General features: G+C 40.1%; 1 protein-coding gene across 1 annotated transcript; it reads left to right on the top strand.

Moving 5' to 3' along the window:
- The first annotated feature begins 22,182 nt into the window (after positions 1-22,182).
- sem1 (SEM1 26S proteasome subunit) lies at positions 22,183-41,255 on the top strand. Its single transcript, XM_048560868.2, has 3 exons — positions 22,183-22,324; positions 33,685-33,778; positions 40,738-41,255. The coding sequence occupies exons 1-3, from the start codon at positions 22,249-22,251 to the stop codon at positions 40,778-40,780; spliced, it is 213 nt and encodes a 70-aa protein (XP_048416825.1). The 5' UTR covers positions 22,183-22,248; the 3' UTR covers positions 40,781-41,255.
- The last annotated feature ends 30,834 nt before the right edge of the window (positions 41,256-72,089 follow it).

Raw genomic sequence — 72,089 nt, 5'->3', positions numbered from 1 at the left:
CCAGCTAATGATTACAGATTACAGTCACTTACAGACTGGAGTAGGCTAACTTGCTCCACGCAGAGGCAGTCACATATATATTGGTGTGGGGTGGGGGTAGTACACTAGAGCTACCAGTTAGCCTCATTCTTGATATTCACTCACTCATAAATGCTGCGCTTCACTAGCTGGCCCAGAATTTATTTTCTGTCCTTGCATGCCCTTCAGAAGGTGGTCATGAGCTGTCTTCCTGAGCCGCTGCAGTCCATTTGGAATAAGTAAACCAACAATGCTGAGGGGAGGGAGTTCCAGAATTTTGATTTAGCAACACTGAATGAACAGCAATGTATGTCCAAGTCAGAATGGTGAACAGCTTGAAGGGCAACTTACAGGTGGTGGTGAGAGATAATGGGAACTGCAGATGCTGGAGATTCCAAGATAATAAAATGTGAGGCTGGATGAACACAGCAGGCCAAGCAGCATCTCAGGAGCACAAAAGCTGACGTTTCGGGCCTAGACCCTTCATCAGTGAGATGCTGCTTGGCCTGCTGTGTTCATCCAGCCTCACATTTTATTACAGGTGGTGGTGTTCTCTTGTAGGCACCACTGTTGACCTTCTTGATGGTTTCAGGTTTTGCAGATGCTGACTAAAGAGCCTTGGTGAGTTGTTGCAGTGCATTTGTAGATGATACACACTGTGTATTGGTAGTGGAGGGAGTGGATGTTTATGGATGTGGTGCCAAACAAGCAGGCTGCTTTGTCATGGATAGTGTCAAATTTCTTATGTGTCGTTGGAGCTCCATTCATCCAGGCACATACGGAGTATTCCATCATACTCCCAACTTGTGCTTTGTAGATAGTGAACAGGGTTTAGGGAGTCATGTTCTTGTAGCCACATTACTTATGTGGCTAGTCCATTTCAGTTTCTGGCCAATAGCAACCCTCAGGTTCTTTTTATTAATTCGTGGGATTTGGACTGGCTAGGCCAGCATTTATTACCCATCCTTGTTGTATAGATGGCTGTGAAGAGTCAACCACATTGTTGTGAATCTCTCACCTAGACCAGGTAAGGATCGCATTTTTTTTCCCCGAAAGGACATTGTGAACCACATGGTTTAAGAAAGAGAATAATCTTGATTTTAAGGCAGCTTTCAATCATGTATTTCCAAGAGGCCATGGTAAAACTGAAATCAATGGGGATCATGTTGAAAATTCTGCACTCGTTAGAGTCATACCTAGTACAAAGGAAGTTGGTTCTGATCATTAGAATTCTGTCCTCTCAGCCATGTGATGTTACTGCAGGAGCTTTTCAGGGTTGCTACCTAGGCCCAGTCAACTTCCACTGCTTCATCAATAACTTTCCATCATAATATCAGAAGTCATCCTATTCACAGATGACATTTGTCATTTATTTTCTCAGATAATGAAGCAGTTCATGTCCACATGTGTTGAGACCCGGACAACAGCCAGACTTCAGAATCATAGAATTCGTAAACGCAGTTGGAGGCCATTTGACCCATCATGTTTGCATCGACCCTCCAAAAAACATCCCTCCCTGTCCCTGTAACCCCACCATAGTTAATCTACCTAGTCTACCCACTATAGGGAAATTTATCACAGCCACCTACCTCACCCGCATATCTTTGGACTGTAGGTGGAAACCAGAGTACCCAGAAGAAACTCATGCCAACACAAGGAGAACACGTCAACTCCACACAGACAGTCACCAAAGGCTGGAATCAAACCCGGATTCCTGGCACTCTGAGGTAGCACTGCTAACCACTGTACCACTATGTCACCCTTGGAGTAACTGATATTAAGTAACATGCATGCCACATGAGTATTAGGCAGTACCAATCTCCACCAAAGTAATGCTGAACCACATGCCATTGACATTCAATGTTGCTATCAGTGTTGAGACCCTACCATCAACCTCCTCATCGTCAAGGTCACTATTGGCAAGAAACATAAATGTAATGATTATTACAGCCTGTCAGAGTCTGGGTATTTTATGATGAGTATTTTGTCTCCTGACTTCCCAAAGCCTCTTCACTTAAAACGTACAAGTCAAGAGTGTATTGGAATACTTCCAACTGCACAGACAATGTGGCTGTAACAATACTCCAGAAGCTCGATGCTACCCAGTGCAAAGCAGTTGCCTTAATCTGCTCACATCTGCTCATGAAAACATCTATACCCTTCTCCACTGGTACATCTTAACAGGAGAGTGCACTATCTACAAAATATATAACCTGAAATTTTCTTCAATAGCATCTCTGATCCTAATATTTTTATTGCCTAAAAGACTGAGGAATGAATTAAACTTAGTTTATTTATTTAATTAAAATTAAAGGATGTATGCACTGTAGTATAATCAACTCCTGGGGCCCTCTTCATATCTCATAATATCCTGACTGGAAGTATATTACCAATCCTATATTGTCACTGGGTCAAGATGCTGGAATGCCTTTAATAGCAGAGTTGTGGATTACCCTCACTACAGTAGCAGCAACATTTGAAGAAGACACACTCAAGCAGAACTAGGGATGGACAATAAACGATGTTGCCAGTAATACCCATGTGCTGAAGTATGATATGGTGGCTCAGCACCAGGTACCCATGTTTGATTCCACCCTTAGGGGGACTGTCTGTGTGGAGTTTGCACTTCTCCCTGTGTCTCTGTGGGCTTCCTCCAAGTGCTCCAGTTTCCTCCCACAGTCCAAAGATGTGCAGGCTAGGTAGATTGGCCATGCTAAATTGCCCATAGTGTTCAGGGATGTGAAAATTAGGTGCATTATGGGGGGGGATAGGTCTGGGTGGGATGCTCTGAGGGTCAGTGTGGGCTTGTAGGGCCAAAGGGCCTGTTTCCATGCTGTAGGGATTCTATGAAAAAGAAATGGGGAAAATACATTGCAGAGTTAAAATAATCAGGCACTACAATTGTGTATAATGTATTAACACAATTTTATTACACCCAGAATTTGTTTGTTTTACCTTAACCTTGTGTTCTGCATTCTCTGCACATGATACTGATAGATTTTGGTTTGTGTTACAAGGATGCAGGTAGAATTTGAACCACAATATTTAATGACCTTGATATTTGTGAGGGATTGGCAATCAGGATGCAGGCAATGTAGCAGAAGAGGAGCAAATGTAGAAATCCCACTCAGGTAGAGATCCTACTGAATTTAATACTTATTATTATCAGTTTTATAATCAGTTTTCAGACAGAAGCCAGATTTAGAATTTGGACTTCTGTGAATTTGGAAATCCAGTGGCAGTACCCTACAGCTGAAGACCATGACAGATAGCCTCCAGGATTCAAGAAGGATTATACATTTTGAGGTTATAGGTGAGATAGGAGTGAGGGATTTTCAATCAGGATGCAAAGGCAGTAGATTAAGGGGAGGTGACTCAACAGATTGTGGGGTAGGACATTCAGGTTTGCAGGTTGAAAAAAATAAGCCACAAGACTGCAGCTGTGACAATGGCTGAAGGCTTGTTTGATGTACTGAGAAGCACTCCTGTTTTATTCTGGCATGCAAAGGTCTGCTCTAAAAATCACATCACAACCACTGACTGCTGCTGTCATCAGTAAACCACTGCATTTTGTGACCCTGAGAAATCTGGCCAGCAATTATTACATTTAAATCAGCCTCCCAAATGTAGTGGGAAGTTGGACACAGCACTCAGACTTCCCATGTAACCTAAGGCCACAGAACAATTTGGAGCAAACATATACACTGTTGGTTGGGGTCATGTTTCACTATTTTTAATTCCTAACATAATCTTAATGTGACCCTTTGCTGCCTATGTGGATGGGTTAATATCAAGCAGAATGTTCCTAAAGGCTACTGATATTTCAGAAATTACAACCTTGATTTTGATCTAACACTGTTATTTGAGATGTGTTGTAAATTGGCTACCAACCCAATCCCTGCTGAGTTAGGTTAAAATTGAAGCTTGTTTTGTCAGAAATCAAATCTATGTATTTACTTGCATTGGGCTTGCTCCTAGTTTCAGAACCAATTCTGCTTAACAGGTTAAAATTCAGCAACACTATTCTCCCAGCTATGAGCTTAGCTCAAAGAGAATACAAATCAGAGACAGAGCTTCAAAACTAATGCCTGTTCTCGGAATTGTAGTTGAATATGATCAATGCTCGAACTGGAAGTCTGGGTGCACTGAATTTATCCTAACAGTTAAGGTGAATTGTATGGCGCATTAGTTCAGCGTGGTGTTCTGGAGCTAAATGAAAATACAGCCTGCTCTGATGAAGGGTGTCTTTGGTCCACTGGCTGAAAGGGTTCAGGAATGAGTTCAAGAAGTCTCAATCCAGATCTCTGTGGACATGTACATTATAGTACAAAGATATTCCTAATTTGGCACACAGTTGGCAATCTCTGTCAGGGAAGCCATAAGGATGTATTGTTAAAAGGATGAAAAATGTCACTAAAACTCAAGAGGACTTTGTTGAAGTTTTTATCAAGCAGCCATGTTTCAGTATCTGTTTCCTTTATTACAGACCAGCTATCTGTCTGTCTATCCCTCTAACAATGAAACTGTTGTTTACTCAGAGCTATTGATGCTGTTTCTTTTTCAAATCTAACAAGAGCAATCAATATCATTACAGATGGCTGTTGTGGGAAATGGGAAAAATAGCATTGGTGTAATAGGGGTGCTCTTCTGAGACTGCCAAGGCAGATGGAATTTACTCTGTATCAAATTGCATTATATCTGACAATGTTTGATGCACCTCTAAAGTGGGAAAATATTTCATTTCACCACACAAGCAGTCCTCACCTTACTCTAATACTAAACTTTACGAAAAAGCTTGATGGTGCAGCAAGAAACACATTGCTAGAATGGTGAAAAATAATTATGCTTTTAGCCATAATTTCCTGGACGGTAAGGGATTAAATTTCTACATGGGGTTCTTCCTATCACCTCCCTCCTTACCTTTGACGGAAGATCGCTGAAATCCTGAACAAACCGCAAAAAAATCAGCAGATCTTTCAGCAAAGCTCAGCGCTAGATGAGTGGAAAGAAGCTCTGCAGAAGTTCAATCTTAAAGCCTCTCAGCTTTGTGAGATGCACCGAGTGAAGTTGCGATTCTTTCTCACACAAAGGTAAGAAAATAATCAGCAGATTGGAATGTGCTATATTGAACCTATCAAAATTTCTGACTAGCTACAGGCGTGACCATGTTGACACCATTTTAACCAAAGACACAAATTTCAGGAGAAAATGCTTTTCATGCATTCACTTGATAAAAATACTTCAAGTTTATATATATTTAAAATACAAACATTTACCGCCATTCAGAAGTAAAAGAAATAAAGCAGGTCTCATCAACAACTGAACACTGGTTTATATTTGGGTTCTGCCAGGGCCACTGAGCTCCTGACCTCATTCCAGCCCTGGTTCAAACAGGGACAAAAGAGTATCAAGGGACTGTAGTAAATTAAATACAATTGTAATCAGATATAAACTGCTGTTTGAAGTAAAAGCTGGCACAAAAGAAAATGGTGTGGTTGTTGGAGGTCATTCATCTCAGCTCCAGGACCTCTCTGCAGGAGTTCCTCAGGGTGGTGTTCTGGGACCAACCATCTTCAGCTGCAATCAATAACCCTTCCTCCATAAGTTCTGAAGTGGGGATGTTCGGTGATGATTGCACAATGTTCAGCACCATTCGTGACTCCTCAGATACTGAAACAGTCCATGTTTAAATGCTATGAAACTGGACAATATCCGATTTGCACGAACAAGTAGCAATTAATATTCGGGCCACACAAGTGCCAAGCAAAGACAAAGACATCGCCAACAGGAGAGAGAATATAACCAACACCCCTTGTTATTCAATGACATTCCTATTGCTGAATCCCCTGCTATCACCATCCTAGAGGTTACCTTGACCAGATACTGAACTGGACTACCATATAAATACAGTGAACACAGGAGTAGGTCAGAGGCCTGGACCATGCTGCGTAACTCATTTCTTGACTCCCCAGAGCTGTCCACCATCTACATTAATGATGGAATATGGAGTATGATGGAATATGGATGGAGTATGATCGAATACTCCCCACTTGCCTGGTTGGGTGCAGTTCCAACAACACTCCAGAAGCTTGATACCATCCAAGACAAAGAAGCCCACTTAATTGGCACCACATCCGTAAACATTCACTCCATTCACCACCAATGCTCCATTGTAGCAGTATGTACCATCTATAAGATGCCCTACAGAAATATACCAAGACTCTTTAGAAAGTATCTCTCAGCCCCACAAAGACAACCACCTAGAAGTACAAGAAGCTACTGGTCTGAAAAACAAAGGTTAGAATCTGATGAATTCTTACAATCCACCTTGTTTCTTATTGATGGTATCAATTGTTAACGGCAGTAGACTGATGGATGATCTTGCAAACAGAGCTCCCATTCAGAATGAAATCAGACTGGATCAACTGTTTGGAGAGTGGTCACAGTTCTTGATTGTCAAGGCTTTTCAAGGTGTTCAAGGCACTGAACTGCAAAAACATTACCAATTTTTCAAGTACTTCAGCCAAGTGAGGGAGAGAGAGATAGTCTTGCAGTCATGCTGCTGCTTTGGAGGCACTCCCACTTCTCTGATCCCCTAGGTTTGTGAAAACAAAAACACAAGCACAGAAAGGTTTGCAAGATAACAATCAGCACAGTAACCAAACTCCCCCCCAGCCCCCATACTCTAAAACCAGGGTTTCCACCATTTAAGGGCAAGAAACACCATACATTATCCCCCTAAAAGCTTTGCTGAGCTCTGTTTTTCCAAAAGTCATTTAACTTTCTATAATCAGCACGTGGTTCGTATCACAGATTGAACTGTTGACTTAATTTGCAAGAAACCACATGTGGCTCCCTTCAAACCTTGGTGTGAACCATTTTAATTCAGAAAGTGCCCAAACAGTTTAATATCTTCTTGTTATTCACATAATTCATAAAAATAGATGTGTATTTCTAATACAAGTTGCATATCACTCATCACCTCTTGATCTGACCAGATGAATCTGTTGTATGTTGTAGGGTGATTTTAGAATCTTTGGCTGATATGTCTTCAGCAGCCACCTGCAATTGCTTAGTGTGCTTCCTTCTAGACACAGGCTTGTGTGCAAAATGATTCAATCAGTTTTTCCCATGCTGCACATGCCTTGTTTTCCTTTGTGAAGTGTCCTCCATAATATTTGCATCCTGTTCTTTGCGTGTGATGTTTCTGCAGTTTTGCTTTGGAATGTCTTCCCCCATCATGGAAGGTCTGGTCTGTTCTGTCGTGAATATGCTCTTGAATTACAATTTCCACACTTTTGCATATTGATCATTTTGCTTGAAGTCTGTTTCTTCTCTTTTACTCGATGTTTTGTCACATTAATATTTTTTGTGTGTATTACAATCCTGTCTACAAGCAGATCATAGTTTAATTGCACAAATTCACAGGAATTTGTAGGTTGTATTAAAGCAATAACATTGAACAACCAACCCTTTTTCATATTGGCCATAATATTGAAAACACACCATTCATTCCATTAACTTGAAGTTCAAAATGTTTCTTCAAGGCTTTTTTATTGTTGAATACATTTTGCAACCATCTTCCTTATAGTGAAAAATGTGCAGCTACTGCTAGCTGCTCTGGTTTGTTAATTAAATCTATCATAGTTTCATAATTTTACCATTGAGAGGGGTGATAACTGTTAGCTTTGTTTCATATCAAGTTAATTTCAACTGGCACTAAGAGAGGAAAATTTGCAATTATTATGTCTTGCTAAGTACTTTATGTGACCTGCTTCTTTGTTCCCTTTCTGTAACTTCGAGTCACTTTTGAAAGCTTTCAGCAGCTCCGAACATTTCTGTATCCTCTAATAGTATCTGAGCTTCAAACAGGTCTCCTACACTCAATCTCAACTCCACTCTGACACCATATTAGAGACCACAAGCTTGCATTGTGTCTTTATTGAAATGTTTCAAGATACATGCCTGAAATGAGTGCATCATGGTAGAGGTCACATGACGTGGCAAGCCTGGGAGCACATTAGTGCAGAATTGAAATTCAATTTGAAACAACTATCGTCCCTCTCTCCCCCACTACACCTTTGCTGATGTATTTCCAATTTTGCAGGTTTTTCACTCACTGCTCCCCAAAACCTCTACCACAACCGTCAGTCCCACATGCTCCTGCAGATTAAAATTCAGGCAGCAATGATGGAATGGGTTGTCTCAGTTATCTGACTATTCAAGAAATAACAAGGTGTAGGGCTGTATGAACACAGCAGGCCAAGCAGCATCATAAGAGCAGAAAGGCTAATGTTTTGGGCATAGACCATTCTTACCTTTCTGAAGAAGGGTCGAGGCTTGAAACGTCAGCCTTCCTGCTCCTCTGATGCTGCTTGGTCTGCTGTGTTCATCTAGCCCTACACCTTGTTATCTCAGATTCTCCAGCATCTGCAGTTCCTACTATGTTTGACTATACATTTGACTTGACAAATAGTACAGGATTAATCAAGCTAAAGAGTAAACTAATTTCTCTGAAATTATGTTTTAAATGTTTTTAGTATTTGATTAGTGTGACAGCTGAGAAACTAGAAACGTAACTACATAAAAATTCCTGATTTGATTTGGAGCAGAATAAACGGTAAAGTTAATCCACTTCAGACTCATTTGATGCAATTTCTGCTGAACAGCTGGCATCCTATTTCTCTTCCTCACCCCTGTGTTAGTTGACATGGTTCTTTCCCCTCAAATGCTGTGCAGCATCAATATTCTTCCTCAAATAAAACCAGCTCAACTCCTCTGTCAAAGTTAAGCACTGTGCCATGTCCTGTTAATTGTATATAACTGGGTGCTTAATTGTATTTAGGTGGTGGATATTAATAAGGGTCTCATTTGATTTCATACATTAGGATGGCTGTTGTTGCACAGTGGTAGCATCCATACCTCTGGGCCAGAAGCCCTGGGTTATAGTACCAACTGCCTCAGATGTGTGTCATAACATGTCTGAACAGTATAATAACTATAATTTTGGGTTCAAACACATGGAAGTTGAGATAGTATCAGAGATAATGGGAACTGCAGATGCTGGAGAATTCCAAGATAATAAAGTGTGGAGCTGGATGAACACAGCAGGCCAAGCAGCATCTCAGGAGCATAAAAGCTGTTGGTTTTTAGGTTTGGAACACAGGAAATGTGTAAATAAAAATTTACAAGTGTTTTGAAGATCTGGTTCCAGTGTTCTATCCTTCACCTCTTGGCGATTTGAGTTCTAGCATCAACTTGCCGAACTTCCTCCGGATCCTAGAAAGTACTTTGACAAGCAGGTCAATGTCCTTCTTTCCTGATATATTTTTGAATCTTCGCAACCCAACACAGCATTGTCAAAGCTCTAATCAATGTCTGAAGTTGCTTCCTCTGTTAACGTGATTGCAGTGAGCTATCACTCCTTATCCTCTTGACCCCTGCTATTTTGATGCAAAAAAATCACATCAGTTTCTCCTTTGTGACTCCTTCATTGGCTAGCACTGTATGACTACGACTCTTGTTTAGTTCCAGTCTTACATATCCAATTGCAGCCAGATCCTTTCCAGCAGTGACTTCTGTACCCCAAACTTTTACACATGTACTGCGAGCCCCTTTCCATTCCTCATTGAGATGGTGCTCTTGGAAAGCACACCATCAGTGCAGGATTAGCTTCTATGTAGTGTTGTGACCCCAGCTGATATTGCTATTGGACAAAGCATATCCCAGACTGAAATATGACGATATAGATCATAGTTATTTTTGTTTAACAAAATGGTCTTTTACTGAAACACAAGCAAGCAATGCTGCAGATAGTAGTAAAACAATAAAACAGAAGTTTATTACACACAAAATAAATGAAGATAAAATAGAATAAACTGAGCTATTTACAGAAACACGATTTGAAAGGTTTCAAACACACAGTAAAAATACAATCCCATCTATCCCAAGACCATCACTTTGCGGTGCTCAAGCACCAGAGAGTGTTCCCTTCTCTGTCATAATCCACAGATTTTCCTTCAATTCCCTGTCTTGAGAGTTTGATAGCCACTTTCTTAATTATTTAAACAACTGAACTTAGACTTTCACAATTTCCAGACTTCTAACCAAACATTTTTGGGCCGCAGTTTCAAATTAGAATACTTATACTTAAACAACATACTTCATAACTTTTCTGAACTGACTGTTTTCTCCAGGAGAAACTGTTCTTACATCTAACTTTAACAGGGACTCTAGTGAACTGAAACAAAAAGCTTTCCAATCTATGGGTTTTTCCCTTAATCAAAAAAGAAATTCTTCAGCCAGATTTTGCCTGAGGTTGTATAGACAGGGTCTACCTGGAAAGAATGTTTCCTCTTGTAGGAGCTTCTTGAACTAGGGATCATTGTTTAAAAATAAGGAGTTTCCCATTCAAGACAGAGATTATGTTTTGTTTTCTCTAAATGGGTCATGGATCCTTAAGGGTCTCTTCCTCAAAAGATGGTGAGGGTCAGATCTTCGAATCTTTTTAAGGTAGAGGTAGATTATTGATAAGCATGGAGATGAAGGGTTATTGAAGTAGACTTCCGTGTTGAGCAATCAGATCAGCCATGATCTTTTTGAATGGCAGAGGTGGTTTAAGGAGCAGAATAGTTTACTCCTACTACTGCTCCCAATTTGTATGTTATGGCCAATAAAATTATATTCCAGAGAATTGTAACTCTTAAAGTAATGCATGACATTGTTTTGCATAGGAACAGGAACATAACATTTAATCCCGTCACACATAATCTGCCATTCAGTTTGGTCTGTGTGTTCAGTTCCTCTACCTGCATTGCCTCTGTAACCTGTAATACTCTTATCTAACAAACACTGATCTACTTCACTGTTGCTGATTACAGTGAAAATGTGCATTTGATTTTTCTTTTAACGAAGGAAAAATCAAAGCAATACATTACATTCTCAACTTATGTCATCAAAACTGGCCTTTACAAGAAGGGAAATTTTCCTGGGTTTACTGTCAAGCACAAGAAATCATTGAAATACTGCAAATATTCAAAATCAGGGTAAGTTAGAAATCTGAAAAATAAAGGGACCAGCCTAGTTTTACTTCATTTAAATTTATGCAGTAAAATCAAGCAAGACTTTCACAACTGTTAATATAATGCGAACAAAATGCTGCAATATCCATATACACAATGCTGTCTTCATCTCCAAGAACATTTTCTTTTCTTCAGTTATGATAGTCACATTCTGAAGTTGCCTGAAACATCTTTCTCAATTGCGTTTGATATGCTTTGTAGCTATAAAGATACGGGATATACTCACTTTGATCCAGCCCTGCCTTTTCAATGACTATTGGCCCAAACCAAAGCACTCAGACTTGAGCTATAATTATGAAACTATCCATTCCAGCTTTTGATGTTTTAAAAAATGCTATCAGCTGTCACCTGACTCCATTTTCTTCAATATCTTTTTGTTAGACTCACACTTTATAGAAATGCCAAAATACAGGATGCATTTCACATGGTAAAACTTACATCCAAATTCTTCCTCTTAACTTGCATTTATTGCCTTTATAATTTATCTTATCCGAACATCAGTATATATTGAATTTTCTCACCATAGAACGTATATTATAAAGAACAAATTACACTTTGATCCACCAATAAAAATAAGTTAATTTACCTTTCTGAGTCTGAGCATTATTGAAAGCTTAAGTACATACACACATATAAAATATATATATTGTATATACATATATATGAGTTTATACTTTACAAATAATCTGAATTCAGTATTAAGGGATGCAGCTTTTTGAAACATGAACTCTAAAGCTCTAAGTCACAAGCAACAAGGACTACAAATTATTCCAATTTGTCCCAACATTTACAACGCCAGTCTGGTTTCACTATGGAAACAATAACTCCAAGCTACCACCAGGTACCCAGCACATTTACTCCTAAGAAGATTTAAATAAATGATGTGTTTTCATGTTTATTTAAGAGACTTTGTTTCCAAATGCCTAATCGTTTGAATTACTACAAAGTTGAAATAAAGCTTTCTTTCACACAATCATTCTGCTAACATTTTGTGAGAGTTGAATGAGATGGTGAGCTTCTGGAGGGTGATTGTTCAGAGCTGCTGGTGGCCAGCTAGTGCAATACTTGACCCCTGCTGTATCGTCAAGCTCTAGTCTCTGCATGTTCTCCAGTTCTATTTTGTCACAGCCCAACAGCCTCCTTGGCAGGTCTGGTCGAGACAATGGGCTTGTAGCTTTTGCCCTTGGTGCCAACTGCAGGTCCAGTTGAGAAAGCATGGCACTGAGTGCCAGCCTAAGTCTATGAAAAGCACATGGATCCATGGTTGATAAAGATGGATCAGTATCCAAGGTGGCATCGAGAAGATTTTGCACAAGATGCTAAAAGGTATTAGGACTGCAATCCCGAGACCCAGAGGTGCAGCATAAAAGTGGGCCCTTGTGACTAGGCCTGGGCAAAAGTAGAAGATGTGGCATAGTCAGAGAAGGAAAACTCAAAGTCTGTATCTGCGAGCAAGGATAAGCAAAAAATAAGTTTGTCACCATAGGTTCTGTTACCTTAAAATGATTAAATGAGCAGAATCAACAATCCACTGCACATGGCCTTTCCTGATGTTTCACATCTGGGTGATTCTGGTAGATTGACACAATCAAGATCAAAGCTGTGAAGGTTCTGTGGAAATGCACCATTTTGTTATTGACTGTACTTCTGGAACTCAGGGAGCTAAAGTTGGATAAGAATCAATGAATAAATCCTTGAAGGAAAACAACTGGAATTCCATCAAAGGAAGATAAGAGGCATGAAAGACTTTGTAGCTGAAATTGATGCCATATATGCAGAGTGGCTTAGATGAAAAAGTTGTGAAATCTATTTTTGTTACATCAGCTATTTACTATATAATTTATAATTTTGGCCTTCATGAATATTTGACCTTAATTTGTTTGTTAATTCATTTTGAATCTACTTTGATTGCTATGACACATGCTACAAAAGATAAATAAAATTTTGTTTACCCTGGGTCATTTTGGTAAATTCCATTCTTTTGACTTGTTGATCTCCATGGGGATCAAAAATATTCATGGAGTAAGATCTGCTACTAATAGAACTTGCAAGTGACTTTCTATCAATTTATCATTGGCAGTTGTAATCTACATTATTCTGTGCAAGTACAAATACTTTTTTTCCAATGAACAACAAAATAACGATTCAAGCAAAATATGTAAACTGGAATTGATAGGTGACTACAAAAAATTATTTGTTTAATGAAAGTTAAGAAAAGAAAGGATTTCAGAAAATCAAAGAAATCTCAACTTTAAACGGAAAGTGTGAATCATATGGTAATTGAAGATGCAAAAGTAAGAACTTATCTGCCAGGCAATAGCTAACTTGGCAAATGTCACTTCTCAAAGTTCGTTCTATTACTGCCACCGCTTTCATATCCTTTCAATTGTAATTCGACCAAAATAAAAGGCTCACTGTTGAAAAGAATGCAAACATTATCTATCAAAATCTTTCAGTGATGAATTTAAACATGAAAGCAAAACACAAATGGATTTCAAATGGACCAACCTTTTGTCTATGTGGGTGCATGAATCCATTTATATTCTATACCATGAATTAATAGACTACACTTTCATCACTGTTTTGTGGTCAGACTTTGAAGGCTGTTAAACAGATATATACATATTCAAGAACTGAATGTCTAGTGATAGTACAGCAAATAGAATGAATGAATGCACAGAAGTCTGAATTAGCGATTAACTATTCTCACAAACAATTTGTATTTTTGTTCATCTTTCTGGATTCCAACAGTTCAGTCCTGACAGTACCTTCAAAACTCACTAACACTACCACATAGAAGGACAAGGGCAGCAAATATATGGGAACACCACCACCTGCAGGTTCCCCACCAAGCCACTCACCATCCTGACTTGGAAATATATCTCCACTCCTTCAATGTCACTGGGTCAAAATCCTGGAATACCTCCATAATGGCATTGTGGGTCTACATACAGCAGATGGACTGCAGTAGTTTAAGAAGGCAGCTTGCCAACACCTTCTCAAGAGCACCTAAAGATGAGCAAGAAATGCTGGCCCTGCCAGCAATGCCCACATCCCATTAATGAATTTTAAAAAGTCCCTGCTCCAATGTTGATTTATCTCTGAACATGGGCAGGAGTCTATAGCCATCTAGATTGTATGGTGCAGGATGCTTCTGGAGAAATAGGGGTTGCCCTCAGTTCTTATTCTTGTATGTAAAGAAGGAGGCATCACTCCTCAGAAGAAAAGCTGGAGGAGGGGTTGCTGAGGAGAAGATCAGCCACCCTCCGTGGAAGAGGTCGTGTATTCTCTTGTTGACACTTCTCCTTGTTCCCTTGGGGTGAGAGAGGTCATGTGTCCTGCTGCAATCACCTGCAACCAGATCAGGCACCCTGGGAGCTGGGCGGCAATGTGGCTCTTAAGGCCACATTTGCCCGGCAGCAGCTTGACAAACATCCAGCTCCCCTCAACTTGGAGTCACATTTCATGCAGGCTGCCATTGAAAGGGCCCATGAAAAGGGAAGTGTACCGGGAGAAGGATGGGCTGAGGAACCTGCAGGAGCAGAAATGGCCTAGTGGTATAATTGCTGGACTGTTAATCCAGAGACCCATTTAGCATTCTGAGGGCCCAGGTTCGAATCCTGCCATGGAATTCATTAAAATATATCTGAAATTAAGAGTCTAATGATGACCAGGAATCCATTGTCAATTGTCAGGAAAAGCCCATCTGGTTCACTTTAGGGAAGGAAACTGCCATCCTTACATGGTCTGGCCTACATGTGACTTCAGACAAACAGCAATGTGGTTGACTCTTAACTGCCCTCTGGCAATTAGGGATTGGCAATAAATGCTGCTTAGTCAGCAACATCCTCATCATGTTAATGAATAAAGGAAAAAAAACGTCAGAGGATACATGCATGTATTAGTGAGTCTGGTTCCTTTGGGATCTGAACTGTAGCTCATTTCTCTATTACATGCTGGGAAAAAGGTCTGGGCTCTGGCAGCAGCTCCGTACGCAGTTGGCTAATGACAGACTCCTTGTCTTGGATCCAGAGAACATAAGGGCTCAGATCTGAATTTATTATAATTCTTTGTTCTCCCAGGATTTTGCGAAAGGACCTGCTTGAGGTCAGTCCAGGAGTCTAGAGAGCTCATAGTAACTCTCAACCAGCTCTCCACAATCAAATCCGTGGGGCTGGCCATTGAGCTCCACAGAGCACTTTGGGAATAACTATTTGTGGGCACAAGATAACCTTTTTAGTGACTGGGGAGATGTCCCTCTCATGGCTCAGGTATGTCAAAGCTTATAGCACTGCTGCCAAAGAAGGTTGATTTCCAACTCATTAGGAGCTGCTGCCAGTCTTCTCCTCCATGAAAACCTCCACCTGTTCTGTGACTGATCCATCTTTCTCAGAGAACCAGTCTGCTTGCTGACTGCTGTACTCCTGTTCCTTGATCAGTTCAGCAGGGTGACTCACAAATAATCAAACACGCATTTTTGACCATTCAGGTACAGGTTGCATTTATCACCTGGTTCTGACTTCTGCATGCAGCTGCATAGCATCCAAAGAAGCTTAATAGGTCCTTGATGGCATCCCTTTGTATTAGGAGAGGAGTGCATTGGGAGTGCCCCTTGTCTGGCCAATTGTCTATACAATTTTTGAGGAGCTATCCTATACCTCTTGTGGAGGAGGTTGTCAGAATTGGATCTGCGTGAGCCTAGTGTGGACATGTTCCTTTTGTCTGGTGCTGATTAGGTGCTCTTCATCCACAGACCCATCTGACCTGCATAGAACGCAAGAGTGCCATGAGATATCTTCTGAGGTGAAAGGAAATATTCTAGAGACATGGTCAGTCAGCATTGTATGAACTTCCTGCTGAAGGAACACAAGTCTGTGCCTATGATGCATCTCCTCTAGGTGGGAGTTTACCTTGATCTTGCCGAGAAATCCTGGTCAATAAATTAGCAGGAGCTTGAAAGCAAACCCATTCCAGGAAAATGTAATATCATGCTGCACTCAACAGAGTATGCTGGTACTTGTTTACAATGATCTTCAAAGTGTTCATTCTGTCATCATCGACAGCAGGTAATGATCTATTGAAATCAATGACCATGGAATGTAATTACACAGCACTTCAAACACATCAATTGCAAACATTCATTTTCCTTTAAAACACTCAATAATGTTCAACTGAAATCTTTGGAAATGAACTGAAAATCAAGTAAACTGAAACAAAAGATTTCTCATCCCAAAACAATCAAAAGAAAAAAAAACACAGATCAGAATTATTGAAAGTCCCAGCTGCAAGCTGTAATTGTTTAACAAAGACATGTTATTACAATGATCTTTGTAGTGTTGTTAGTAATAGTTATATTGGTTGTTGTAATTACTATTGTCAATTACCATAGTGTGATGTGGTAGTTTTATTGTTCTAAATTATTATAGTCCTTGTCTGTCTGCTCCCCCTCATGAGACAGAGATAGATATAGATAGGCTCCTGATTGGTAAGGGGATCAAAGGCTATGGGAAAAAGGGCAGGAGAATAGGGTTGAGAAACATATCACCCATGATCAAATGGTGTAGCGGACTCAACAGGGCCCAACTCAAATGGCCCAATTCTGCTCCTGTGTCTTATGGTCCTATCATCTATCTGACCACTTGATCCCCTTCCACACTGGCCCACTCTCTTCCCTGTTCCACTCTTCCTTGTTTCTTCCTGTTTCATCGCTCCTGCCTGGTCACTCTCCCCCCATTCTCCATAGCTCCCCTCACTGCACTCACTCCATTGCCACAGTCACTCTCCTCCCATTCTCTACAATTCCCCTAATTGCACTCACTCTACTCCCCATTCTCTACAGCTCTCCTCATCGCACCCCATCACCTCCCCATTCCTGACTACTCTTCTCCCTGTACCGCTTCCCTATTCCTCCAACACCACACACTCACCTCCATCCCTCTGTCACCTGCCACACCCTTCATCTCCCATTCGCCTCTCTATCCTCCTCTCTCTTTATCCACACTCTCTTGTTTAACTCCTGCTCCCTTTCCACTCACAGTGCACTCCACTCCCCTCCCCGCTTCAATCCACTGCTCCCTCGTCCTTCAACTCACCTTTCTCACTACCAGAACCCTCCGACAACCTTTTTTTGTTTTGCAGTCCACTCTTCATACCACATACACCCCTCATCTTTCCTGCTCACAGCTCTGTGAAGGTCATGGACTCTTTTTACCATTAACTATAAAATCATAAGAATATAAAAACCCCAAAGCAACAGACACGACCTTGAATTGCAACATACAAATAATCAAACCTCAACACAACATACAGAGGGGGGCTATACAGAGTTGAAGAGATTATCTGTAGCCTTGCAGAAATGCGATCCAGCCAAACCTCTGGCTACCTAAAAGACTGGAAGTAACATTCTCACAAGTGATGGTGCAAAGTAACTGCCATTGCCTAATCGAATTAAGAGACTGGAGGCATCATCATTGATAATAATGTTACAGGAGGAACTTTTGCACATCCATCAATCCTGGAGTCAGTATCTCTCATTGTGGGGTAGTTTTGCACTGTTTTCTGTTACGGAACTAAATCTAGTCCCATCTGGATCATAATGTAGAATAAACTAAATGTGAGGGGGACATAAATCAGACAATTTAGAAGGATGACAACGGAAGAACTATTTGCTACCTTGTGATATGAATCATCATAAAAGGAGGACAACAGAGGGCAGTTACTGGGAGAAGGATGGAGACTGGTCACCTCTGGCTCCAGACCCACAGTTGACATCAGTAATAATTAGCTGTGCCTGTGTCTGTGAGCCTCAGTCATATTGTAGAATAGTTCAATAAAGGCAAAGTACTGCAGATGCTTTCAGCTCTAGATTACTAGTACAATGACATTACCACCACAACACCTTGGCCTGAGGTTTTGAACTGTGATAGTTAGTGTACATTTCAAGCAGCCCTGTGTGCTGCGATTCTGTGTACGATTCCAGACAGGTCACAGGAGGATTTGTACGGGGTAGAGAATCTTGCGAGTTCAATACATGAACAAATGTGAGGTTGAGCCAACTCGGTGGCATGTGCATTTTGTTATTGCAATTCCAAAAGTCCAAGAACTAGCATAGTGGCACAGTGATTAGCTTAGCACTGCTGCCTCACAGCACTATGGACCCAGTTTTGATTCCAGCTATGGTGACTGTGGGGATTAGCCTCTGTGTCTGCCTGGGGTGCTCCAGATTCCTCCCACAGTCCAAAGACATGGCTATGCTTAAAGATTGCCCTGTAGTGTCCAGGGATGTACAGAATGGTGTGGTTTACTGGACCAATCCCCAGAATAGGCAAGTTAACCTATAAGAAATGCTGTTGCTAATGTTTAGAAGAGTAAGAGGTGACTTAGTTGGTACATGTAAGATCCTGAGGGGTCTTGACAGGGAAGATATGAATTGGATGCTTCCTCTAATGGAAGACTGTAAATTAAGGATCCCTATTTAAAAATCAGCTTCACTATTTGAAACTCTGTGGAAGCATATGGAAAAGTTTGAGAGGAAATCTGAATGATATTAGCTATGGTGAGCTGTGTGGCAGAATCTGGAATATGTGTGAAAAGGCCCATTTTGATATTGAGATCGTCTTAATCCATCTTTTATGCTGTTATGATGGGGTTAAACATTTGTTAACCACCTTGTTAACATCACAACTCACGTCATTAATATTCAGACTTCTTTTTTACCAAAACCACTGAACAAGCTAGATGTTGGGAAAACCAATAAGGAAACCAGAGTGAGTATCCAGTAGAATTAGCTTGTCACTATCTTGAAGCAAGACTTCAGTACTCCTATACCCAAAATTATCTTATAATAAAGGTTAGCATTCCATTAGCGTTCCTATTGGTTGCTGCACAGGCACATTAGCCTTCAGTGACTTATCAAAGATATTTAGGTCTCTTTGTACATCTACACTTTCCAACCACTTACGATTTAAAAAATACATTACAAATCTATTTCTCCTACCAAAGTGGATAATCTCGCATTTTACCGCATTACAATTCCATCTGCCATGTTGTTGCCCATTCGGTAAGCCTGTCCAAATCTTCCTGAAGACACTTTTTAGCTCCTTGTAATGAACATTTTCACTTAGCTGGTACCATCTGCAAATTTGGAAGTATTATATTTGGTCTCCAACTCCAAATCATTAATATTTATTGTGAACAGCTGGGGGTCATGTGCAGATCCTTACAGTACCTGACCAGTCACAGCTTACCAACACAAGAATCACCAATAATTCCCTTTCTTTTCTGTGAGTACATTACTCCTTTCCCACGTGTTTTAATTGTTTTAGCCAGCCTCCTGTGGAAAACTTTATTAAAAGTCCTCTGAAAATTTAAGTGTATTTGGTCCATTGGCTCTCCTTTGTCAATTTTCATCTTCAAATAACTTCTATGACTTCATCCAATGCCATTCTCCAGTCACAAATCCATGCTGACAATGTTTAATCAGACCATTATTAATCAGGTTCATAAAATGTGAGGCTGGATGAACACAGCAGGCCAAGCAGCATCTCAGGAGCACAAAAGCTGACGTTTTGGGCCGAGACCCTTCATCAGAGAGGGGGATGGGGTGAGGGTTCTGGAATAAATAGGGAGAGAGGGGGAGGCGGACCGAAGATGGAGAGAAAAGAAGATAGGTGGAGAGAGTATAAGTGGGGAGGTAGGGAGGGGATAGGTCAGTCCAGGGAAGACGGACAGGTCAAGGAGGTGGGATGAGGTTAGTAGGTAGATGGGGATGCGGCTTGGGGTGGGAGGAAGGGATGGGTGAGAGGAAGATCAGGTTAGGGAGGCAGAGACGGGTTGGACTGGTTTTGGGATGCAGTGGGTGGAGGGGAAGAGCTGGGCTGGTTGTGTGGTGCAGTGGGGAGAGGGGACGAACTGGGCTGGTTTAGGGATGCGTTGGGGGAAGGGGAGATTTTGAAACTGGTGAAGTCCGCAAATTTCCCCCACAGTGATCGAGAACGCCCTTGACCGCGTCTCCCGTATTTCCCGCAACACATCCCTCACACCCCGCCCCCGCCACAACCGCCCAAAGAGGATCCCCCTCGTTCTCACACACCACCCCACCAACCTCCGGATACAACGCATCATCCTCCGACACTTCCGCCATCTACAATCCGACCCCACCACCCAAGACGTTTTTCCATCCCCACCCCTGTCTGCTTTCTGGAGAGACCACTCTCTCCATGACTCCCTTGTTCGCTCCACACTGCCCTCCAACCCCACCACACCCGGCACCTTCCCTGCAACCGCAGGAAATGCTACACTTGCCCCCACACCTCCTCCCTCACCCCTATCCCAGGCCCCAAGATGACATTCCACATTAAGCAGAGGTTCACCTGCACATCTGCCAATGTGGTATACTGCATCCACTGTACCCGGTGTGGCTTCCTCTACATTGGGGAAACCAAGCGGAGGCTTGGGGACCGCTTTGCAGAACACCTCCGCTCAGTTCGCAACAAACAACTGCACCTCCCAGTCGCAAACTATTTCCACTCCCCCTCCCATTCTTTAGATGACACGTCCATCATGGGCCTCCTGCAGTGCCACAATGATGCCACCCGAAGGTTGCAGAGACAGCAACTCATATTCCGCCTGGGAACCCTACAGCCTAATGGTATCAATGTGGACTTCACCAGTTTCAAAATCTCCCCTTCCCCCACCGCATCCCTAAACCAGCCCAGTTTGTTCCCTCCCCCCACTGCACCACACAACCAGCCCAGCTCTTCCCCTCCACCCACTGCATCCCAAAACCAGTCCAACCTGTCTCTGCCTCCCTAACCTGTTCTTCCTCTCACCCATCCCTTCCTCCCACCCCAAGCCGCATCCCCATCTACCTACTAACCTCATCCCACCTCCTTGACCTGTCCGTCTTCCCTGGACTGACCTATCCCCTCCCTACCTCCCCACCTATACTCTCCTCTCCACCTATCTTCTTTTCTCTCCATCTTCGGTCCGCCTCCCCCTCTCTCCCTATTTATTCCAGAACCCTCGCCCCATCCCCCTCTCTGATGAAGGGTCTAGGCCCGAAACGTCAGCTTTTGTGCTCCTGAGATGCTGCTTGGCCTGCTGTGTTCATCCAGCCTCACATTTTATTATCTTGGATTCTCCAGCATCTGCAGTTCCCAGTATCACTGATACATTATTAATCAGGTGTCTATTTATTCCTTCTTAGATAGTGTGTTGATATTTGTCACCTCTCAATCCCCTGAAATCAATTCAGAAGTTATAGAATTTTGGAAGATAATCTTCATTGCATCACATATCTTTATAGTCATTTCCTTGAACATTCTGGGACATATACTATCGAGTTCCGGGGATTTATCAACTTGCCACCCCATTAATGTGTCCAGTACAATCTTTCCACAACAGCTAATTTCTTTCAACTCTTCATTCTTCTGAGTGGGAAAAAAATGGAAAACTTTTTGAGTCCAGTGAGGCTTTGTCAGCTGGAGTTTTACATCCAGTACTGGATGCTGCACATTAGAAAGGATGCAAAGGCATTGGAAAGAGTGCAAAGGAGATTTACGGGCATGGCTCAAGGGATGTAGAATTTAGCTATGAAGATATTGAAGAAGCTGGAGGGTTTTCCTTGGAGAAGACAACATTGACAGGAACGTGCTGGAAGAAGACAATGTCACAACAGGTCTGGACAGAGTAAACAGGGAGATGATATTTCCAGCCGTAAAGGTAAAGATTTAAGGTAATTAACTAAAGAGGCAAAAGTGACATGAAGAAATGTTTTACTTAGGCAATATGCGATCTCAATAGTGGCGGGCAGGTTCAACTAGGACATTTACATGACATATAGGGCAGGAAGAAGGCATTTGGTGAAATGCTCATTTGGAGAACTGGTGTACAGAATATGGGCTGAAAGGCCTTCTTCTATGCTGTAACACTTCATCGATTGGATGTAACCCACAAACACTGATGAAAAGATACGCACATAAAGATGTGATATAATGAAAGAGGCAGTGCCAGTATACAGGCACTATATCTAAGTGCTCAGAGAAAAGCGAAGCATCAGATTGTGGGCGGAGCCTCTAGAAGGTCCGCCCCCGATAGTTTCTGACGTCACAGCGTACCACAGTCCTCCCCTCGGCTGTTCTGCTGAATCATGTCGGACAAGAAGGCGCCGGTTGACCTCGGCTTGTTGGAGGAGGACGATGAGTTTGAGGAGTTTCCCGCCGAAGGTGAGTACCGTTCGGACATTTCCTCTGGGTGTTCCTGTCTGGCCCCTCAGTCCCGGGCTTGCGGCCTAGTGTGGGTCTTCACGTGGCGGAGCCGCAGGGAGCGATAGAGGGGTGAGGGCTACAGGAGGGACATGTTCGGCCCTCAGCCCGGGGCGATTGGGGGTTCATAACGATACTCTCGTCTCACCCCGATTCAGAAGTAGCTCAGGGAGTGCTCACCATTGTAACGGGCCCGGTGCTCTCTCTTAACTGCCCAGTTACTGCGATCAAAGGCAACCTCCTTCCAAGTAAACTTGCGATGTGTTTTTGAAAAGTTTTCGCTAGTCCACCTATGATTTTTGATTAGCCCCAAGCTGGTACCAGAGAGCACAAGTTGAACTGTTTGGTATTCTCGACAGTGGGCTACCCCCGGTACAGTAGCCAGAATGGGCTCCCCTGTGTTCAGGTACCTGCTTCCTGAAGGATCTCGTGATAATGGGAACTGCAGATGCTGGAGAATCCAAGATAACAAAGTGTGAAGCTAGATGAACACAGCAGGCCAAGCAGCATCTCAGGAGCACAAAAGCTGACGTTTTGGGCCCAGACCCCCTCTCATGAAGGGTCTAGGCCTGAAACGTCAGCTTTTGTGCTCCTGAGATGCTGCTTGGTCTGCTGTGTGCATCCAGCTTCACACTTTTGTTATCCTGAAGCATCTCGTGTTTGTTTTGTGACCCATCCAGGTGACAGGCAGCCCTGATGATAGGCCTTGACTCTCGTCCAAATGAGCAGTGGGTACAAGTCATCAGCGTAGCCAGAGCAGACTGGGGTTGGAGGCTCTGAGTGTGGTGACACAGGCTAGAATAGAGGCACTAAGGGCAAGTATTCAAACCACCCTGTTTCTTCCATGCCATACAGGCTAGGCTACCAATGATGGTGCTTCAGTTTTGGTGACAGGTCCAATGTACAGTTTCTATGGACATAATCTTTTATTCTACAGATTTTGCCAGTAATCAAGTGGAGTAGACAACAGATGAGCTTCTCTTTGTAATAGCCATTCAGTGACCAGCAGTTTAGTTTTTAGTGCATTAACATTCTGATCTGGAGCTTCCGTTGATTCTAGATGCTTCTAATAAAACTACCACACAAGATTTGCCTTAAAACTTGGTGACTGGTGATAACGCTGAGAGTAATTTGATTTTGAAATAATGGGACAATACTAACCCTCAGAACTGAGGAAAGGTCACTGGGCCTGAAATGTTAACTGATTATTTTTTGTTCTCAGATGCTGCCAGGCCTGCTAAGCTTTTCCAGAAACTTGTGTTTTTGTTCCTGATTTACAGCATTGCAGTTCTTTTGTTTTTTTACTGTAAAGTGTGAGCCTATTATTAGATAAATGCATACCTCCCAGTGACGAAGTCAGAGCATTCTTTTTCATACAAAAATTTGGATTTATATAGCGCATAACACTACAAATCCCTGGACACTTCAGAAGAGAAATGGATACGGTAATTAGGCTAGAGAGTAGATCAAAATGGCAGGTAAAATGTTGAACTGAATGGCAACAGTTGATTACATGTGATAAAGGAGTTACAGTAAAATCAAAGTCAGCAACAATCGAGGAGGGGTGGGGTCAGGCTAAGATGGTGTTGCTCACTACTGGCTGAAATTGTGCCAAGTACAAATGTGAATGTGGGTATTGGAGCCCTAGCTTCTCAGCATAAAGGCACTTTGGCAGCAGCTGTTCAGCTGTATTCTAGTCACTGTCATTGCTGGTTACTTCACCAAGGATCCTTGCCATTTACAGCCCAGATTGTGCATGCAGCAAGAACTGGATGGTGTTGCTTACAACCAAGTTACCTATTGGTTGCAGAAGAGCCAGGCATTGACAGTTTCCAACAAGAGGGTATCTAACTTTCCTTTGACATTCAACAGTATTACCATTACTGAATCTTCTTTGTCAACATGTTATGTATTATGATTGATCAAAAACTTAATGGGACATGAATATTGCAGCTGTAAGAGCAGGTCAGGGGCTGGAAGTTTGTGGCAAGTAACTCATTTCCTGATTTCCCCAAAGACTGCCCACATTCTATGAGGCATCAGTCAGCAGCATGACACGTATTGTCTTGTTGCTTGGCAGAGTACAGATCCAGCAGCACTCCAGAAACCTGACTTAGTGCAGGACAAAGAGGCTCATTTGACTGTATCCCATCTACCACATGAGGGAATCACTTCCTCCACCACTGGTGCACAGGCAGTGTGATATCGACAATATACACAGCAGCAGCTTGCCAGGTTTCTCTGAGAACATCTTCCAATCTCTGACCAGTAGTGTAGGTTAGAAGATCAAGGTAATGGGTACAAGTACGTACGAAAAAAAAGGTTTTATTAACCAGCACCAGAAGTGTGCCAGTCGATTAAATATTCCAGTTGATCAAGAAGTCCACATAATCAATGTGAAAACAAACACTAAAGTAATAGACAGGTAATGCAGGGCGTATACACCGCACTGTTTTACTTTATTTACAACATAAATCTTGTAAATAATGAAGCAGTTTTGCCTTAAAACTTACCAGCTTCTCATTTGCACCCTCAACCGCTTACTTGGACATCAGAGATGCAGTAAACGTTCTGTAATTCAGGTAATTTTGGCCAGTTTATTGAGACTGCTGGTTCATAAGGTGCTAGTTAAAACAAAGTTTCCTGTACCCCCAACTCTGAGTTGCCCTGAGAAACTCTTGGAGAAAAGACCTGGAACTGTGGTGACTGACCTTCAGCAACTACAACCATCTTCATATGTGCCTGATATAATTCCAACCAGTTCAGAGTTTTCTCCAATACCCATTGACCCCTGTTTTGCCAGGGCTCCTTGGTGCTACAGTCTGTTGAGTGTGGGGCCTTGATGTCAAGGGCTGTCACTCACCTCTGGAATTCAGTGCTTCTGTCTGTGTTTGAACCAAGGATGTAATGAGGTCAGGAGGTGAATGGCTCTGGTGGAACCCGACTGGGTGTTGCTGAGCAGGTGCTGCACGATAGCGCTGTTGATGACATCTTCCACCATTTTACTGGTTGAGAGTAGGCTGATGAGTTGGTGATTGGCCGGTTTTGATTTACCTTGTTTATGTACAGGACATAATTGAGGAATTGTCCACATTGTCAGCCTGGTTGAACTTATAACATGGGATAACAGTTGACAGTTATGATTGTCCTAATGTTGGGTAATCTTCAAATTTTGTTAGCTGTAAATTTTTGTATTTATTTTGCTGTCATTATTCAGCTCAGATTTCATCCGGAAATTAAAATCTTTATCATTATCAGGAGGAGACAGTTTGACCCTTTGCCTGCTTTTTCATGTCAATAAGATGACTGGCCTGATTATAACCTCATCCACATTCCTAACTATCCCTGATAACTTTTTGCCCTTTATTTACCAAGGTTCATCTTCGTCCGCCTTAAAAACATTCAAACACTATGTTTACCCAAACTTTTCAGGAAGAGTTCCAAAGACACTCAATTTTCAGAAATTTTTAGCTTCATCCCTTTTAAATGGATTACTCCTGATAATTAAACAGTACAGATTTTCCCATCCTCTCCACATCCTGCATGTCAAGACCCATCAGAGATCTTTTATGGTTCAAGAAATTGCCTCTCACTTCCTAAACTCCAGCTTTTACAAGTCTAGCTTGTCCACCCGTTCCTCATAAGTTAACCTACTCATTACAGATACAAGCCTGGTAAAACTTCTATGAACTGCTTCCAACATATTTATGCCCTTCCTTAAGTAAGATAACTAATACAGTACATCATATGTGGTCTCACTAGTGCGCTATACAACTGAAGCTTAACCCTTAAAACTATTGTATTCAATTCCCTCACAATAAATGATAACATTCTATTAGTTTTCCTAATTACTTGCTGTACCTGCATCCTAACCTTTTGTGATTTCATGCATCTCAGCACTCCAGTCTCACCAGTTCATAGCATGCTTTTCTCCCTTCCTGTCAAAATAGACAATTTCACACTTCCCCTGCACTGTGTTCCATTTATCAGATTTTTGCCCACTCACTTAGGCTAAAAATGCAAAGGTCGGTTATGCCCTTTTCACAACTTCCATTCCTACCTTTGTGTCTTTAGCTTAAAAACAATACATTCTGTCCCTTAGTTCAAGTCATTTATGTAAATTGTAAACAGTTGAGGTTCCAGTACTAATCCCTGTGACAAGCAGTTTGTCACACCTTGCCAACCTCAGAAAGACCTATTTGTGCCCACTCTTTGGTCCCTTTTAACCAGGTAATCTGCACATATTGATTTGCTACCCCCATATCAAGATTTTATTTTCTGCAGGAACCTTTGATATGGCACCTGTATCATGTGCTTTCCGGAAAACAACAAGAGTACGCTTGCCCCCACACCTCCTCCCTCACCCCTATCCCAGGCCCCAAGATGACATTCCACATTAAGCAGAGGTTCACCTGCACATCTGCCAATGTGGTATACTGCATCCACTGTACCCGGTGTGGCTCCCTCTACATTGGGGAAACCAAGCGGAGGCTTGGAGACCGCTTTGCAGAACACCTCCGCTCAGTTCGCAACAAACAACTGCACCTCCCAGTCGCAAACTATTTCCACTCCCCCTCCCATTCTCTAGATGACATGTCCATCATGGGCCTCCTGCACTGCCACAATGATGCCACCCGAAGGTTGCAGGAACAGCAACTCATATTCCGCTTGGGAACCCTGCAGCCTAATGGTATCAATGTGGACTTCACCAGTTTCAAAATCTCCCCTTCCCCTACTGCATCCCTAAACCAGCCCAGTTTGTCCCCTCCCCCCACTGCACCACACTAGCAGCCCAGCTCTTCTCTCCCCCCCCCCCCCCCCCCCCCACTGCATCCCAAAACCAGTCCAACCTGTCTCTGCTTCCCTAACCGGTTCTTCCTCTCACCCATCCCTTCCTCCCACCCCAAGCCGCACCCCCATCTACCTACTAACCTCATCCCACCTCCTTGACCTGTCCGTCTTCCCTGGACTGACCTATCCCCTCCCTCCCTCCCCACCTATACTCTCTCCACCTATCTTCTTTACTCTCCATCTTCGGTCCGCCTCCCCCTCTCACCCTATTTATTCCAGTTCCCTCTCCCCATCCCCCTCTCTGATGAAGGGTCTAGGCCCGAAACGTCAGCTTTTGTGCTCCTGAGATGCTGCTTGGCCTGCTGTGTTCATCCAGCCTCACATTTTATCTTGGAATTCTCCAGCATCTGCAGTTCCCATTATCTCAGAGTACATTTACCTATTCCCCTTTATTTGCAGTATGTGTTACTTCAAAGATCTCCAATAGATTGGTCAAATCCTTTCCTAAAAATATGCTCAGATTTCTATAATTCAACTTGCACATCAGCTTTGCTGAGAGCCTGAAAATATCGTTTATGTACTCCAGAGAGAAGGTAGCCCAGCAAATCATAATTGATGTAAAAGAGTAGCAACATTGTAGTAATTGTTGCCATTTTATTGCCAACTTATTGAAGTTCAACTGTGAAATGACCAGGCGCATGGAAATTAATGCAATGTGGAATTAAGAAGTTATAATTAGACCTTATATTTTGTAGTCTGAATTTAAAAGTGTATTTAGATCTAATAGAAATGTACTTTGTATAAAACTTGTCCTGATCTACTTTCAATCTTTGAAGTAGCATGTAACATCGACTTAAGGCATGAGTCTGTTTTCATTGTATATGAAATATTTCAAAAGAGGGGCATCTCTGGATTCAAGTTAAGCTCCTCTAGTTGATGAAATTGTGATCTAGCTCTATGTCCGCATACAAACAACAACTTATCATGGATGGATTCAAAAACTGAGTTGAATGCAAATATTTGGCCAAATTAATTTTATAAAAATGTGGTTTATGCACTTACCACTTGGTGAAAAGGACACATGTCTTAAATCCAGTAGTAGAGTCATTGGGAACCAATGACCTGAGTATTTGAATCATACCTAAAATCAGCCTCAGCTGCAGAAGCTTTCATACCTGGTATGAGTGTTCAAGTGGCTATGTTGCACTACGCTTAAATATAAATTTGGTTAGAGTTTAGAATGAAATTAATTATTTTTGGAAAATTAGTACAACTGTGCATCAGTAATATCAATTTTTGGCACTGCATTAGCCTACGTAAGAATATTTAGCCATATTTTGTGAATTGAAGCTATTCTCTTAAAATTCTCAAGTCTAATGTAATTGCAGGCTGTTTCCAAATTACAGTTTGCAAACACCTGTGCTGGTGGTTTTAAAAACGAAAAATCACCCCCCCAATAACACAAGAATGCTGAACTGGGACCTAATATATATTAAACATTCCCTGTGCAGATAAATTCTTTCAGTCAAATATATAATACATCTGTTTTAAACACGTCTGCAAATATGTTGTTATGGCTGTTATAGAAACTTGTAACATGAGACAGTTTATGTTGAATTTTATCAGCTTGATCGGTTTTTTTTAAATTAAGTGTGATGCTCCACTCCTGCATTTAAATTCTCGGTCTTAAGACCATAAGACACAGGAATGGAAGTAAGGCCATTTGGCCCATCGAGTCCACTCCGCCATTCAATCATGGCTGATGGGCATTTCAACTCCATTTACCCGCACTCTCCCCGTAGCCCTTAATTCCTTGCAAAATCAAGAATTTATCAATCTCTGCGTTGCCTGTGCTGCTGATTTTTGTTAATGAGTTGAGGTGTTGGATGCTTAACATGGAGTTCAGAATAAGAAAGCAAATGAAGAAATAAAGTGTGGAGGACAAGGGAGTCATGGAGAGAGTGATCCCTCTGGAAAACTGTCTTTGGTTTTGGGGTTGGATTGTAGATGGCTGAAGTGTCGGAGGATGATGCGTTGGATCTGGAAGTTGGTGGGGTGGTATGTGAAGACGAGAGGGATTCTCTTTTGGTGATTATGTCCGCTCCACACTCCCCTCCAACCCCACCACACCTGGCACTTGCCTCTGCACCTGCAGGAAGTGCTACACTTGCGGCCACACCTCCTCCCTCACCCCCATCCCAGGCCCCAGGAAGACTTTCCACATCAAGTAGATGTTAGCCTGCACATCTGCCAATGTGGTATACTGCATCCATTGTTGCCTCTTCTACATCAGGGGTAACCAAGTGGAAGTTTGGGGACTGCTTTGCAGAACACCTATGCTCGGTTCGCAATAAACAACTGCACCTCCCAGTCGCGAACCATTTCACCTCCACCCTCCCATTCCTTAGATGACATGTCCATCCTGGGCCTCCTGCAGTGTCACAGCGATGCCACCCAAAAGTTGTAGGAACAGCAACTCACATTCCGCTTGGGAACCCTGCAACCCAGTGGTATCGATGTGGATTTCACAAGCTTCAAAATCTCCCCTTCCCCCACTGCAACCCAAAACCAGCCCAGCTCATCCCTGCCTGCCTAACCTATTCTTCCTCTCACCTATCCCCTCCTCCCACCTCAAGCCGCAACTCCATTTCCCACCTAATAACCTCAGCCCGGCCCCTTGACCTGTCCATCCTCGAAATGGACCTTGCATGATATCAGGTGAATCTCCTATATTGCATTGCTCACCAGGTTAAACTTGTAAATTTTCCAAAGCTGAAAATTCAAGCAGTTCATAGAATCAGCTTTACTTGTAGCTTAAAGTTATGTTAGCATTGGTTGCAGTTCTCAATCATCTTGCATTGATATACCTTGAAAATCATCTCACATTGTTGTAGTAATTAAGTATGTTACTTTCTTTTGGAAATAAAAACTGAGTTGACTTTTTCAAAAAACTTCCACCGAAATGTGGTGAGCAAAATTCTTTTGTTTAAAATTGCTTATGCTGACTTAGCAGTAAGTGATTAGAATGAGAAGTTTAAATTAATGAATAACATGATTGACGGTCATCCGGGAATGAATTGGTCTCATATTTGGCCAGGTAGTCAAGGGAACCGATCTCAAATCCAGAAGTAGGCTTGTTGGCATTCTATAATAACAGTAAAACGCTATAGGTACAGATTACTGCTTCATGATCAGCTTTTTACAATTTGTATACAGCAGTAATTTGAGTCCTGAAAATGTTTATGTTAATATGGCTCATTAAAACTGGCCAAATTTGGATTGATGTTCATTTATCCTAAAAAAAAACAAGTAATTGTATTTTTGACACTGTTGTCAAATTGGTTTCTAAGTATTGAATGTAATCCTTGATCTCATTTTACGCTGATCATGGCCATATCAGGATTTCTGTGTTAAATTAATAACTATGGTACAGTGTCCATTTTCTTTCCTGCCTGTTTGTTGATGTGTTGTCTTTACTCCAGCATTGATTTATTTCCTGTGAATTTTGTAGTGTGTGGATAAAGGAACTTGTCGTTTGAGATTTGTCTTATTCCTGCCTTTTGTTTCTTAAAATCTTGAATTATTAATACTAACATTAGTTGAATTTTTCTGGAATAAATTTTCCTTTATCTTGTAATTATTCAATCTTTCCTAAGGGTCTTAACTCATAGAGGAACATGGTTCATGTGTAGTGATTTTAATTGTCTGAAGCACCTGTGTGCATTATTTTACATTATAGTTTCCACATTCCCTATTGGCAAATTAGTTAATTTTGGAAGGTGCCAGATCAAAACCAATTGTGTTTCTGATATTCGTGTTGTATGTTCCGCCATTGGGTTGAAAGTTATGGGGATAAGGCAGGAACAGGATACTGATTGTGAATGATCAGCCATGATCATAATGAATGGTGGTGCTGGCTCAAAGGGCCGAATGGCCTACTCCTGCACCTATTGTCTAAATTGTGGGTTATGACCTTGATTTTCTTTTTCCTCCTGTTGTTGCTTTGGCTCTGATCTGGCAGTCCTAATTTTTATGACTACATGCTGTGTTATGTAAGTGAACTATCACAAGAACTGCACTGGTATCTTGTAGTTTTCAGTTGTATATAAGGATGTCTTTATTCCTTTGGATCAGTCTCCACTTCCCACTTAGCCTCTAGGATCAGTGCTAACTGCTGGCCATTTTGTTCTTATTTAATTAGGTATACCCGTAGTAGTGGTAAGGATGGGGTCACAGCTTACAACAACTGTTGCAGGAAAAATAAACTGATATTTTCTTCACATTCACAATGGGTTTGACTATAGAGAATAGAGACTCCTTCCAAACTGAGCACTTTCCCTCACTCTCTTTCCCCTGCAGCAACCCACCACCTTCTCAAGGACAGCTAGCCAGCCAGTAACACCGATATTCCACGAATGAATGAATATTAACAAAAAAGTATGCACCAAGTGTAGTATCTTGAGATTTGCTGATCTCTCAGAATTAGGTGAGAAGGTGAGTTAAATGAAAAGATGTAAAAGGACTTGAAAGGCCATTTTTTAAGCTGACTAGTTATAGAGATAGCAGATGTGGAAAGTATGAAAGTCTGAATTATCTACTTATGAGGAAATCTGTGCATTTATTTTTCCTACAAATATTGAGAGATTAAGAAGTGTTAATGTCCAAAGTAATCTGGATGTTGTTAATGTAATTGAAGGCAAAAATGCAGGTATCAGCATAAATTAGTAAGGAAACAATAAGTTGGTCTTTATTTCAAGAAAATTTGTGTGCAGAGTAAAGAAGTCTTATTGCTAGAGTGCAGAGTCTTAGTGACACCATTTCTGGAGTATTCTGTGCAGCTTTTGGTCTCCTTACCTGTACTGGTCCTAAAGGGAGTGTAACAAAGTTTCATCAGACTGATCCTTAGGATCATGGGATTGATTTTGAGGAATCTCTGTATTCTTTGGAGTTTGTAAGAATGAAGGTGATCCTGTTGAAGCATTCAAAATTCTTAGAGGGTAAATGCAGGATGGATGTTTTCCTTTGATTCAGGGAGTTTAGGACCACGAGACATGATCTCCGAACAAGACAGTTGACCATTTAAGACTCAGGTGAGGAATTCCTTAATGAAGGAAGTGAACCTTAGAAATAATCTCCTGAGGGTTTTGGAGGCTCAATTATTGACAGAGATAATTGAATTTTAAGGTAAAGATATCAGAAGATATGGGGATAATGTAAATGAGTTAGAAGATCAGCCACCATCTAGTTGACCTGGAGGAGCAGGCTTGAAAGTTCCCTAAATTGTATGGAAAATTGGCTGTGTGAACCCAATTTTTCATAATGGGCTGATTTGCCCAGAATCCTAATGCAGTGAACCTTTGCAAGTTTATCCCTTAGGGAAGGAGGCAATTACTGGAACAATCTCAGAATCTTTATACAGTGAGTTTTTATTAACTCTTGTAGACCAATGTCTCTGTAATAAAGACAAATGTGTATTCTTAATTGGTTGCTGTTCTTCTATGCTTACAGTTTAGGTGCAAGGATATCCATGGCCTCTTGGATATCAACTTTTCACCATTTAAGAAAGTGGATAACTCCACATTTCCCAATCATTTAACCTACCTACATTCTGTTGTAGTCTGCGTCCTACTAACGGGCCATCTTCTCACTTAACTTTGTATTGTCAGGAAACTTTGATTAACTTGCGTTTCATCCCCACCTCAATGAGCAGTGACCTTTATGGTACCACAAATGATCAATCTTTCTTAGTTTCTCCTTTAATGCAGGTTTGTATAATGCTTTCAATAGCCAGAAGATACATTTAAGCTGCCAAATAAATGTAATGATAGATGCCAAGATGGTTCACAGGAGGGTCAATAAACAAATTGTGACAGCATTAACCTAGTCATAAAGATGGTTATTTATGTGTGTTTTGAAGACAGAGGTAAAGACATCAGTATATAAAGAAGCAGTTTGATAGTAGGATCAAGTGCTTCATGGATTGAAATTTGGGAACCGGAGAGTGCTTTTTAGTTTGGCCAGGTGCTTGTAATTGAAAGATTTACGTGAGAATGAATGCTCATCAACCTTCATATTACGTCGGTTTCATTAACCATCTGGCAAAATATGTTTCTTAGCCATTTGAAATACAAACATAAATGAAGGCTGATGAAGAAAAAGATCTGATTAAATTGTCAAAATATTTTTGTTACATTGTGTGTACTTTGAATGTAAACAGAAATAAAAATTTTCATCTTGTAGCAAGAGAAGTTATACCTATGTTTGTTCCCTATAACCTAAACCAATTTATAATGTCGTTTACACCAATAAAATCAAACTTGAAGCTAATAACAAGTTGTGAAAAATACAATGCTTGCACAGCATCTTTTTAAGTATTTACAACTGGCTAAAGATCTTTGAAGGTAGCCTTTGTGCTTTGAATGTAGTTTTTTGTTCCTACATTGAGGTAAAAACTTTAATTCATAATTTAAAAGTCCTTTTTAAAATATAACGTGCAACTAAAATTAATATCTTTGATTCTTTTTGCACAGGTTGGACTGGTTTAGATGAAGATGAAGATGCCCATGTCTGGGAAGATAACTGGGATGATGACAATGTAGAGGATGATTTTTCTAACCAGTTAAGGTTAGTTCCCAGTTTGTTCATTTTAAGCAGCAGCTCGAAGATATATCATAGTAGTTACAAGTGAAAAACCCTAATATGCTGCGGATATAAGCTGAAATTAACGTTGTCTTGATTAATGTAGATTCAGTAGTGACATACTAAATCAGGGAGCATCCTGAAAATAGTTGCCAATGATTGAAATAAAAGAGAATTTATATCAAGTGGAAGGTCATGCACAGATGATGATCAATGTAAGGTTAGATTAAGGTGCTAAGAAGCTGGACAAGACAACCAAAACCAGCTTTTTAAAAAAAAAAATTCAGTCTTGGGATGTGGGCATCACTAGCTGACCAGCATTTATTGCCCATCCCTAGTTGCTCTTGAGAAAGTGGTGGTGTGCTGCTACCTTGAAACTCTGCAGTTTCTATTGGTTAGGATCACAGTAGTGAGAATATGAAAAACTTTGAGTAAATTCAAAGCAATAGGTAGGCAAGATATGCGAAAGAAAGTTATGTTAAGTGTTCAAGGAAATGCATGAAAGTAATGGATACTTGCTGAATTAATCACTTGCCACTATTTGGCAAAATCTTCAATCTTCCTTCAAAGTGAAATTTCAAAGCCAGGATTTTATTTTTAAATAGAAGTGACTTGTAGAAGTGGTAACCCAGAAAATGATTGGGTGTTCAGCTTGCCCTTGTACGGTGTCCTTTGTGCAGTGTACTAGTGACAGTGAGTCAACTGCTGATTTACTAGTCCGTTGCAGTCAAAGAAAAGGAAAATCGGATATGTTGCAATGCAAGCAGCTGATTCACCATTGGCAGTTACTTACCAAGCAAATACAGTTAAATGTATTCTGTTCTTTATGTAGAGCACAGTCAGTTAAATTTTAGAGCAAGTAACTTTGGATTGGAGTCTGCTGTCCGTAATAACCTGAATGGCTATTTCCTGAGCTTCATCCACAATGCCCGGAAAATAAACACTTTGAGTCTGAAGTGATGAAATATTTCCTGTTGAGTTAGAGAATTCTTTGCCTATTTTAATCTAAAAGGGAAGGTGATTTTATAATGAAAATGTTGTTTCAGGTAACAAGGTTGCTCTTTAATGAATGCTATAAGTTCAGTTTGTATTGCCTGGTTTCTAAATATCATGTTTCCAATTTTGCTCTCTGCAATTTTTTTTATCTTGTAGACCTTTTAATTGCACTTGGAAGCTCAAGATTAACCATGATCATGTTGAATGATAGAACAGGCTGGGTGGCCATATGGTCTCTTTTTTTACTGTAAGTTGATGAAAATTGACAAACTAAGATGAGAATATGATACAGGCCAGAGGGTGACTTGGGCAGATTGCAATAAAGCAATTGTGAAAAGATACTGAGGAAGGGCTCCAACAGACGACATATTAGATAATTTTGAAAAGCGTAATATAGTAGAAGGAGTATGATGTCTGTGACACAGATGATTAAAATACTTCAGGGTTACTTTGGTTTATAAGTGGTAAAATAGAATCAAAAGCTAAAATAACTTCAGCTAGAACTTTGTGGATAATTCTGGACACCCTTTGGAAGAGATCCAGAGCAGGTTTACTAGAATGTTACCAGGGATGAGAGACTGGAAAAGATTGCTGTGTTCCCTCTGCAGCAGAGCCCATTAAGAGGTAGCCTAATAGAATTTGCCAAATTGGGTTTTGATTGACAGGCATTATTTTTCTCTATCAGCTCAATCATCTGGTCAACAATGAGAGATTACAGTTCTTTTGCCAATTATTTGAATCTGGTAAAGATAAGAATTTTTTTTCCAATTGTTAATTTCTAAGTGTTCTCTGCATAGAACAGTACAGGCCCTTTGGCCCAACCTGCCATACCAATCTGAAGCCCATCTAACCTACACTATTCCATGTACGTCCACAGCCTGATTCCATAAGTTCAAAAGTGGATTATGCAAGTAGTTGATGAATGGGTTACAGGAAAGAAAGCTGGAATGTCAGATTAAGCATCATTCGATAAGACAGCACGTGCATAATAAGTCACTTGGCCACTTTGTGCTGTAAGCATCTGTAATGAATTAGTTCCTATTCACCACACAATGGCCACAGCATAAATGAATACCTAACCAGCAGAGTGATGTATGGTGTATGGATCACAGTAAATTGAGCCAAATCAGACCTGTTTGCAGTCCATTCAGTAACATGCATTCATCTCACTAAATTCATCAAAATTTAGGATGTTAATAAATACTGTTGGTCTGGGAGACCTTATCATAAGTCTTTCTGTATAAAATATTTTTCATTTAAACAAATATGTAAAGGAAAAGTATTAACCTTGTAAAGTTATTGTGCATGTTTGTCAAAAATAGCAGTGTACCATCCAGTATCATGCTTTAAACATCATCTGTTTTTTGGGGAGAAAAGTTGCCTGCTCTTAAAATAGAGAACTTTGTTTTTATAGAATTAAAGCAAAAAGCTACATTTTAGAACCATAATGTTCTCATTGTACGGCACAGGAGGAGGCCTGTGTTCCCCTCAAGCTTTGGAAGGTCTATCTAACCTGTCCCATATCCTTGCAGTATTTATTTCAATCACACAATTATCTAACTTCTTTTGAAGCTTACTGATGAGTTTGCTTTCATGATTCTTCCAGCATTTCTTTCTAGATCATGGTGAAGCCTTGTGTGTTGCCCAATGAAACTGTAATTTTATTGAAAAAATCCAGGTGTTCTGTGTGTATTGAGTTCACAATTAACACAGCTTTTTGCCATATCTCAGGTGTCCTATGATGTTACCACAATGCCACAATTATGCACAGTGCAATCAGCAATGTGGTCAATAAACAGACAATTTGTGTTGAAGTTATGGTAAGAGGAACATGAATCCAAATTTGTGGATCTCAGATCGTAGCTATGAAATATAGGAGCAGAATTAAGCCATTGAGCCTGCTTTGCCATTCAATCATGACTGATATGTTTCTAAATCCCATTCTCCAGTCTTCTCCCTGTAACCTTCGATTACCGATCAAGAACCTATCTATCTAGGTCATAAATGATGTTCGATTAAATTGGCTTCCATAGATTAACCACACTCTGGCTGAAGAAATCCCTCTGTCTCAGTTCTAAAGGGTCATCCCTTCACTCTGAGCTTGTGCTCCTGGATCCCAGTATCTCTTCCTTGTGGAAATACCTTCTTCATGTCCATTAAATTGTGTTGGTGATCTTGTGTTTTGTTCAAATGAAATGAGTGCACATGTACTTTCTATTTGGGAGTGAGTGCATCATGTCAAAATGTGGCGTAGCGTGCAGAGTCTTGGTCTCCTTATTGATGAAAAATAACTATGTTAGAAGCAATTCAGAAAATGTTCAGTTGATTCATTACTGGGGTAAGGGGTTTTATCAAAAACACCCATTGGAGTTTTTAAGAATGCGTAGCAATCCAATTGAAACATGAACTGAGGGGACATCATAAGATGGAAACCAAGAGGATGTTTCCTTTTTCTTAGAAGGTCATGAGAATGTGGAATTGGCTTTCCTCAGAGCAATGGATACACTGCATTGTTGAATTTGTTCAAGACCAAATTAGATTTTTGATGGGCAAAAGGAGTCAAGGTTAATGGGGCAATAGATGGGTTGAGACCACGATTCGACTGGTAAAATGGTAAGACGAAAGGCAGCTTCTTTTTTGAGTGCTGAAAGAAGTATCGCACTAACGTTGGTAGATGTTTATAGAGTGCGTAATCCACATTTTCAATCTCTACTTGAACCTCTGTCCAGGGTTCTTTACCTGTTTACCTCTTCGCATACTCTTTATTAAATTTCATCCCACATGGTAGGTCGAACTTAAATGTTGAATATAGGATTAAAGACAGGATTCTCGGCAGTGTGGAGGAACAGCGGGATCTTGGTATTCAAGTGCATAGCTCCCTCAAAGTTGCCACCCAGGTGGATAAGGTTGTTAAGAAAGCATATGGTGTTTTGGCTTTCGTTAACAGGGGGATCGAGTTTAAGAGCCACGAGGTTATGCTTCAGCTCTACAAAACCCTGGTGAGACCACACTTGGAATATTGTGTCCAGTTCTGGTCGCCCTATTACAGGAAAGATGTGGAGTCTTTGGAGAGTGTGCAAAGGAGGTTTACCAGGATGCTGCCTGGACTGGAGGGCTTGTCTTACGAGGAGAGGTTGACTGAGTTCGGACTTTTCTCTCTGGCGAGAAGGAGGAAGAGAGGTGACCTGATCGAGGTGTACAAGGTAATGAGAGGCATGGGTAGAGTCGATAGCCAGAGACCTTTCCCCAGTGTAGGATTGACTGCCGCAAGGGGTCATAGTTTTAAGGTGTTAGGAGGAATGTATAAAGCAGACGTCAGAGGGAGGTTCTTCACCCAGCGAGTTGTGAGCGCATGGAATACTTTGCCAGTGGTAGTCGTGGAAGCGGAGTCATTAGTGACATTTAAGTGACCGCTGGACATGCACATGAGCAACAGTGAACAGATGGGAATTTAGGTTAGGTTATTTTATTTTTGGATTAGGATTATTCCACGGCACAACATCGTGGGCCAAAGGGCCTGTACTGTGCTGTACTTTTCTATCCGTCTATCTGTCGCTGAAGCCTCTGTCCTCCTGCGCCTGTTAACCTCCATCACATTTTTGTTTTCCACATTTCCAACTTCTGTGTCATTTGCAAACTTTGAAAATATAACCCTGTATTATATTCTAGCTCATTAGTGCTCATCAAAAATAGCCAACGCAATATTGCCAGCATCAGAAAAAAGCCATTATGTTCATCCCTTCAGTTTGAAAAATGACTTTTCACCACTGCTCTTTATCTTAGTAGAGTTTATATTCATGTCACTCCCCACTGCCCCTTAATTCTACCAGCCTTAATTTTGCAACATTTATTTTGTGGCACTTCAATCAATAACAATGTCAGATCGTCACATATTTCCTGATAGATTTTAATTATCTCTTTACCTCAGAATCTATTCTGTCAGCTACAGATGGTTGAATACTGCCATCTTGGAGAGAATTGGAATATCACATTGCATCAGCATTTGGCACCATTTATGATTGCCCATAATAGTCAACATCTAGAATGTGCATATTATGTATCAAAATGGTGTACTAATGTCAATTTGTAAAAACCATCCAATTAAAGAAAGATCCACTGATCCATGGCTGCTTGTTAGGGTGCATGCATTGATAGCTGTTGATCTTCAATAAGCACTTATATTTTGTGTAAACACTTCTATTCTCATTGTCCAGTTATTTTCATATAGATATCTTGAATCCATTGACACTAGAACTTTGGTTGTATTCAGACATTTAAGGTATTAGATTTTTTTTATTTTGTCACTTTTCCTCTGTTCTTGTCCAAATAATTTTTAAAAAATCAATTTCCGAAGCATTGTTCCACTGACGGCTCTGTCAGCAGCCTTAAAAGTTTGTCTAATATCATTTACCTGTGTTTGCAGTATGTTTCCTTTCTCCAGTCATTCAGCTTCCTTCTTTAATAGATTGGCAAAAACAAAATATTTGGGAAAATATTTGTTATTATTCTGTACTCGTTCAAATGGATAATTTTGGAAATAAGATATGCTATTGTTATGATTCTGGCTGATGTTACTACTGAAAAGTCAGGTACCAGTATTAAACATGGCTTGGTAGATTGTCATGTGTATTAAAGAAAACAACACAGTCTTTCGCTGCAATATAAACATGTCAAGCTGTTGATTTGGTTGTAACACCATAAAACAAGTGCTTATAACAGAAGAGAAATAAACATAAAATGAAACAAACCAAGCTAGCTAAATGTAACATAGTTGAAAGAGTTCAAAATGTATAGCAAAACAAAGTCCTGTCGACTCCCAAAGTTTACAGTTGATCAAAATCCAGCGAAATTCCTTCTGCCAGTTTGGTATGTTTGACTTAACTTTTCTTCTTAATTCCAGTCCCAGGAAGCCTTTATGCTTCATCACTCTCTCAACTGAAATTTTAGACTTTCTCAGCCTTAAATAATCCATGCATGCTTCTAACCAAACATTCCTGGTCTGGAAGTTTCACAAACTAAACTTATTCGCTGAGGTAACTTGGACAATCTCCTATTTTTCTTTGAGAAGCTATACCTGCATTTGATTTAAGTCATGTCTCCTTCAAACTGTGCAAAAGACTTTTCCAATTTTGACTTTCCTAAGCTAAAATCAATCCTTGATTATTCCAAACACAAAAGGAAGCTTTTTTTTCTCAGCTGTCGTTAAACTCTATAGATTAACTTATTAACGCTCCAGGAACCCATTTTGGTTTCATGATGTGAGAATGACTGGCCTAATTTATTTTTAAACCCCTTCACAATGAAAAATCACCAATATTCCATGTGTTTAAAATCCAGACATTTTTTTTAAAAAAATGTAAATCCCAACCAACCATTGCTTTGTACATGAATAGGTAAGAAGTGGATGAGATTAATCTACTGGCTAAGGTAAATTTGTAGCTGCTATATACAGCTCACATCAAAATAAATTGATCAGTTTTCGGTACAAAGCCTCCTTCCCCACCCATAATTGGGTAATCAATAGAGTCCATGAGACCTGGATGTAAAATTCTTCAAACTTTTTTATTTTTTGCTTTAATCTGTCTGTTATGGATTATTCATGAAAAGACAGTTGTCCATAGTCAGGATAACAAAGTGTGGAGCTGGATGAACACAGCGGGCCAAGCAGCATCTCAGGAGCACAAAAGCTCACGTTTCGGGTCTAGGCCTGTAACGTCAGCTTTTGTGCTCCTGAGATGCTGCTTGGCCCGCTGTGTTCATCCAGCTCCACACTATTATCTTGGATTCTCCAAGCATCTGCAGGTCCCATTATCTGTCCATAGTCAGGAGTTATGATTGTCTTCCTTTTGGAGGAAAGGGTAGAATTGGAGAAGTGCTGAAATTTACTCTGGAACTTAAGTTCTTTTGACAGAAGTTGGTGATGAAATATTTCAATTTTTGTTTTCCAGAGCTGAATTAGAAAAGTTTGGATACAAGATGGAGACGTCATAGGTGAAGTCCTGCAGGATAAGAATGTGTGTCGGAAAAATAAAGAACTCTGAATAAATGTTTAAAACAGAACAGTTTTTCATTTTCTCCAAACCCACCAAGTTGGATTGCCTAGACTAAATTTACATGTGGCAAATGTAATATTGAAAAGTGAGGTGTAATGGAAAAAGAAATGTTGTTCAAAATCCTTTGCAAAGGAGGACATTTTTGTGAATCTTCCTTTTATATTTTCATAAATTGTTTTGAAATGTAGTGTAGCCTGTAAAGTTTTCTCTTCATTTTGTAATTGTTCCATTCGTGACATAACACTGTGTAAGCACGTACAAAAACCCTGGACTCCAAAAGCCTGTTTTACCAATTTCATTGAAGCTAAATTTTTTCAGTGGGTACAAAAGATCAAATTATGATTAAAGTTTTGCTTTTGAGGTTATCTTATTTTGTGCAATGTAGACATAAATAAAATAAATTCTGACGTTTACGTGGTGTCACTTTTTTTATTGATTTAAACTATTTATTGGAAGTTTAAAAACTGCCTCCTTCATTTGAACCATGAACTTTCTTCTTTGCTCAAATGCTGTATTTGTGTAATTTTAGTATTCAAACTACTTCATTTCAGTACCCAGCATCAAGCAAACTGATAACAACCAGTGTACAGCAAGGCTCACTGGTGCAGCTACACCAGTGCAACTATTCCATTTAGGGACATTGTTCAATTTATTCAGCCTGGATTAGAATACAGAACAGTTTTTAATTTTTGCCAATCCCACAATGTTGGAATGCCTAGACTAAATTTACATAGGGCCCTTACAGTCAACAAGAAAGACTTGCATTTGGCTCTTTGAATCCAGGTCCAAAAGACTGTCATGAGGGATCCAGATACTATGTTCAATTTGATTTGAGTATTGAGTTGGTTGGGGTAGATTGGACAAGGAGGGTTAAAGCTATGGTACATAAAGATACAATGAGCAATTGCAAAAATAAATTTTATTCTCAAAGTTTCTTTAGAGTGGGAACTTACTCCAGAAAATTGATTGTTGTGATTAGCTAAAAAGAGCCACGATGTTTAGGTGCTGGTGTTGAACTGGGACGGACAAAGTCAGAAGTCACACAACATCAGGTTATAGTCCAAAAGCATTGAAATCACGAGCTTTCGAAGTGTAGCCCCTTTGTCAGGTGAAGGCTAAAATGAGGTTAAGGTTGGTATTAAACAAGGGTGATGTCAAGAATATTATTTGAAATATAGCAAAGGATGGTTATAAAATTGGAAAAAGTAAAATTAATGAACTGTTCCAACATGTTTGGATAAAAGAAGAGGGTCAATTATTGGATGTCACATGAAAGGTTGCCCAGTGTAGGATTGTATACATTAGCCTTGAGTATGGATTCATAAAAAGACAAGTCATGAAGAATAAACAATATTCTGGTTCTTAGTGTTGTAAGGATCAGTGGAGTTGGATCTCTGCTACTTGCAAATTTTAAACTTGTATGAATGGACCAAGTTTGCCTACAATACAAAGAAGGCTCTGAGGAAACATTACAAAGTGCCACAGGCTACACGAGTGGACAAAAAGATGGCTGGTACATTTGTAAAGTGAAGAAATTAGATTCGTTGCTTTGGTGGGAAGAAATAGAAAAATGATTTCTAAATGTTGAGCAATGAATGTTCAAAAATTTGGGTGCTTTACATAAAATCCATAGCATACTGGTAGACAAGCATTTGGAATAACAATGGTGGTATGTTAGCCTTGATGACAAGGTGGCTGAAATATTTGAGCTAGAGGCTATCAATATGACTTGTCTGGTATAGCTAGGTTGAGGTCCGTAAGTTTTTGGATGCTAAGGAAATTGAGGGATATGGGATCAGGTGAAAAAAATGGAGTGGAGGTCAATGTATCTCATTGAATGGAAGCACAAGCTGAAGGGGCCATGTGACCTACCTCTTTCTTTTCCCCCTCATCAGGAATGAAGAAGGTGGCCCTTCACTTTGCCAATGTTCCCAGCACTGTCACTGACATCATGACACCATCTCTTGTAGAGATCTCACCTGGTCTCTAATTTGCTGAAAACCCCCTTTCTACCTCCTTCCCAAAATCCACAAACATGCCTGTCATGGTGGACCCATCACTTGGTCTGTTCCTGTCACATTGAACTTCTTCCCACCTTCACTCAAATTTTTCCCCTGCTTTTAGTGACCTCTTAGTATGCCTGTGACTCTTCAGATGCCCTTCATTTCAACAGTTTCCTAACCCAAACAAGTTACTGCTGGACATTCAATCTCACATCCATCCCCTGCCAGGCTGTTTTGTTCAGGCTTCTATTCAAGAAAGAAGCAGTAGCCATCCTCCATAGCACTGTTGAATTTGTTCCCATTGATAATTTCTCCTTTTACTTGTTTTACATCAAAGTAAAATGTGCTCCTATTAGATACCCCAATGGGCCTTAGTGATGTCTATCATTTTCTGGGGTATGTGGAACATTCCTTCGGACTCTCCTGCAACACACACCTCCTACGTTAATATTGTACAGGTGTTGCCTCCTGCCCTCATCGAGAACTGAAAAGCATTTTGTCAATTTCTACCCTTCTGTACATTTCTGCCATTTTGCTTATATTTATTGCTTTCTTTATCCCTGTTTTGGACTGTCTACCAGTCTTCATTTCATGCGCTCCAGCCCCCTCAGCTATCTTTACTACCTCAACGCACTGCTTCCGATATGATTCCATTCTGTTCTCCTACTTTCACCATCTTTGGTCTTATCTGTTCCAACAATGCTGCCTTCCACAAGAGTTCCAACATGTCTCCCTATTTAAAAAGCATGGAGTCGTCAACCATATCCAGCCCATTTTATGCACTTCTGCCCTTGCTTCTTCACTCTCAGAGCTATAATAGACACCACAGACCCACAATGATACTCTTCTCTCACCTTCCAACCTGCCAGTGTCAGTTTTCAAAGGACCAGCTGTTCTATTTCTGCTACCTCCAGCGTGACTGTGTCACCAAATTTGTCTTTACCTAACTCTCAGGCAGCATTTTGATGGGGCTATTATCTCTGTGACGCCCTGGTCCACAACACCTCATCTTGAGGTTTAAGATCAGATTGGCTATGATCTTATTGAAGCAGCTCCAAATGGATGACTGGTCTACTCTTCCTTGTTTCTATGGTTGTATCATGTTCTTATGCATATACAGGCAGTGTAACATTTGCTGTTTTACCTCTTGCCCCTGTCCAAGGCTCCAAATGCTCAATCCTGTGAAGAAACTGTTACTTATATTTTTAGTTTGATCTGTTTGCTTCCATTACATTGGGGAGACCAAGCACAGAGTAACTTCTTTGCCGAATACTTCAGTTCATTAGAATGACCCTAGTCTACTGGTTGCTCACCAATTCACCACCTTGCTTTTATGTCACCTTTCTGTCCTAGGCCTACAACAGATCCCTCTGCATATCAATATTCTTACAGGGTCTGCCATTAACGGCATAATTTCCATCTGTATTGACCTTCCAAAGTGCATCACCTCACATTTGCCTGGATTAAACTCCACTGGCCATTGTTTTGCCCATGCCTCCAACTGAGCTATATCCTGCTGTATCCTCTGACAATTGTCCTCATGATCCACAATTCCACCAATCTTTGTATCACCCACACACTTACTAATTAGATCAGCGACGTTTTCCTCCAAATCATTTATGTAGACCATGAACAGCAGAGGTCCCAGCACTGATCCCTGTGGAACACCACTAGTCACAGCCGTCCATTCCAAAAAGCATCCTTCTACCATTACCCTGTGTCTCTTATGACTAAGCTAGTTCTGATCTTGTCAGATCACCCCTGATACCATGTGACTTACCTTTTGTACCAGTCAGCCATGAGGGACCTTGTCAAAGGCTTTACTGGAGACCATATAGACAGCATCAACTGGTTTTCCCTCATCAATCATCTTTGTCACCTCAAAACACTCAATCAAGTTAGTGAGGCACGACTTCCTCCACGCATGTTGTCTATTGCTAATGAGTCCATTTACTTCTAAATATGTATGGAGCTTGTCCCTGAGAATCTTTTCCAATAAATTTCCTACCTCCAATGTGAAGCTTACAGGCCTGTAATTTTCCTGGATTACCCCTGCTAGACTTCTTAAACAATGGGACAACCTTGGCTACTCTCCAGTCCTCTGGGACCTCACCTGTGGCCAAAGAGGATGAAAAGATGTCTATCAATATTATATATGTATAAAAAGCCTTGTGATTGTTCTTAATCCTGTCTGCTAACAACTTTTCATGAACCCTTTTAGCCCTCCTAATTGTTTGTTTACGTTCATTCCTACTTTGCTTATATACTTCAAAGGCTTCATCAGTTCCCATCCTCCCAGACCTTACATATCCTTCCTTTTTGGCCAAGGCCGTAGTATCCCTGGTCATCCAAGGTTCACATAACTTGCCATACATATCCTTTATTCTTGCAGGAAAGTGCTGCTCCTGAACTCTCATCAACTGCCGTTTGAAATATTCCCACATGACCAATGTAGATTTACCCTCAAATAACTGCCTCCAATCAAAACTCTCCAGTTTCTGCCTAATATTGTTGTAGTTCACCTTCCCCCAGTTTAACGTCTTCACCCAAGGATTATTGTTATCCCTACCTATGAACACCTTAAAACTCACAGTATTACGATCACTACGCCCAAAATGCTCCCCCATTGAAACTTCGGTCACCTGGCCAGGCTCGTTTCCTAAAGCCAAGTCCAGTATGACCCCTTCACTGGTTGGACTGATTACATACACCCTCCTGAATGGTCCTTACAAATTCTGACCCATCCAAGCACCTATGGTAAATTGAAAACCAGTCAATATCGGGGAAGTTAAAATCGCCCACCGCAACAACCCTGCTGTTTTTCCACCTTTCCCAAATCCGTCTACATATCTGTCCTTTATCTCCTGCTGGCTATCGGGAGGCCTGCAGTATACCCCCAGCATTGTGATTCCACCTTTCCTATTCCTGAGATTATATTGCTTCATTGCATGAGTCCTCTGACGTATCCTTCCTCAGTACAGCTGTGAGATACTCCTTTACCAGTAATGAAACTCCCCCACCCCTTTTACATTCTTTTCTATCGCACCTGAAACATGTAAATCCTAGTACATGCAGCTGCCACTCCTGTCCCTCTTTTAGCCAAGTCTCCATAATCATAATAATGTCATAGCTCCAAGTACTAACCAAAGCTCTAAGTTTATCTATCTTATAACACTTCTCACATTGAAATACACGCATTTCGGACCAGCTCCCCTGCTCTTTTCAGCAATGTAAATACCTGCTCTGGGCCAATGCTTTATTTCTTCATTAGCAACATTACAATACAGCATCTGCAGGCCTTTTAGTTTTTACCTAGAAAGGACAGTTCAGTTCATTTATGAATGAAATCATGTTTTTGTGAATGGATGAAGAAGATGAACTGAATACTCTGTCTTTTACAATTTGTGGACTCTCCTCTACATCGACCCAAAATACGTCTAGTTGTCAGCAGCTTGTCATTAGTAAATATATATTTTAACATTATTCTTATCTTTAAATTTATTTGGAATTCTAACAGTGTTCAAGTCCTAACATCTGGATATTAAAAAGTGAAAATAACTTAGTTATCTATCTTCCGGGACACACTGTTACATTTACCATAAAACTAAATTCTTTATTTTATATTGTATTACAGGAAATATTGTTTTCACATTTTGAGTACATTAGATGGTAAGATTATACTGCCATCGTACATTTACTACATTTCTAATAGTTATAATTACATTTTCTCAAGCCAGAAGTGGACTGTATTGATGATGATCACTAACCTACAATAGCTCCTGGGTTAAGTCATACCTGGATTTTAACATTAATATCCTTGTTTTCAAATCCCTCAATGATCTTGCCCCTCCAGGATCTCCAGCCCCACAGCTGTCTAAAATACCTGTTCTCTAATTCCAATCTTTGTGTGTCGTGATTTTGATTGTTTCAGCTTTTCTTACTATGCCTTTAGTTCCTAAGGTCTTAAGCACTGTAATTCCATTCCTAAGCTTTTTGTTTACCTCTCTACCTCTTTTTGTTTCTCTCTTTTAACATACATTTATTGCAGAACAGTGATGAACAAATAAAACATTGAACTGTACAGGCAAATATATATATACTATATAACCCTTGCGCCAATTTTTAAGATCACGACTGAACATCAACACTAATGCCACCTTTGAGCCCTGTCCCCAAATCTTTTGATTTTCTTAGATTTTTCTTGGTTCATGGGATGTGGGCTTTGCTGGCTGAACCAGCGTTTATTGCCTATTGCTAGTTGTCTTTGAACCTATCAATCTTAAGTATTGCATATTCTCAATAACTGAACAGTCACCCTCTGCAATAGAGAATTCCGTAGGTTCATAATCTTCTAGATGAATACATTCGTTTCAGCTCAGAATTAAATAGTCCACCTTTACTTCACAGCCAGGCAAAGCAGTCCATCAGTATTGACTTTGACATGTCCCGCTTAGAATTTTATACATTTTAATGACATTGCTTCTCATTCTTTCCAACTCCAGAAAATGTCCTACTCAATCTTGCCTCAAGACAAACTTTTCATCTTAGGAATCAGTTTATTGAACATTTATTGCACTTTTTAGTGCAAGATAAAGCAAATTAGCAAATTAGGTTAAAGAAAATGTCAGTGTAACAGTATTTTACGGGGATATTTCAGGATACATAGAACAAATAAATTCCAATTAGCAAGAAAATCTCCAAGTTCTAAACCCATCATCTGCAGTTAACTGGTAAGGTTAAAGGTAGAATCAAAATTGAAGACTGCATAATTATGCCAAGCCAAGCTGCAGGTCAGTAAATTGGACGGTTTAAAAAAGACAAAGATTGACTTTTTAAAGAATGGGGAAAATGTGTAGATGAAAGAAAGCCAGCTAGAAATGTAAAAACAGTAGGAGATTTTTAAAATATTCAAAAAGAACAGAGTTAACAAAGTAACTCGTTCTATTGAAAATGAGATTGGAGAACTAATAATGGAAAATAAGGAAATAGTAGATAACGTGGGTAAGTATTTTGCATAGGCTTCATTATAGAGGATACAATTAACATCCCAGAAAGAGTTATATATCAGGAAGTGGGAGACATGGAGAAACTCAGAACAATTACACTGACCAGACAAGTGATACTGAGTAAATTGTTGGAGCTGTGGGCTGAAAAGTGTCTGGTTCATAATTGACTTCATTCTATGGTCTTAAAACAAGAGGATAGTAAGATAGTTGCTGCATTGCTTTGAATTCTTCTTTATTTGGGCAAAATCTTATTAATTGGAAGATAGGAACTGTAAATCCTTCATTCAAAAAGAGAAGGACACAGCCAGAAGGAAACAACAGTCCAGTTGGCTTAAATCTATTACAGGAAACATGGTCAATGCGCTTATGAAAGACATATAGTGAGGTATTTAGATAATTTCAAGGTTAACCAGCAGAGTCAACATGGCTTTATTAAGGAGAACTCATGTATACTCTATCGGAGTTCTTTGAGATAACATACACAGTAGATGAGGGGGAACCAGTGAATATGCTGTACTGAGGTCTCTAGAAAACATTTACTACGGTAAAATATCAAAGATTTTTGTTAAAACTGAAAGCTCATAGTGTGGGGGGGGTATCATAATTATAGATAGAAGATTGACTGTTTTACAGGAAGCAAAGGATAGGCATAAATGGATCTTTTTCAGGTTTTCAGGATATAGCAAGTGGTATGCGATAGGGATCGATGCTGAGACCTCAACAGTTTATCTAAATGACGTGGACGAAGGGACAAGAGGTATGTTTACTAAACTTGCTGATGATACTAAGATAGATAGAAAGGTAAGTAGTGAGGAAGACACAGGGCGACTGCAAAAATATAGTCAGGGTAATTGAGTGGGCATAGAACTGACAAATGTAGTAAACTGTGAGCAAATGTGTATTTGACCATTTTGAAATGAAGAATGAAAAGGACGTTTATTGTCTAAATGGTGACAGATTGTAGAACACTAAAGTGCAGAATGAGTGTCTTAGTGCGGAGGTCACTAAAGGTTAGAAAGCAGGTGCAGTAAGTAATTGTAATGATAATAGAATGTTGTCATTTAATGTGATAGAATTGATTACAATAGAATGGAGCTTATGCTTCATTTAACGTGGCGCTGGTGTGAATATATCTGGAGTACTTTCCTTATGTAGAAAAGATGTAAAAGTATTGGAAGCAGTTCAGAGATATTTTCTGGACCAATGTCTGGAATGGGTAGGTTATCTTATAAAGAAAAGTTGGACATGCTAATATTTGCTGGAATTTGGAAGAGTAAGAGATGACTGGACTGAAACATGTAAGATCCTGAAAACTCTTGATGTGTTTCCTCTTGTAGAAGAACATAGAACCAAACATTGCTGTTTTAAAATAAGGGATCACTCATTTAAAACAGATGAGAGAATTTCTTTCTCTTAAAGGGCTATTGAATCTTTGAAGCTCTCTTCCTGACAAGGTGATAGAAGCAGAGTTGAAATATTTTTGAGGCGGTGTGGGTGGAATCTTGGCAAGCAGATGAAAGATTATCATGGTTTAAGGTTAAAATCAGCGCCGCCATTAAGTAGCAGAATAGGCTCAAGCAGCTTAAAGGCCTATTTTTGCTCCTTGTCATATGCCCAATATTTGTTTGTACATTCTAATCAAAGCCATATTCAAAGCCACAATCAAACCAAATCAATCTTTGTGGAGAGACTTTTTTACTTTATAATCCATTGGTCCATGCAAAGTAAGCAAATGTTCTGTTTGGTTTGCTAATTACTTGCTGTATCTGCATGTTAACTTCCATGTAATTCATAGGCAAAGGCAGCCAACATCTTTGATTCGAGTCACTTCAATACTTATATCCTGCCATCCAAAATGCAACCCATTCATTCCTACTCTCTGTTTTCTGACTGTTAACCAATCTTCAATCCATGGTAACATGTTATCCCAAATCCGATGTGCCCTTATTTTATGTAATCACATGATACTTCATCAAATAGCTTCTGAAATTCTAAATATGCATTGATTGATTCCCTCCTTATTCACCCTGCTAGTTACACCTCTAAAAAGCTCTAATAGAATTGTCAGACCTGATTTCCCATTTCATTAAATTGTGTTGATTCTGCCTAATGATGTTATTATTTTCCAATTATGTTGTCAGCACATCCCTAATAATAGATTGCAGAATTTTTCCAATGGTTGATCTTAGACCAAATAGCTTACACGTCCCTTTGTCTTTCTCCCTCCTCTGGAAGACCAGGGTTATATCTACTATTTTTAAACCTTTGGGATGTGCTCTGGAATGTAAGGAATTCATGAAGATTAAATTTAATTCATGAATTATCTCTGTAATTGTCTTGTATAATCCATGTTTTAGGCATTAACACCAGGGGATTTGTTTCTTCTTAGCCTTAATAATTTCTCCAATATTTTTTGTTCAATCATATTACTTACTTCTTCATTCTCATCAGACCTTTAGTTCCCCATGTAAACTGTTTTGTTTAGTAATATCCAAAGCATAGAAAATGTGCTAGATAACAAAGTGCGAAGCAGGTCAAGCAGAATCTCAGGAGCACAAAAGCTGACGTTTCGGGCCTAGACCCTTCATCAGAGAGGGGGATGGGGAGAGGCTTCTGGAATAAATAGGGAGAGAGAGGGAGGCAGACCGAAGATGGTGAGAAAAGTTCTGGAATAAATAGGGAGAGAGGGGTAGGCGGACCGAAGATGGAGAGAAATCCTCTACCCATCCCTCTCTCTGATGAAGAGTCTAGGCCCGAAACATCAGCTTTTGTGCTCCTGAGATGCTGCTTGACCTGCTGTGTTCATCCAGCTTCACACTTTGTTATCTTGGATTCTCCAGCATCTGCAGTTCCCATTATCACTCATAGAAAATGTGCTAATGTTTTGCTTTGTCGTAAAAGCATGAGTTAGCATCAGACTTTGGGAGCTAACATACCAGATGCAGATATGATCACAACTCTAAACTGAGCACATACAATATGATTAAGGGATTCAGATGGATGTGTATTAAATTACATTCCCTTTTGGCAGACAAGGCACTTCTAAGTCACCGCCAACTGTTGATGCACCTGACGCCCGTGGATGAGAATAATATTTTTAAAAAGCCATGTCATTGCAGACCAAGAAAGTTGGTATCAGACATCATGACCATTGTTGAATTTCATTATCTTAGCACTCTAACTAGACTTATTCAGTACACAATTGAGCGGAGGTTCATTTCCTCCCTTTCAAAGGTTTTAAAGAAGATCATTGCTCGTTAAGTGGCATGCTGTGGATGTTGGTTTTTGTCACAATGATTTTGCTGAGTCTCTTGGAAACAAAGGTATTCTCAGCATGTGTCATGTGTTTGCTGTTGCTCTTCCATCCTGCCTGGACCTGCCCACTCTCCAGTGGAACAAGTGCATTCTCAGGCCACACAGCAGGTGCCAATTCATTGCTCATGAAAAGGTGTTTTGTGGAGTGTGGAGCTGCACTCTTTAAAATCAGCATTGTGAATATCAGCTTTGCCACCCTCCTATTTAATGAGCTGCAGTTGATGTCACTTAAGAATTTTCAACTGAGAACATTGCGTGACTTTACTAATACTTCCTCCTCCTTAGAACTTGGGAATAAACTGCACTGATCAATAAGCTTTTGGGATTTGTTGCATTCTTTCTGCATTGAAAGTGTAGCAACCAAGAGTCAAATTTCATTTTTAACTTCCTCACCTCCCACCACCCACATCCCCTCAAAACATAAAAAGCAGAGAATGAAAAGATGGGGTGGTGATGAAGGAGCAGAATTTGTTGTGGCATTGTGCAGTTCTTATCAACCATCAACTTGCTAATAAATAATTACATGTCCCAAGAGTAAGTTAAAAATGTGGCATCTCTCATTCTTAATTTCAATTAAAAGCGGATGTACTGCAAAGTTATGAATAATTAATTGTACAGAAATCTGAAACGCATGAGAAACATGATGGGACTTGATTGAATGCTAAACAAATGCCAGTTGGCTTCCTCTTATTTGTCACATCAACACAATCTGATGGTACAAAATAACATTGAACAGAGAAAGTGAACAGGTGAAGGAAAGCAGGCCACCTCGGCAGTTAAAAGAAAAATGGTAAATGATAGAAATCTCAAATCAAAACAGGAAATGCACAGCAGGCCAGACTGATGAATCTCTTGGGAGTTCTTGATGTGGGGGGTGAGGGCGGGGGGGAGGTGAGGAATCTTGTGAACTAGGGGAACTCAATGTAGTTGTTTCCTATGTTTCAGCAAGGCTTTTGTAAAATGCAACCTAGGAAACTAGTGGGCAGTGTTGAAAGATGGCTTGGAAATGAGCTCAAATGGGAAGCAAAAGGTGGTTGTAGTGGAATAGATTGGAACTGAAGGAAATAACTAGCGGAGGTCTGCACTGGACTTTTGCTTTTCAAAATGTAAATAAATGACTTGGAGGCGGAGACAGAAATAAAACACTTCGAATTTGCAGATAATGCTAATCAGGTGCAACTCAATCCAATGAACAAGCTGATCAAAAATAAAAAGACCCAGATGGGAGAGCCTTCTAGCCCTCCCAGAGATTTGGGTGAATGATTCTAACTAACACTTCAACATAGTACTGCTCGGGATTACTGTTCTGCTGTAGGTGCCATCGATCAGATGAAACACTAAACCAGAGCCCTTCCCAAATAGATGTAAATGATCCCAGGGCACGTTTTGAAGAAGACCAGGGGAGTTCTTCTGGTATCCTGCTCAATATTCACCCCTCAATCAACACCACCAAAAAGTTTCACTGGCTCTTTGTTTTATTGTTGTTTGTGAGAATTTGCTGTTTGCACCATTAGTTAGCACATTTGCTGCATTGTGGGTAATGATTATGCTACTTAGCTGAACCACTCTGAAAGGTCTAAGATGTAAAAAGGTGCTATATAAATGCAAGTTTTTTTTAGAGCTCTGGATCCCATATGGCAACTGGATTGTACATTAATGGGAACAAATGCAAAGCCAGGAAGATTAGTAAACAATGGTAACAAACTAAATACAGTACTAGATTTCACGGGACATCTGGATAGGTTGTGATATTGTCACTTAAATTAAGCCCTCATTTCTTTGGGAAGATCAGGCATTCTTTTCATGCCAGATTTCAGATTATTTTGCATGGTTGGGGAAGGCGCCAACATGCCAGTCCAGCTTAACGCCTATTTACATCTGGTTGCCACCAAGTTGTATGAAAATAGATCTAGAGAGTTGTGAATGCATGAAATGAATTACTAGTGAGGCAGTGGGCTGATTACATCAGTAAGTTTGAAAAAGAATTGGAGAAGTATCTAAATAAAATTTTAGTCGAAGATTCTGAGATAATGTTGGTATTAGGGGAGACTTTTCTGATCCTGACTAATATTTTATGTAGTAATAATATTACCTACATCGTTATGACTAATTTGAACATTAATATTGAATAGACTATGTTAAATAGCAGCCATCAGACAAGTGGTGCAAGGTGCTGGTTGAGATCAACTGGAAATCCAGTAGATTTTAAATCCTGGCCTTACATGCATAATACAAGCCCATAATGGGTGCAAAGTCAGTGCTACCCAGTGGTGGGAAATGAACAGTAACTGGGCCACTATATAGCAATCTTATTTTAAAAGCCCCAGTGGAATGCCCATGACAGTCAGGCACATTGCGGGTGGAGGTTTTAGGGGGATCATACAGGATGGAAGCTGGGCAGGTGGAGATACAAAGCATCCTTGCCAACCTCTGGTAAAAGTTTTGTAAAAGTTCTGTGTTCCTCTTCCACCTCTGAATTCTCTTCTTGCTTTCTTAACCTGGTAAGTTAACTGTGTTGGTTTGCCTACTCAGTCAAGATTTAAGATTGCAGTCTGGGCCCAATTATTTACTCAGACTCTGATTTGCATATTTAAAGAAAGACACCACCAGTTGCAGACAGATATCCTTATCACCTGCTCGGAACAGTTTAGAAAAGATTGCAGGATTTCAACTGATCAGAAACCTATACCAATTTTAAAAGTCCAGCTTTCCAAAGTAGCATAGGTTTTAAATAGGACTTTATATCTCAAAGTCATTACATAACTATCAACAATAATCTATTCTTTTTCACAAAGAAATTCTGTAATTCATGAAGCGCAACCAGTTGCTTCTAAAACCAACATGACTACTAATTATGGCACTCTGTGATCTTAAACAAATACATAAATGAGCCCAAAAAGATGGTCTTGAGGATTTCCGCACCATTTATGTTCAAATCAACTGATCTGTTTTCTTTTTTACGTGGTGGCATTATATATGCTATTCTCAAGTATTCAAGTTCAAACTCATATCTATGGAACTCATAAAAATATTAATCACCATCCCATGTTTTCCTTTAACTAATTTCCCTAAAGATTCAAAAGCGAATCCCATCTGGCCCTAGTGCCCTGCAGACATTCTTCAAGTTTCTTCACAACATGTGTTTTACTGACCTCCACATATGTTATAGTTTCCCAAACTAGTTTGACCAAATCTGGAATTTGTCCAGTTTTCATTTGCCAAGACTGATATAAATAATTAATTTGACACATCTGCCATTTCCTGATTTCCTATTCAGTCTAAATTATTGAACTCATTTCTATTTAACATCCCATTTATTGGATCTAGCTGAGTTTTGACATTCTGCCTATTTCGTAATTAGCTGCAAAATGTTCTGCATATGATTCTTACTTTTCTCTTACATGTTGCAAAATTAATCTTAATGATCATAAGCTTATTTTAATTTAATCTTCAGTCAATGTAATGTTTTGATATTGTTAGCATTTTAAAATAATTCTTAACTTTTTTTCTCTACTTAATTCACCCACTGTCTTTCTACTGCTATTTAATTCTTCTGATATACTCCTAGAAGTGAGTCCTAGAAGTACTTTTTCCATGATTCAATATTTTACTGCTATTTCTATTCACTAGAACATGAGTTAACATGCTTCCAAGCTAATAATTTCTGGTGGCCTGTTAAAAATTAATTCAATACAACAGCCACCCTCATGAGCTACTTCGTTTGTTCTGTTTAAAAAGGAATCGTACATAAAACTGTTTATACTTTTACTCCTGCCTTCCTGATCTGTTTAACTTTACCTCTGGAATATTGAATTTCTCGTGACTATTACATTACAATGCCCAAGAAACTTGCCAAATAGCTGACTGACTGAGTTGTAGTCTTTTAACAATGGCCAATTATTATATTTCTTGTGTATATTCAAAGACTCATATAGTATATGAAACCAAATAGGCACTTTACACAAAAATGTCAAATATTAAGGACCAAGAATCAAGAAAAGAAAGAATCTTTTCTGAGCTGTTTAAGATCAGTATCCATTTATATAATCATGCCAATTTGCTTGAATGACTGTCAAAAGCAAATAGATATCATTACTGATCACGAACAACGAACTCTTACAAACTCAACTTTCATTTTATTTTGAAAAAAGCTTCCATTTGAAACAAAGAACTGCCACAAAATGTCATTAAAAACTTATGTATATTCTTGGACTTCTTTTTCTTATGCAAAAATGTCAGGCTGAATTTTACACATTTTCAGCCACGTTCAAGTTCTGTTGCTTTCTGTTTGTAAGGTCTAATGAGAGCTTTTGCTGCTGCATCTTATCATCTTAATGGAACAATTTTGTTAAGTACCTCTTTTTTCTTGCCGTTTACCATGTACAATTTCCACACTATGTTACAATGTGCTGTTCCTAGAACAACTCACCAGTCAGCAGGTATCTATTAGAAGATCAGCAGCTTTTGCAGCTGCACTATCTTCCAAAGGTTGCTGTGCATCCAGACAAGCACTGGGAATTCTGGCAAGGATATACACTGAAAAAGGGAAAGATGGCATTGTGATTCTCCAACAGAATTTGAAAGTCCTGTTCACAAGGTGGTGTAAATGGGAAGTGTCCTGTTCCCAGAACACTGCCAAAGGAGATCACAACACCAGACTCTAGCAGCCATCTGGATATTGCCATTTTTATAGTTTGGAGGAACAGCTAGTAGCGATGTAAGAAGATCATTTACTAAATGTTTACTCTTTTCTCTGCTACCTTTTCTGTAGTTGCTATTGTCTTCTATAGTTCTTAGAAAATAATAAAGGCAGAAAACAGGAACAGGGCACTAAGTTGGATGATTCAGCCATGATCACATTGAATGCTGGAGCAGGCTGAAAGCGTGGAATGGCCTCCTTTTCCTCCGATTTTCTATGCTTCTACGCTTTTTTGGTGTTTACTTCACACCCACTCTAACTGAGCAACTATACCCACCTGCTATCAAGGCTCGTGTTCTGCAACTCTCACTTTTACCTGCAACGGCTTCCATCACTCGCTGTCAACTTCCAACCTCCAAAACTATTAACCCTGCATGCCCTGTGCACTGCCTGCTCACTCACCTGAGACACCTCTCAATCTTTCACTCCAAAGCCCCAACACTAACATTCAATCCTTCCCTTTCTCTCATTGCAAGAGAAGAGAGTCCTCAGCAGGAGAACGCAAGCCCATAGTGGGTCTTGGATGTAGGATATTAATGTCCTCAAGCTGTACAAGGAGAGAATCCTGGCCCTTGGAGCAGACCAAAAACACTCTTGCAGGGATCCCGGGACATCCCCGTTCCAGAGTCAAAATAAGTTGATTCCCCTGCAGTTCTCACATTAACCTCGGTGTGACTGTCATTCATTGCACACCACTTCTAACCATTGGTTGTTTTGCCCTGTCTCTCTTGTGTCTTGCAGGTACTGCCTGTATGTCTACCACAGTGTCAATGAAATGGTTAGCACACCCAGAAGCCACCTCCTTGACCCCTGAGCACAGCAATACTGAGGCCTCAGAGGAAGCATTGACACGTGTACCCGGATTCCAGCTCCCAAGTCATTGGTTCTCAGACCAAAAACATGCCAACAGGGGTATGGGAAAGCATCTTCTATTAGAAGATCAGCAGCTTATTGTTTTCTAAGAGCTATAGAAAACAATAGCAACTACAGAAAAGGTAGCAGAGAAAAGAGTAAACATTTAGTAAATGATCTTCTTACATCGCTACTAGCTGTTCCTCCAAACTATAAAAATGGCAATATCCAGATGGCTGCTAGAGTCTGGTGTTGTGATCTCCTTTGGCAGTGTTCTGGGAACAGGACACTTCCCATTTACACCACCTTGTGAACAGGACTTTCAAATTCTGTTGGAGAATCACAATGCCATCTTTCCCTTTTTCAGTGTATATCCTTGCCAGAATTCCCAGTGCTTGTCTGGATGCACAGCAACCTTTGGAAGATAGTGCAGCTGCAAAAGCTGCTGATCTTCTAATAGAAGATGTCCCCTACTTATAAGTACACAGGGCAGTGCCAGGAGTCACCCACTGATGAAGGAATCACATGGAGCTGCTCAGAAGACTCCATTCAGGACACTTCACATATGGCTAGACCTTTCACCTCCATGCTGCTACAATGCCAGTATGACTCTTCCTCAGAGGCCAAAACATTAACTCTGTTTTCTGTCTCCACAGATGCTGCCAGACTGAATGAGTTACTCCAGCTATTTCTATTTTTTTTAGAAAGAGGGAAGCTGACTCACCACTCCTCACCTGGTCATAATAGTTCAAGGATAAATGCACTTAATGCCTTCGTTTACTTCCATTTTGGAATGGTAAAAGCATCAAGAACAACAAAACATAGATTTGAGGTTTATTGGTAAAATAGGAAATGAAACTTTGAAGGAACCCTTTCTCACATAGCAAGTGCACAGGATCGGAAATGCATTATCTGAGACTACGGTAGAGACGGTTTCAGTTGAGACATTTGAGAGGAAATTAGACTACTATCTGAAAAGGTGTAATGTACAGACCTGCATAAAGAAGCTTGGGGAGCAAATGCAAGAAATAAGAGCAGGATACTGCCCACTGAGCCTGCTCTATCATTTAATACAATTTTGGCTGATCTTGGACCTCAACTCCACCTTCTCATTAATGATAGTTTTTTTTAAATATTGTGCAGATATTTGAGCAAATCGACATGATTAAGTAATAGATAGTGCTGTTAAACTACTCAGAAAATTGTAAAACAAATTGGTGGCAAATTTGTGACATTTTAGTTTATTTGCATATTTGGCTTACTATCCTAAATATGATCCATTTACCACCATCTCCACATTCTTTAATTCCATAAGAGATCATCAATCTGCCTACTTCAGCTTTAAATATATTCACATGCATTCACAACTTACTGGAGTAGAGAATTCCCTGGTTTTGAGGAAATTAATTTCTCCTCGTCTCTTGTTCAAAATGATTGGGCCTTCATCATAAAATGGTAACCCAAGGTTTTAGAATCTATCCTATCCTTCCGAATCTTATATGCCTCAATTAGATCCTTATCGTTTTCTAAACTCTAGAAAATAACAACAAGAATGAGACAGCAGTATAGATTTAAGATGGTGTACAAAAGAAGCAGGAGTGAGGTGAGGAAAAAACCTGTTCACAATGCAAGTAATTAGGACAGGGATTGCACTGTCTGGAAATGTGGTGGATGCTGATTCAGTTGAGTCACTAAAAGGGCAATTGATGATTATTCGGACAGAAATAGTGTATAAGGCAGGAGATTGGCACTCGATAATGATACTTATTTGAAGAGCCAGTACAGGCATGAAGCGATGAATGGCCTCCGTCTGCGCTACAAAAATTCTTTGATTCTGTGAATTTAATCCAATTTACTCAGCCTTTCACCATAGTACAACCTTTGCTGAACCGCCTCCAATGTAAGTGGACCCTTTTGTAATTGTAGAGACCAAAACTGCACATCATGCTCCAGATGTGGTCTCAACAAAAATTCTGTACAACTCTGTTCTCTACCTTGCTCTGTATTGTCAGCAAACTTAGATACATTACTTAAAAAAGATAAGGTCCTCTGGATTTACTGCTGAAGATCTGAAAGAAACACCAGGAAGTGCTGAAGAAATTCAGCCGGTTAGTCAGTACCTGTGGACGAACCACAGAATTGTTCCAGTGCTGATAGAGATCATTCAGATGGAGACCATGCCTGCACCAACTCTATTTTTCTGAAGAAGGGCCCCAACCCAAAATGTCAAGCTTTCCTACTCCTCTAATGCTGCTTGGCCTGCTGTGTTCATCCAACTTCACACCATGTTATCTCAGATTCTCCAGCATCTGCAGTTCCTGCTATCTCTGCACCAGCTCTATTGTCCAGTTCCAGTCTCCTGCCTTTTCCCCATATCCCTGCACATTGTAAGTTTAGTTCCAAATAAGAGTCGTGTCATACCCAAAACACTAACTCTGTTTCTCTCTCCACATGCTGGCAGGCCTGCTGAGTTTCTCCAGTACTTTATGGTTTGATTTTAGTGTCTATCCCTTCATCCAATATTCACTAATATAGGTTGTAGATAGCTGAGACATTATCATTCCACTACCCATTGTTTTCCAATTTGTAAATGCCGTTTATGCTCATTATCAGTTTCCTTTCTTCTAGCCACCCCTCAATCCATGCTCATAAATTACTCTACCCCACCCCCAACTCCACTAGCAATGATCTTGCTATTAATCATTTATGTGGCATCTTATTGCCTGAGGCCTGCAGCCATTTTCCTGTTTGCTACAAACGCGGGACCAGAAGCTTCTAATTCAGGTCTGGCAGCCTACACTGGGTGTTTATGTTGCCTCCCAGTCTACACTGATTCCATTTGTTCCCAGCATCAGTGCAGACTTCGTGAGTCACCCATTGTGGCATCTTGGCCTGGTCTCATGGCAGCTCATGACAGGGCTTAGCCTGGTCTCTCGATGACTCATGGTGGAGTGCCGGATCGGGGTGCAAATAGGTCCTGCTGGGAATTTTCTTGAAGCACCAGGAGGAGATCAGGGAGGTGGCAGTTTTAACAGCATCAATGGCATTGTGATTGAATGCATGAAGAGTGAATGGTAGGGGAGGTACCCCAGTATCTGCAGTGGTGACATCGAGAACAGGCAGCTGAGGTCTTCCAGACAATGAGATAAACAGAGGACTGATCAAATACTGTTGAACTTTTAACTTAATTCCTTTATATTCCCGGTTTAAATTAAGAAAGACTTCAATGTTAACAATTTCCTTTCTTTTATTTTTCTACATATTCTATGAAAGTAGTGCTTAACTTTTTAACTCTGTTTCTCTCTCTCCTTTGTACATAAGGTTTTTGTACCTAGGTACCTTTATATCTAAGTTGGCATGTGCATGGCAACATTGTGCACTTTTCACAGTACTCCTGTACTTCTGTTCTTGGCCGCTCATGACAAAAAAATCTAAATCTGTTGATGCCTTTTAACCATCCAGGGATACTATATCTACTATTTGCATCTTTAAAAACCTCTAATAAATTTGTCAAACAGGATTTCCTTTTGGAATGTTTACCAAGTCAACTTATTCTAATCATAGTATGTTTTTATATGTCTATTGTTAAGACTTCCTTACTAATAGGCTTAAACAATTTTCCAACAACTGTTGTTAGGTTAAGTAGCCCCTAGTTCATAAAACTTTCTCTACCTCTTTTCTTGAAAAGTAGTTTAGCGTCTGCTAGCTTCCTATTTGATAAAATCTTTCTAAAATCTAAAGCATTTTGGAAACAATAGCTAGTGAATCCACTATCTCTTCAGTTAACCCCTTTGGAACCCTAAGATGTAGGCCAAAAGGCACTGGGATCTTTCAGATTTCAGGGTCTTGTGTTTCACCAATACACTTTATGTGCTGATATTAATTGTCTTAACTTCCTCAATCTTTTTAGCCCTTTAGTTACTGTCTAATACTGGTATGACACTTGCTCTTCTAAGGTGAAGACAGGCACAGAATATTTGTTCAATGTCTCTACTATTTCCTCATCTCCCATAATTATTTGCCTGTTTCTATTGTTAGGGCACCAGCATTTATCTTTCTGTTCTCTTGCTTTTTGGTTACTTCTAAAAGTTATTGCAATTTTTGTTTAAATTTCTGTCCAGTTTGCTCTCATAGTTTGTTTTGTCCGCTCTTATCAATTTTTGGTGCCTCTTTGTTTCTAAAACACTCCCTTAGAATTCCTTGGAAGTGTTACTGGTTTGGTTTTAACTTATTGTGAGCCTCCTCTTTTGATTTAATACTAGGTAAGTAATTGCTTCAGAAAGCCAATGTAAACACAATGGTTCAAATAGCCTCCTTCTGTGTTGTACTCACTGTGTAGCGGCAGCTCTGACAATATAGCATACTCTCAGCACTGCATTGATTGCAAACACAAATTCTGGAGGGTTATTTACAGTTACAATTAGAGTTACAATTTACTCCAACTGAGCCTTGTGAAAGCTGAATTTATAACTTCTGATTCATGGCATAAACAGCTCTCTTGCCTCTGGATCAGCCTTCTCTCTCGACAGCTAAATTGGGCTATAACAAACTTCTTCAAACCTTAGGAAATCTACTTGTCCCACTTCAACCTTCAATCCTAATACCCCATTCATCAGCAGAGATTATAAACTACCAACTCCAAATCCTTCCATGCCTTTGATTCGATACACATTTACTACCATTACTTCTCCATACTTCCAAATTCAGTTTCTCCAAGGCCTCTTTAATGACTTCCTGTATCCACTCTACATAAAATTTAATATGTTCAAAGCTCAGCCAACTATTTCCCATGACAAAGTAAATGCCACTAGCCGACCCATTCTTACTGACTATTCCTCAATTATCTTAAATTAAAATCCTCATCCATGTTTTCAAATCCACCCATAACTCCACTCTATTATTTCTGCAAGCATGTCCAGCCTTAAATTTCCTTCAGTACCTTCTCATCTTCAAACAGTGGCCTTTTATATCTTACCCCGCCCCCAACCCCTTCCATTTTCTCTACCAGTGGAACAAAAACCTATTACTGATTTGACCCCACACTTCAGAAATCCTTTCCTACATCTTCTGCTCTGTTCCCTTTTCCACTATTACAAATTACCTCAAAGTATATGTTCCTTGTGTTTCCATTAGGTCACAACCCCCAGATTCCTAGAATGACTTTAAAAGCCTTGACAGGGCCCTGTCTACAGGCAGCAATTCAGCCTCAACCCCTCCTATTCTGGGAACATTGCCTTTGAGCTTCCTATGCATGCAAATGAAAAGCAGACCTCCAAGTGCTATTGAGTGGTTGGTGTTGACTCAACCAAATATAATGATGAATTATTCCCAATATTCCACATTCTCGGCTACTGAGGAGGAGCAGGGCTTTCCCAGAGAGAGAGCAAGAGGCAATTAGAGGGTGAATAATGCCTCGATCCTCTTATATGCCTCTGAGCAATTCTATCTCTTTCATCAGTACTGTCCTCTACTTATCCCTGAAGGTTAAAGACTCTCTTACAACAATGATTACTACAGATATTGCTTTTGAAGTAGAGTTTGTTGCAAAACCGATGTACATGTTGGTATTTATATACCCTTCAAAGCCTCACCAAGGGTCATAGGCAGACTCCTGGGAACAAATCAGCTGTACCCTTCTCAAATGCTTAGTAATAGCTGTCAGCCCAGAGTTCTGTCAGATAAATCACAGTGACTTCTTGCCTACACAGGCAGTAAAATTATTGGGAAGCGTTGAGACATTGGAAAATATTAGTAGGGTACTTTAAAATATTCAGAGCAATTTCTAGAAAGAATAGGCACTTCTGAATTTAAATACTTTGACTAAATGTTTGCAAAAGTAGGATAAGAAGATATTGTGTTAATAGTGAAATTATTGACATGCAATTTCATCAAAATGATATATTTCACTAAGATAAGCTTTTAGTTCTTCGTGCCAGTTCTCTCAGCCATCACAGGAATTGTGATACACAGTTCACCTGTTTTCCATTTCTTTGGAGAAATTGTTAATGCTGACAAATTGGCTGTATTGTCAGTCACAAAGTAGTTTCGTGAGATCCTGTTTCCCACCTTCAATATTGGGTTCCTCCATCTGTGCTGTTTACTATGCTGGAATTTCCTTTTTAATTTGTATGGCTGAGGCAATGTTTATGGTTCAATGTCAACCTTAGAAATCCATTCAACAGCTTCAGCTGATGAAGTGTGAGTAGTTGTGATGCCACCCAGAATGGATGTCTCAGGGCAGAAGTCCATTATATGGATGATTCTGTATCAGGTAATGGCCCTGAACTGTCACACACTCTTTAGGTGGAGAAGAGGTAGTCTAACATAAGGTTCCAATGGAGACAGGGCGGCTCAGTGATTGGCATTGGTGCCTCACAGTGCCAGGGACCCAGGTTTGATTCCACCCTCGGGCGACTGTCTGTGTGAAGTTTTCACATTCTCCCCATGTCTGCGTGGGTTTCCTCCCGGTGCTCTGGTTTCATCCTACAGTCTAAAGATGTGCAGTTTAAGTGGATTGACCATGCTAAATTGCCCATAGTGTCCAGGGATATGCAGTCTGGGTGGACTAACTTTAGAGATGTAGGGAAAGGTGGGGTAAGCCTGGCAGTAAAGTTCTTCAGAGGGTTGGCATGAGCTTAAAGGGCCAAATAGCCCTCTTTCCTGCTGTGGGTATTCTATGAGACAGACGTGTTAATTCTACCTTCTGATAGTCTTTGTTATTATGACGGACAAGTCAATGTTATTATGCAATAAACTAATTTTTGCTGAGTGTGGTAAATGCCTTTCTCATCAAGACTCAACAGTCTTTTTATCCTATATAATTGCTGATTAGAGACCTTTGAAATCAGCACGAATGAAGTTTTGTCACAGCACTTTACTCCAGCCACCAGCTACCAGTGTTTGGTATCAAAACATCTAACTTGGCAATCAGCGATGGGGTCATTGCACAAATACCTCAGGGTAACAACAGGTCTTAAAAAATCCATTTGAACCAAGAGGAGAAAAATCCCTAGCTCCCACAGCTGATTATGTTATAAATTACCAAACCATAAAGGAAGGCACAGATACTTCTTAAGAAGCTCTTACAATTTTTGATGATTTCTTTACTTTGAGAACTAACACATTTCTGAATAAGGGGAGGTCTAACAGAAATTTTCAATATCTAGGGAAATCAGTAAATGATTTTCTTAATAACCTCGAAAGATTAATGGAAAACGGTGATGATGGAGAATTGAAATTAGAATTTGCAAGAGACAGAATTATTGTTGAAATTATTGATCAGTCGCTGTTAGACTTCATTACCATCGAAGGTATATTTGACTTTGCAGAAAGATATCCAAATCCTGCTGAAAGTAGGATGACTCAGTCAAATCCTGAAAAGAAAAGAATAAACTTACTACAGGGGAGCAACAGTTTATAAGTTATAAATGTACAAACATATGTGTTAAGCCAACACAACACAAAGCTAAACAGTAGACACTAACAGTTAGTAGCAGTATTATGGAACAAAAATGCCTCACCGGCAAGGCTCAGCTAAGATAAAAGAGTGCTTCATCTGAAAAACTATTGATCACTTCTAGAAAACATGCAGAAGTAGAACACAGTTTCAGAGCTGCAAAAGGTCAAATTCATACTATATAAAGAAGTTAACATGGTAGAACCTCCTCATTCAGAAAAGATGCAACAATATAGCCTCATTTAAAAAGATAGCTGGGGTGCTTCTTAGGGAGATTCATCATCTAATCAATTCAAATTTTGACATCCATTAATTTTAAGCTTGATGTAGATACATGTATCATTATCCTATCAAATCAAATGCAATGGTAGAAGAAACAGAAGTTACAGTCTACGTAGATAAGACTACATTACATTGGTGAAATACCGTCAAAAGCAAAGGTGTATGGAAGTAATGCTTCAACACGAAGGAAATGTGTATGTCATTCACAGTCAATACTTCCCACTTTTCAGCCTTCATGCATGTCTTGCCCATAACCTCTACAAAAGGAGTTACACTAGTTCCAGAGAATGACTGGTTCAGAAATAAATAATTGCTAACTGACTGGTAGAACCATTGGGGTACAAGACTCATGGCAGTACAGAAAAAGAAGAAAGAATCTCTTTAGGTGCCTTATGTTGGCATAAGAGAAATGTTTCAAATTGTTAACAGTAAGAAAGCCGCAGACTTTATATGAGTACTGGAAATGTTTGTTGTTCCAATCTCACTGAAGAAAATTCAAAAGCTATAACCCAGAAAAGTATTCGAGATAAGCAAATAATGAGGATTCGAAAGAACAATACAAAGGAACTGTCTTTATTGGTTTATCCTGTGCCTTTGACAAGATATGGTACACAGTCATGCTGCAGAAACTCTCCAGAATCATTTTGCGTGTGAAAACCTGACGATTAGAAAAGAGCAAGAAAATCTTGCATTCTGAGAGCTCCTGACCAATCAGGGGCCAGTAGCTGTCCATTGCCCAAAGGACCACTGGAAGTGATGGCAGTGCACCCAGAGACAGATGTCTAGGCACACCCAGGGCACAGAGGAGTGAGGGTGACATGGCAAATATGGATTACAATTTTTGGCAATTAGGAAAGAGAACAGAGGCAAGGACAGGGCTGAATCAATGGCAGGCCCTCCCCTTCCCAATGCTCTGTCCTTCTGTTGGGCATTAAGTATTTACTTATTGAATTCTCCACATGCTAACTGCCATACCCAGATGAATACAATTGGTCGTGGGATGAAGCCACCTATAGGCCTCACTTAGCAGCAGGATGGGGAGGGCATCCATGAGCCGTCCATTCCAAACTTGATGAGGACAGGGAGGCAATGACAATATTGTCTAAACGTAGCAACCTGCAATATGATTAATTTCATAGCTCCACCTTCAAACCCACCTCAGGAAGTACATTAAGTTCTTCCAATATCTAAAGATAGGGAAGGAGAAAAGCTGTCTCCTGATTAATTAGGTTGGATTAATTAACCATGAAGAATCATGGCATGGCTTGGTGGCTCAGTGGTTAGCACCATTGCCTCATAGTGCCAGGAACATGGGTTTGATTTCACCCTCAGGCCACTGTCTGCGTGGAATTTGTATATTCTCCCCATGTCTGTGTGGGTTTCCTCTGGCTGCTCTGGTTTTCTTCCACAGTCCAAAGATGTGCAAGTTAGGTTGATTGGCCAGGCTAAATTGCCTTATAGTGGCCAGTGGTGTGTAGGTTAGATGTGTTAGCCATGGGAAATATTGGGTGGGAGATGGGTCAGTGTGGACTTGTTGGGCCAAATGGACTGTTTCCACACTGTAATGAGACGATGATAATAATCATTAAGTTGGCTGACACATTGGGAGATTGTTGGTATCAAGGAATAATGTTTCATTTTCTTGGAGATTTGAGGGAAAAAAAAACAGAAAGAAACAAAAAGAAAATGATTTGACCACAAATGAAATAATTAAGGAAGAATAGTCTTTCTGCTTAATACGAGTTACATCAATTTTCCACCTCAACTATTTCCCATGCCAGGAAGTCAGAATAATCTGTAGCTGTTGGCTACTTTCTGTAACTCCCTGCAGAAGATCTGATTCACAGGGAGGAATTTAGGTAATTGCTATAAGTGCTCACTTTTCTAGCTTCCTTTCAAGTTACTACAGACATTTAATTAGCTTAGCACGAAGTTGTACGCTTATGTGGTTTTTAACATTTCCATGCTGCTCTTTCTCCTTGATGATATTGATATTTTCTAAGGCATAGTTTCCTCTAGAAAATGGTTTGTGTTTACCCTTAATGTGACTGACTAGACTATGAATGTAACCCTGTCTTCAACTGATGTTCACATAAATAACTCCAGCAGGATTACTAGCTGGTGATGAGGAGAGGAATGATGTGAATTTCCCTGAGGCTGCTAAGAACAATTATAAAATGCTTATAGTTGCTTTGATTCAGATCAGAGTGTACAGCATGAGCAAGGCTTGTTTGAACTAATGTATGTTTAATGGTTGTCACAGATTATATACAAAAGGATTGACAGCGGAGATGGATATGATATGTACACAGAAAGCCAGTCAGTATACAAAGTGTTAATTGCATTTTTCCGAACAGCACAAAAAACCTAGGACCATTTAATCAGAGCAGAAAATGGTCTGCCCCCAATCCTGATTGCTTCTCAATGACCAATGAAACAAAGTTTATCTGTGTAGATCACAGTTTAATTTTGGCATCAAACTTAGATGTCCATTGGAAGTTTTTCCTCATTCCAGATAGTTTTGAAGATTACTGTTTGCTGTTTAACATGCTGAATTAAGTCTATAATATTTGGACATTTCATGGCGAGCACACTGAACATAGCGATCTGAATTGAAATCTTGGTAGAACTTTTCTTCTGGCAGTGAGGGTGATCAGCTCTGAAAGGAGTGTATGCTTGAGAATAAGTCTCATGGTCAAAGTGAGAATGATTTTGCCAGAATGAGACAGGGACAAAGTGAGTAATTGGAATTTGTGTCAAACTATAAGTTTAATTTATGTCCAATACAAAATAAAATGTCTCCAGGTGAGAGGCGCATGGAAGAGAAAGTAAGGCGCAGATCAAGAAGCCTATTTGTACTGAAAGAATATGGAGAAATCAGCTGATTAATGAATAAGTTTGGTCAGTGTTTCTAATATTTAAAATAAAAGTTGGATATTTAAGTGTATTTAAGACAGAGATATATAAGTTCTTTATTAGCAAGGGGATCAAAGGTTGTAGGGGAGAGCAGGAGAATGGGGTTGAGTAACATATCAGCCATGATTGAATAGCGGAGCAGAGTCAAAGGCTGAATGGCCTAATTCTGCTCCTATATCGTAGGGTGTTATGGCTGTTAGTCGTGTTTAATTTTCTAGACGTTTCTTTTGTTTCTCAGAAATACTGATTAAATTTTCATAGTAAGTTCATACTTAATCTAAGGATGGCAAATAGTTTTACAGTTGCCGGATGGCAGGCCAAAAGGGCCAAGTGGAGTGTACGTCCTGTGATATTTGTAAATTCATGCATACACCATGGGTCCCAGACAAACACATTTGCAGGAAATGTCACGAGCTGGAATTTGAGCAGCGGCTGGACTCACTGATGTGCATCCATAAGGCAGAAGACAGCATGGACAGCACACACAGGGAGGTGGCCACACCACCGTTTGGAAGGGTACAGGAAGCCTGAAAAAGACCAAGCGAGTACAGCAGGAACCCTGTGAGCCTATCTTGCTTGCTGAACAGTATTCCATTTTGGAAACTAGTGAGGGCAATGATTTTTTTAGGAAGTGCATTCAAAGCCCAAGGCACCATGGGCGATTCAGCTGCACAGGGAAGGTAGAAGAAAATGGAAGACCAATAATTGTAAGGGATTCCATAGTCAGGGGAGCAGATTTGTATCCAAGTAGATATGACTCCAGGATGATGAGTTGCTTCTCTGGTGCTAGGGTCAAGGATACCACACAGCAGCTGGGCAAAGGGGATCGGCCAGAAATTGTTGTGCACATTGATAAGCATGACAAAGGTAAGAAGAGAGATGAGGTCCCCAAGGCAGATTTCAGGGAATTAGAAAGGAAATTTGTGAATGGGAAATCATGCTTGACGGATCTGTAAGAGTGTTTTGAAGTTATTAGCGACAAAATTGATAAAGGAGGTTATGTACCAAGTATGAGATAACAAGGCGTAGAGCTGGATGGACACAGCAGGCCAAGCAGCATCATAGGAGCAGGAAAGCTGACATTTTGGGCCTAGGGCCTAGGCCCAAAATGTCAGCTTTCCTGCTCCTATGATGCTGCTTGGCCTGCTGTGTCCATCCAGCTCTACAACTTGTTATCTCAGATTCTCCAGCATCTGCAGTTCCTACTATCTCTGATGTACCAAGCATACTTGGAATTTCAGAATCTTTTGATGAAGTCCCTTGGAGGAGGTTTGTTAGAAAAATTAATGCACATGGGGCAGGAGGTAATGTACTGGCATGGATTGATGATTGGCTGGCAGATAGAAAAGAAGTGTGAGAATAAATGAGTCATTCTCACATTGACAGGCTGTGTCTTGTGGGATACCACAAGAATTGATACCTGGATCCTAGCTGTTCACAATAAGTTTTAAAAACAAATATAATGTTCTAAATTTGCAGATGAAAACAAGCTAAATTGGAATGTATACTGTGAGAAAGATGCAAAGTGGCTTCAGAAAGATTTGGACAGACTCAGTGAATGGGCAAGGACATGGCAGATAGAATATAATGAGGAAAAATATGAGATTATCTACTTTGGTAAGAGAAATAGATGTGCTGATTATTTCTTAAATGGTAAGAGGTTGGAAATGTAAATGTACAAAGAGACCTATGTGTCTTTGTCAAATAGCCACTGAAGGCTAACACACAGGTGCATTAAACTATTAAGAAGGCTAATGGAATGTTAACCTTTATTACAAGAGGAATTGAGTTCAAGAATAGTGAAATCTTGTTTTAATTGTACAGAAACTTAGTTGGACTGCATCTGAAACAATGTTTGCAGTTTTGGTCTCATTGTCTCAGGATTGATACTATAGTCATAGAGGGAGTGCAATGAAGATTCACCACATTTCTTCCTGGGATGGAGGGACTGTCCTGAAAAGAAAGATTAAGCGAATGGGCTTGTATTCTCTAGGACCTTGAAGAATGAATGATGATCGCATTGAAACATTTAAAATACTTAAAGGATAGTCAGGGCAGATGTGGCTTAGATGCTTCCGCTGCTTGGGGTGTCTAAAACCAATGCATAGTGGGCTGCAAACCTTGAAATTCTTCACCAAAGCAGACGAGAGCAGGCCAGCACAGGGGACAGCAAGAAAGAAAGGAAGAGAGTGAGAGAGCAGGGGGAGAATGAGAGAGCAGGGGAGAGTGAGAGAGCACGGGGGGGCAGAGAGATAGCACAGGGAAGAACGAGAGAGGACAGGGGAAAGCAAGAGACCAGAGGAAGAGCAAGAGAGCTCGGGGCACAGAGAGAGAGCATGGGGGAGAATGAAATAGCGTGGCAGGAAAAGTGAGAGAGCAAGACCAACACGGAGGTGATTGGGCCCAGCATTGTGGTGACAGCAGGCAACCTGAGATCTTACGGTACCTACGGCGAGCATCAAGAGATCCAGCCCAACATGAAGAAAATTGAAGCAAAGTGGGAAGTGCTAGCCCAGCATGGCTAAGCATTTAAGAAGGAGGGAAATGTTGAACTTTTAGCTTTATTTTTCTACCTGATACTAAGAAGGACTTAAATGTTGAACTTTTAACGATATTTCCTTATTTTTCTACTTTGTACATAAGATTTTGTACCTAGGTGCCTTTGTACCTAAGATGGCCCTGGGAGTGGTGACATTGTTCACTTTTCACTGTACTCCTGTATCCCTGTACTAGTACACGTGACAATAAATTTAATTCTAATTCTAAGATACTGTAAGCCCTGTTGAGTTTCTCCTGCACTTATATTCTTATTTGTTTCAGATCTTCAGCATCTGCAGTTCTTTGTTTTATTGTCCAAGACTAGCTTTCTTCTCTTTATTGCAAAATTAAATAGTGGTTCTTATGAAATACAATCTTAGTAATAAGCAATACTACCTAGTCCAATTGATTGTGTGTGGAATTCCATATGATTTATTTGAATTTCAAAATAGATCTTATTAAAAATCTAGGAAAAGGCTTACTTCTGTTTTGCAGTGAATACAGAACACCCTTTTAAACACAAACTGGCCTCTGAAAATATGTAGTTGTTCAGATCTGGTTCCAAGTTCAGGAAACTTTGACCCTTTCAGTGGCATTGACCTGAAAAAAAGCATGAACTCTTAAAGGCTCACAGCTCCATGACCTGCAATTTAAGAAATTATTGCCAGTAGAGGAAAACAGGATTGGTACAAGCTCACCTCCGAAAAGAAACCAATATGCACAGTACTGAAAGAGTATGTTCGTTGCATAGAAACATTGTGCCAAGGCAGCAGCTGTTCAAATAATACACAGTAGTTGCCTTAGGGACATTGCATGCAAATGCTGCCATAGTTCAGATTTTGCCTTCCTTTCAGTTACGAGATTTTACAAGAGTTAAATCTTTGTCGACTAACAACTGTGGTGGATCATTATTATAACTACTGGAAAAATCCTGTTGAAATATTTAATCAATAGCTTAGAAAAAGCCTGAGACAATGCTCAGTGGAGGTGCTTCAAAGTAGCTTGTGTATCCCATAGGCAACTTTGGCACCTGTTTGTGGATCAAGTGTCGGTCGGCAGTTTCGAGATTTCTTGCCAAGGCAGTTCTCTGAGTACACTTTTCGCTCCGGCTATATCTGCTGACAGTTAACTGTACCAAACGGTATCTGTTTCAGTTCTTGTTTCCCTAGAGGATTTTAGTTTGATCAGAAGAAGATAACTTGAGATGAACTTTGGCAGATCAATTCTCAAAATAAATTAGCCGTGAATTAGGTACTATGAAACATGTTTGCAGCACTAAATATAGAAACCTACTGATCAGGCATACAGATAAGTGCCAATGGATATCCTCATACACATGTGTATAAATAAGGAGACACAGTGAAGTGAGGAAGCATTTTTCTAGTTGTGATGTTGAGGCTATAGGGCTGGTGCACTGAAAGCATTGTGGTCAATTATAAGAATAAATGGTCACTCACATCAAAGTTTCCAGACTTGGTTCTTAGATATTTAGGATTTAGATTTCAGGCGTTGAGAATTTGTCAAAGGGATAATAGAACTTAAGTAGTGGTCATGCTACTGGATTTCTACCTCAAAAAGAATAAGTTAAAATCACAATATGGCAAACTGGATATTAAAGTTTAATATATGTGTTGATTTGTGATCTAGATAAAGTTAATTAACTTTAAATCTTTTGAATTATTGTGAGAATGTAGTCGGTTTACTGATACAGTGAAGGAAACTTGCCACTTTATTTGGTTGAGTTCAAATGTGACTCCAGTCTGCACTGTGTAGGTTGCTCATCATGGCAGGGAGGACCAGTTACTAATATTGTTATTGTCTGCCAAATTGCAAGAATAAGCCTTAAAAGGTTGTCACTTAAAAATGTAGTCATATGAGACCATCTTTCTGAAGATTTTATATAACAAAAGATAAGTGCTCTTTTTTGGGGGAAGGAAATGCATCAAGAGAAAATTGAGTTTTCGGGAAAAAGATGAAATGTTCTGGCACCAAACATTCAGTTTAATATGGTGGGGTGCAAGTTATTTGATACTCCAGGCCACCCTTCCCAGAACTATGCAGGACGTCTTGCATATCATGCAGGACCTGGAAGAGAACACAGAAGATACTTGTATATTATTATGTAAGTGTCAAGATAAAACTACAGCAGAGCCATATACTAGGTGAACAACTCATGCATT

The sequence above is a fragment of the Stegostoma tigrinum genome, chromosome 2 (genome assembly GCF_030684315.1).
Source record: "Stegostoma tigrinum isolate sSteTig4 chromosome 2, sSteTig4.hap1, whole genome shotgun sequence".
NCBI lineage: Eukaryota > Metazoa > Chordata > Chondrichthyes > Orectolobiformes > Stegostomatidae > Stegostoma > Stegostoma tigrinum.
Note: the sequence above shows the minus strand (reverse complement) of the source record. Positions and strands in the feature narration are given on the sequence as shown.

Coding starts and splice junctions, on each gene's coding strand:
- sem1 (XM_048560868.2), top strand. CDS start 22,249: ATGTCGGACAAGAAGGCGCCGGTTGACCTCGGCTTGTTGGAGGAGGAC. Junction 22,325..33,684: donor TGAGGAGTTTCCCGCCGAAG/GTGAGTACCGTT, acceptor CTTTTTGCACAG/GTTGGACTGGTTTAGATGAA. Junction 33,779..40,737: donor GATTTTTCTAACCAGTTAAG/GTTAGTTCCCAG, acceptor TTTGTTTTCCAG/AGCTGAATTAGAAAAGTTTG.